Raw genomic sequence first — 72,089 nt, 5'->3', positions numbered from 1 at the left:
ATGGCTAGAGATGAGCCAGTCCAAAGCCAGGAGCCAGGAGCTTCCTCCAGGTCTTCCACATGGGTTTAGGGGCCCAAGCACTTGGGCCATGTTCTGCTGCTTTCCTAGGTGCATGAGCAGGGAGCTGGACCAGAAGTGAAGCAGCCAGGACTTGAATTGGCTTCCATATGGGATGCTGGTGCTGCAAGCCAGGGCTGTAGCCTACTGCGCCACAGCACTGGCCCTTCAGTTAGTTTTATACACATAAGATTAACTTTACCCTAAATAAAGAGTTCAACAAATAGTATGAGGAAAAAAAAAAAAAGCTGTTCCTCAACAGTTGAGACAAGGGCTATTCAAAGCCAATGCATCTCAAAGTGTCAATTTCACTTGTATAGACAACCTTTTAGGTACTCTGTAAGCTACTACAGATCAGGGAGAACATTTGTGTTTTTGGAACTGGCTTATTTCACTAAGTATAATGTTTTCCATGTGCATCCTGCATTTTTCCATAAATATTCCTATTGTTTACTTTGGATTTCCTTTGTACCTTTACTGGGAGATTTTCTGCCTTCACATTCTTTCATAATTACGACTATCTTTGTGTTTCTGTGTGCAGCACTTCCTTAAGCATCTTTTGTAAGGCTGATGAGTAGTGACAAATTCTTTCAATTTCCATTTGTTATGGAAGATCTTTATTTCACCTTCTTTTATAAATGAGAAATTTTCAGGGTGCTGTATTCTGGGTTGACAGTTTTTTTCTCTTAAGATTTGGACTATATCATGCCATTCTCTCCTAGCCTGTAGGGTGTCTGATGAGAACTCAGCTGTCAGTCTAATTGAGATCCTCTGAAATTAATCTGGCCTTTCTCTCCTGCGCATCTTAGAATCTTTTGTTTTACTGTGGAAAGTTTGACTACAATGTGTCATGATGACCTTTCCTGGTCACATCTATTAGGACTTCTATGTGCTTCCTGTACTTGGATGTCCCTTTCTTTCTCCAAATTGGGGAAGTTTTCTGTAATTACTTCACTAAAAAGGCCTTCTAATCTATTCTCTCTTTCCACGCCCTCAGGAGCTCCTGAGACCCATATGTTGGGTTGTCTGGTAGAATCCCATGAATCTCCAAATCTTATTAACTTTTCTAATTTCTTATTTTTTGGGAGGTCTTACTGTAAAGTTTCTAGAGATTTATCCTCTTCTTTTGATATTCTTTTTTCTGCCTCACATTTTTATTTGATCTATTGGATTCTTCATTCTAATATTTCATTTTGATTTCTCTTTAAAATCTCTTTCATGGGCAGAAATCCCATTGATGTCACATATGGATTTCTTTAATTTGTTGATTTGCTTCTGAATAATCATATGATTTTTTTTTGACTCCCATATCTGGCAATTCACCAATCTCTTCATTTTCACATTCTAGTATTAAGGTGTTGCTGTGTTCCTTTGGGGATATCATGTTGTCTTCTTTCTTCTTGTTTTTTGTATTACTCTATCTTTAGGCATTTGTGGAAATAGTTTTATTTTTCCTTTGATGGCTTTTATCTTTGGACCATGCCTCTGTGGCTTAGTAGAGTGTTCATTCCATAAATATCCCGAAGCATGTGCTGGTGTGGCCAGGGAGCTCTGTTCAGTGCTCCAGGGTAAGGGGATTATCCAAAGTGACCCCTAAATTTGGCATAGTAGACCATTTTTTTTTTCCAGAGTGGAGGGTTTGATCAGCTCTGTTGTTGTACTTTCACCCTCACCTCCTCTCCTCCAAGGCGACCAATGCCCGGGCACTAGCCTCAGTGGTCAATATTCACTCAGTAGCAATATTCATCCATGCTGCTACGAAATGCACACGAAGGATCTATGCAATCCTCAGTGTGAGCATGGATTCCACAGCAGTGTCCCACCCCAGGTAATCAGGAAGCCCCAAGCCATGTGGTGCCACCCACAGCAACTGCCCAGAGACCTAGCCATGCCTTGTGCCCTCACACGCAGCTGTAGTGTTTTCATGTCCCAGCATACAAGGTTCCCACCATTGCCCCACTCTGCCCTGCCAGTCCTTCCCATTGATGTAGAGGCAGAGAGACTCCCAGAGCCAGCCGCCTGTGGGTACTCCGCTCAGGCAACCTATACCCCAGAGCTTGTGACATGCTGAGAGAGCTTGGGGGCACCGCAGAGTCCCATGTAGGTGCCCAGCCCACTGTCAGTCCTCCCAGACAAACTCAGGTTTCTCCTTTTGGCTGATTGCTGGGTGCACAGACACAGGCTAGCACAGCTGTTATATATTTCCAAAATGGTGCCTACCCTCTCTCAGCTACTTGTAGGGTGCTGTTATCCGGAAGTCGGGGAGAGAGAAACATGGCCCTTTTTTCCTTCTAGGTTGGAAGGTGCACTGCCTCCCCCCCCCCCCCCCCCAAGGGCTCCGGGCCAGACTCGTGCCAGGCTTTTCCTGCAGCTTGAGCTGCTGCAGTCTGGTCACCTCACTCTCCAAAGCTGGTGCTGAGGCTCTCAGCTCTGGGGTCATGCGTTGTGTCCATGCTCATGTTTTGTATCCATACGCTCTATGTAGATACACAACATCCCTGTAACTTTCGTGGAGTTTCCGCTGCAGTTTCTTCCCTAACTTTTCCCTGAGATTACACCCTCTCCTCCTTTTGTAAACTGTCTTCCTCTAGACTAGAGCAACGAGCCCCCTCCCTATTCTGCCATCTTGGGATCTCTCCAAAATTATGTTTTACTAGGATCCAGGAGAGGAGTAAAAGGTCATGCATAGGAAGAAACAGTTTTGCTCTAAAAGAACTGCAAGCTTTTGCAAACTCATATTAGCAGAACCTTGGGAAATATATGTACAAATTGATGCAAAAGGACTTATACCAAAGATAATAGAATATATTACAGGATGAGGACAAATATATTGACAAAAGTAAGCTTACCTCATGCTGGATTTAGTGTGTTTAATTCAGCTGGAAGTGGCTTTAACAGATGACTTGATTGAAAACAAATTTGGCTCAGTGATGGTCTACATTATTCAATGATTTGAGAAGGCATAATTTTCACGTATAAAGGTAGAAGAAGGAATACAAACTATTAGATATAGGAATTTGGAGCAGGCTTCTGTGTTACCTGCATACCAACTACAAAAGTGCTAAAAGGATACTTAATTCACCAAGCTATTAAGAGATGTATTAGAGAAGGGAGCTCTGGAGCTGGCACTGTGGCACAGTTGATTAAACTTCTACTTGTGACCACAGAATCCCATATCTGAGTGGCAGCTCAAGCCCCAGCTACTCTACTTGTTTTTTTTTTTCAATTTTATTTAAATTATACAAGTTTCATGTATTTTATATTTACAGATTTACTACATTTCCACTTCTAATTTAGCTTCTTGCTAATAAACCTGAGAAGGCAGTAGAAGATAGCCAAAATGTTTACTTCCCTGCCACCCTTGTAGAACACAGGATGGGGTTCCTGGATCCTGGCTGAGCCTGACTCAGAATTGGCCATTTAGGGAGTGAATCTGTAGATGGAACGGTTCTTTGTTTATTTGTTTCTCTCTCTCTCACTCTCACTCTATCTATATGGCTGATATTTTATTAGAATCACTATGAGAACGTGTATTGAATTTTTAAATTATGAATAATAACCAAATTTTCAGGAAAATAATTTCTTGAAATATAATCATATATTGCTTTATGATGGGGATGTGCTTGAGAAATGTGCTACCAGGTGATTTCATTGATGTGTAAATTCCATGAAGTATACTTACACAAACTAACTAGCTTGCCTCTAGATTTCATGTTGACTGTTTGCCCTGTGAACTCAGTTCGATGATGAGCCCAAGATTGTTTTTTATTTGCCTATATTTTTCCTGTAATAAGGGCAGGAGTGATGACTCCCAAATTTTTTATATGTTGAAGGAGAAACTACTAACTACCCATCATTTGAATGTAGCTTAAAAATACGTTTTCAATTGTGTTGATTTTAAGAATGAAAATTGCTTGTTTTATGAGTTTGCCAGATACTTTTCTCAAATTTAATTTAAATATTTTAAAGTATTAATCCCCTTTTTTACCCTCTCCTTAAACTTAAAGTGAGTAAATGAGAGATGGTTGTGTTGTTAAATCTTTTTAGCCAACAAGTTTTAGTACTGACTTTTATCTTGCCTTAGAATATCCAGCAGAAATGGTATTAGGAGTTATAAGGATTAATAGACAGTTAGGAAAGGGCTCTGTGGAAAGAAGGAACCAGATATTTGTATGAAACCTGACATCAGCTGATGAGACACAAGACATTGACCTGAGACAATGTAAAGATTGGTAGTTAGGGAACACAATGGATCCCATACCTATAGGTAACTATATGAGAAACTAGACTCTGGTACCCTACCAGAACACACCATAAAACAATATGTCTCAAGTGCTGAGTTGGTCAAGTCAACGAAATTTCTCAACTGTCCCATCTTCCAAGCGGTCAATAAGGTAATGTTTGTTAACTGATCAGGAACCATGACTGCTAAATGAGAGGCATAGTAAAACAAAACAAAACAAAACAAAAACAAAGCCGACTCCTGAGGTATTGAAACTATGCAGAAGAACTGATCAACTGATATGCAGTCCCTATATAAGCTCCCTATGACGCTTCCTTTAAGGACTCCTGGCAAGCAGGAGTATCTGTTTCTCCAAACATGCTTTCACTTGCTTTGTTCACCCCCACCTTTGTTGTCCACATCATAATTCTTCATCACTGTGAGACAAAGAACTGACTCCAAACTCCTGTAACACTATCATTCCTTGGTCTTTTTAATGCCTTGGTTGAAACTATTAAAAACAATAATAGATAATCTGATAATAGATTAGAATCATCAAAAGTCAATAAGCCTTTTGAACATACTCCTTCCAATGTCACTTCCTCATTGGAGTTTTGGGTGCTTGTATTAGAAATTCATTATTTCAACTAAAATAATTGCATGGAGCTTATTAAGAAGGAAGAAGTTTTATTTTGGCTAATGGTTTTGGAGTTTCATACTCCAATGTTAGGTAACCCTATTATCCTGGTATCTGAAGAGAGCAATGGATGGTAGAACAAATGCAGATGGAGGATCAGAATGTGAGCCAGAAATCAGAGCAAGGAAGCACCCTCTTCATTTACCCTCTCTTTAATCTCTCCTGATAAAGTCATTATGATTTTGTCAGAGGGCTCCCTCTTGACATCCTAATTCAATCTAGCCATTTCCCACAGGCCCCACATTCGGGTACCATATAGATCATGTCGCCATTCTAATCCATCAGCTATTAGTCCATTAACCATTAGCATAACACATTGGGATTTAAATGTGACAAAGTCTGAGGAGCCAAAGCTCAACGCATAACAAGTACATTTAAGATTCTTCTGACTACAAGTATTTCTTATATACATTTACTTTTTGTTTTGTTATCAAACAGTGTGTCAGCATTTCTTTTTATTTGATCAGCAAAATGCCTACCTTTCTACAAGAACTCTGTAAATAATTCTTGATTTCATGGAAATACAGTATATTTATGCTACTTGCTGTGAATTTGAATGTGGAACTATGAATTGTGGCTAATAGAATTTAAAGTATAAATTAATTAGTTTTAGTTGGCATGGTAAAGTAGACAAGCTCTGGTATCCAAATCCAGGAGACTGTGTTTCCTTGAATAAGACAATCTACTCCTCTGAAACTGTATCCCTTTACACCAATGGATGTGTTCAGGGTAGAAGTATCCTACAGTCTTTTTAAAAGTGTATGTTCAGAACCAACTTTCTGCAATAGTACTGGAAAAATCATGATGAATAGCTAAGGTAAGCCTTCTGATTTCATGGAGATTATTTCTATGGGGAGGAGGTTAACAATAAATAAGGAAAATAAATGAGAACAGGAAACTATTATATGGTGATGAGTATTATAAAAAAGATTACAGTAAAGCTGGATGCTACTTTAGATCAGGTGATGGGGAATACTCATATGGAAATGATCAGGAGTCAGCCGTGCAAAGACAGAAGAAATATAAGTAGCAAATGGGAATGGAAGTGGTAAAATTTGGAACAATGAAGAAAACTAGTTTGATGTAGGTTAGCAGACAAGAAGGAAAACATTACAAATTGAAGACTGCGGTGTGATTACGTAAAAATCTGTGTTAGTAAGTTTAAATTTTGTCACAAGTAAGGTTGCAAGCCATTGTCAAATCTTATTCCAGTTTCATGATTCAGTATTACTTCTTCAAATATACCTCATTTTCATTCTTTGGAAATTTAGGGATTAAATATATTTACATGATAGCAAAAAAACAAAGCTACATATGTGAAATGATTTATAAAAGAAAAAAGACTTTAAATAAATTATCTCATTTGCAATTATAATTTTAGTTAATCTGCAAATGAGATAATAGATTTGAAAGTATTTATTGTCTTGTGTAATAAATTGCATTGGTATTATCTTGTGTAGAAATTATATTGTTTTACTTTATATTTAAGAAAACTCCAGCTTATGATTTTTAAATTATGTACTGTGTATTATTGAGTCAGGCAATATCAAAGGTGGAAGCTGAAAGTAGATTTTAAGACACTAAGTACTCAGTTCTTCATAGCAAATATATATTTCGTTTGTGTAGATGTGAATCATAGGTACACAAATATATTTTTATGTGAAAAGTTGATCTTTCAACTTTTCCTCATTTTTATGGATTGAAACAACTCACAAAGTTGTTTTCTTTGCTTTTGAGATATTTTTCTTTATTATTGATTTTTTTATAAAAGAGATCTGTTTTTTTCTTCATTTGGAGCTTACTTTTTAGTTATTATATATGACAGTGCTATCTGAGCTATATGTTTTATATCTTTTTCAAAGGTTAGAAAATAATCATGTTTTTCCTTTTATGGAAATTGCTTATTTCTTTTGCCTTACTTGAAAATTCTATTTTTCATATCTCATTTTTTGCAATCCCTGATAACTTCTACCATCTGAATATTCGTGTCTCTCTAAAATATGTTGAAGTCTTAACCCTCAAGGTTGTTGGGAGATGGAGGACTTGAGAGTTGATCAGATCAAGAAGATAGAGTCCTCATGAATGGAATTCACACCCTTATGAAAGATGCATGAGGGAGAGTCCTTGTGCATTCTACTGTGTAGGGAAGGTGCCATTGAGAGGAGTCAGAGTGACACTGGTAAAAAGGAGAGAGAACAAAGGGGCTGCTTGGTAACCTGAAACATTTTCCTAACCCAGCTGGGAAACAGGCCTGTGCTAAAGAGCCAGTGCGATAATAAAGGAGTCGTAAAGAATTCGTTGATTAGTTGGTAAAAAAGCAGGTTCTTGTGGCAAAGCCATGCTGGAGGCCAGGTGGCTAGAATGGTCTGTGACCCATCTTGGGATAATGGTAAAGATAACCAACTCCCCTTGACAGCTCCCAAGATCAAACTTTTTCTCTGTCTGTAGATGTCTCAACCAAATGGGAGAAATAGGAGATAAGAAGGCTGGAGGAGCTCACCACACAGACTCACTTTTCTTAAAGGACCTTATGCTAACTTTAAGAGGGTTATGAAACCCTCAAATCATTTCCTTTCAACAGCTTTCCCCAGAGATTTCCCTCTGTTTTTTTCAATAAAACTTGGGTAAAAGTTGCCATCTCGTCTTCTTCTTAGACCTAGTGCTTCTTCATTGAAAGAGCAAGTTCTCTGGGTTCGTATCAGCTGTAAAATCATATATGAGGGGCCAGAGCTGTAGCACAGTGGGTAAAGCTGCAGCCTGCAGAGCCAGCATCCCATATGGGTGCTGGTTCAAGACCTGGCTGCTTCTCTTCTGATCCAGCTCTCAGCTATGGCTTTGGAAAGCAGAAGTTGGCTCAAGTCCTTGGGCCCCTGCACCCATGTGAGAGACCTGAGTGAAGAAGCTCCTGGCTCCTGGCTCCTGACTTCAGATTGGTGCAGCTCCAACCATTACGACCATTTGAGGGTGAACCAGTGGTTGAAAGACCTTTCTCTCTCTGCCTCTGATTCTCTGTAACTCTGCCTTTTAAATAAATAAATAAATAAATCTTTAATATATATATATATATATATATTATGATTCATATATATATATGAACCAGGTACCTGGTGTTGCATCTACCAAAACCTTGACTCTTAATTTCTCAGATCTACAAGAAATATGGATTTTCTGTTTTTATTTATTTATTTATTTTATTTGACAGATAGAGTTAGACAGTGAGAGAGAGAGACAGAGAGAAAGGTCTTCCTTCTGTTGGTTCACCCCCCAAATGGCCGCTACGGCCGGTGCTGCGCCGATCCAAAGCCAGGAGCCAGGTGCTTCTCCCTGGTCTCCCATGCGAGTACAGGCACACAAGCACTTGGGCCATCCTCCACTGCCTTCCTGGGCCACAGCAGAGAGCTGGACTGGAAGAGGAGCAGCTGGAACTAGAACCCGGCGCCCATAAGGGATGCCGGTGCCGCAGGTGGAGGATTAACCTAGTGAGCCACAGCACCGGCCTGGATTTTCTGTTTTTAATCTACTCAATTTACAAAATTTTGTTATAGCAGCCCAAACAAACCAAGACAACAATTAATAGAAAATTTGAAATTTGAAATAAAGCATTTTCTTTATATGTTTTTCTCTCATAAGAGCACAAAATGAATAATTTCCACCAAATTTGTATTCATTCTTTATTCCTTGTGAAAACTTCACATAAGGTGATTGATAGAGTTCATTAAATATTTATAACTGCTTAACAGATATCAGACACCTGCTAGATACTATGAAAGCAATGGAGAATAGAACATACCTGATCCTTCAAATCGCAGATTTAACTACAATGAGAAAAACGTTTAATCAGTTTTTATTTATGAATTATATACAATTTGTAGCAGAGCCATAGCTATGCCATGATAATACCTTTGCCTCAAATATGAGGGAAAGAAAAATTTAAAATGAAGAAATTGAAAGTTTGTGCAAAATATAAACCTTGTTTCATTCTACCTCCAGTCACAGTTGCAAACTGACCTCATGTACTGGTCAATACCCTTGGCAGCCATTTTAACTGCTATGTGCCTGTAAAAAGCACAAGTAGGAACAGGAAATAAAGTTGTTTAGGGCCCTTTCTGTCTCTTGATTTAATGATACTCATAGTTATTTATTTGTGGTTGAATCAGGACCTTTCTATTTTTGCTACTTTTAAAAATAATTTGCTTTATTTAAAAATTTTGTGTTTTCTCTAGCCTGAAAAAATATGTATCAAATATAGCTCAGTAAGTTTTGCCAAATAATTGCTAAGAAAAGGATGAGAGCCAGAACATAACTTTTTTTGCAATCTTAAATTTAATGTTTGGGTAGATAAAATCATTTTGATTATAAAGAAAAAGAAAATATCATTTTACTATCTAACTCCTAGACACAACTTTCATAATGATAACACTCTAGAAGATTGGAGTGCTTTTATTCTGTAAACTTTCAGACTTCTTAAATGAGACATTGGGTAGAATACAGATTTGTCAGTGATTTTGTTAAAGAATTTGAATGTAAATGTGACAACATCATCAATCACAGTTGACTATAAGAATCATCATCAAATTTATAAAGTGGCGTTTCATTAGTAGCATGAGTACATATTTGTCACTACGTGTGCAATTGTTACTTAAATTTAAGTTATTTATACTATCCTGTATTCCACAGTTTGTTTTGTTTTAATAGGTGATGAAGACACTATTATGTAGTAGAGAAAGCAAGGTGGAAGACATGGTTAGAAGCAAAAGAGTGGTGAGTTCCAATGACTTTTCAAATATAACCATGTATGTATATTCAATACAAAACTGAATAAATATAAATATACATATTCAGAAATAATTTTATCAATGGTGGATAGATTGTTTGGCAGACACAAGTGTTGACTCCAATTTTCTCTGCTTAGCTTTGGTCTTACCATTTAAGCCTTTTGACTGATGATATATCGGGAGGCATAACAAGAATGCTTATTCTGGTCCTAGTCCTAGATGTGTTACCAGTTTCCACTGTTTCTCTTCCACAACTGCCACTGACCCAAAAGCACCACTCTGGCTTGTCTGCTTGTCTCATTCAGTTTAGAGGATTAAGGATAACTTCTAGATTTTGGTCTAAGCAATGGTGTAGGTACAGGGCCAAGCCAGAGCCAGGACCCCAGAAGTCAATCTGAGTCTCCTACCTGGGTAGTAGAGACCCAAGTACTTGAGCCATCATTTACGGTGCCCTGAGCTTACAAATCAGCAGAAAGCTAACCAGTTGTGGAGCAGGGACTGGAACCCATAAACTCTGTTATGGGATGCCAGCATCTTAACCACTGTGCAAAATGGCCACCCTGAGTGTAAACATCTAGGGAAACTCTATATCCATTTGAATGCTCATGGGAAATATTCAGGATGGAAACAGAAACTTGGCACTCCACATTTCATAAATACATTGAAGTACAGGACTGGAACACATCATCTAGAAGAGAAAACAGGAAAGAATACAAGGAACTGAGTAAAGACAGCAATTCAGAAGGCTAAGGTCATGATGTTCTTGAAGATAAACTTTAAAAGGTATTTCTGAAGGGAAGGGAGAAGTGAACAAATACGTAAAATCCAATGCAGAGCTTGGCTGGGTGAGTGAGTTGAGGACCGAACTGTTGATGAAATTCCTTGGCAAACTTGTCTGGAGATGTGTAGGTGAACTGAAGGTATCAATTATTTTAGGAATCTTACTAAAAAGGTAAGGATGAAAAGAGGAAGAAGGGCCAGCTCCGCGGCTCACTAGGCTAATCCTCCGCCTGCAGCACCGGCACACCGAGTTCTAGTTCTGGTCAGGGCGCCGGATTCTGTCCCAGTTGCTCCTCTTCCATTCCAGCTCTCTGCTGTAGCCCAGGAAGGCAGTGGAGGATGGCCCGAGTCCTTGGGTCCTGCACCTGCATGGGGGACCAGGAGGAAGCACCTGGCTCCTGGCTTCAGATAAGCGCAGCGCCACCTGTGGTGGCCATTTGGGGAGTGAACCAATGGAAAAGGAAGACCGGAAGACCTTTCTTTCTGTCTCTCTGTCTCACTGTCCACTCTGCCTGTACAAAAAAAAAAACAAAAACAAAAACAAAACAAAACAAAAAAACAACAACAACACAAAAAAACAAAAAAACAAACAAAAAAAGAGGATGAAGGAGTCAAGAGGTATTTGTTAAATTTTTAAGCAAATACATAATCAAGTCTATGTGTTGTTGAGAGGGAGTCAATAAAAATAAATAATGCAAACAGGTAATTTAAGATAAAGTCTTTTTGTTAGGAAAGAGAAGATTCAAATAAAATTTTGTTGCTTTCTTGAAGACGACAAAGAACAGGTGTTCTATTTTTTGTTTGTATTTTTAAGATTTATTTGTTTATTTGAAAGAGCTAGAGGGGGGGGTGGGGAGTTTGTATCTGCTGGTTCACTTCCCAAGTGGCCATAATGTCCAGGGCTGAGCCAGGAGGAAGCCGGGAGTCAAGACCTTCATCTGTGGGGCTGGCACTGTGACATAGCAGGTAAGGCCGCTGACTACAGTGTGGACTGCTCCACTTCCGATTCAGCTCTCTGCTATGGCCTGGGAAAGCAGTAGAAAATGGCCCAAATCCTTGGGCTCCTGCCGCACTCCATGGGAAACCGAAAGGAAGCTCCTGGCTCCTGGGTTTGGATTGGTGCAGCTCCGGCTGTTGCGGCTGTCTGGGGAGTGAACCAGTGGATGGAAGACCTCTCTCTCTCTCTATGTCTCTCCTACTCTCTGTGTGTAACTCTGACTTTCAAATAAATAAATAAATCTTAAAAAAAAAAAAGAGCTTCATCTGGTCTCTCTCTTCAGTGCCAGGGGCCCAAGTACTTGAGCCATCTTCCACTGCTTTTCCCAGACCATTACTAGGGAGCGGGATTGGAAATGGAGCAACCAGGATACAAACTGATAACCATATGGAATGTTGGCAGCTTTACTCAGTGTGCCACAATGCCAGAATGCAGTTGTTCAAAATTTTTAAAAGACTTATTTATTTATTTAAAAGGCAGAGTTACAGAGAGAAAGAGAGACTGGTTCACTCCAGGCCACAGCCAGAGGCAGGAGATCTTCCAGGTCTCCCATGTGGGTACAGGGGACCAAGAACCTGCTTTCCCAGGCACATTAGCAGGGAGCTGGATCTGAAGTAAAGCAGTGGGAACTTGAACCTGCGCCTATATTGGATGCCAGTGCTGCAGGCCCTGGCTGTGTCATAGTGCTAGCCCCCATTATATTTTTATAACAGTTAAATCATATGTAGATACAAATTTAGATAGATTCTGGGTAAGATTGATTCTGGGAGTGCCAGAATCTTTGTATGCCTTTTAAATCCTCAGTAAACAAAACCAATATGCTGTAAACTGAGAATGCAGTAAAACTGGATGAGTTGAGGGGAGGAGGAAATGGAATTTGTGAATTGCTGATCTTGAGTTGTAGAGGTGAAATAGTATGAAAGATAGAAAGGACCACTGGTCAAAAATTAAATTTATAAGTATGACCAAATAAAGAAGTTATGCAGTTTCTCCTGATGATAAACTGACAAATAAACTGACAGTTAATTTTAATCAATGTTTGAGATTTTCCAGATATTATTTGGGTTGGTTTCAGTATTTTAGTGTCTTAACAGAATGAAAGTGTTTTTAATTATCACAAAAGCTGATATGGTTCTAGAAAAATGCTCCAAGGAGTCATCTGCCTTGTATTAATTATGTATTCTGCATTTTTTGTTGACATTTTGGTATCTGTATGCCAACACATGATTTAGTAAAAGCTCAGAAAAAAAAAGAGTGAGAGAAAACAGACAGAATTGCCAACTGATGCTATAATATTTGTACCAAAAAGTAGTATATGATGCATTCATATTTTGCTGTCACAGCTGTCCAGTGCAAAGCAGTGTAATATTCCTTTGGCCCAGTGTGTACAGCAGGTCAGAAATATTGGTGAGAATCGATAGTATCAGGTGGATCAGATGAATGTAAGGAGGGGGAAATTAATTAATTCAGTGAGTGGGATATTCAAAAGAGTTTTTTAATTCTTATGGACTTATGGACTGTAAATTGTAAAACAAGCAAAATAAGGGAAAGTGAAGATGATGAGTTATGAAAAATACCAAGAGGTTCCAATGAAATCAAAGTCTCCAGCTGTCCAAAGCTTTGTTGGCAGTGAGATAGTATGCTAAATGAGATGGAAAAATGGAAGTGGGGTCAAAGAATGACCACTGAGAAACATTTCAATACTGTTTGAATATGGCATACATTTTCAATGGCAATAATTAGGAGGAATAGGTAATTCAAGTAATTTAGAAGAATGTGTCATTGGAAGTCAATAAGTCATTGCACCGAGAAGCTGAAACATTTGAACATTCATCTATGTGGATGTTGAGGACTGATGGGGCAATGTGTATAGAACTTTCCTTACATAAAAGAAAGGCAATGGTGGTCTAAATCAAAAAGAATTAATTGAGGTTTTGAAGGTGAAGGAACCTTTAAGGAGTAGTAAATCCATTCCACTTCCTTCAGATTCAACCACAGCAGCTAAAGAATTAAAAATCATGGGAACAAAACAACACAAACAACAGACTCAGCCACCACTTGAAAGGACATCAGGCAAAGAAGATACTGTGGTTGCCCTGAAAGAGTAAGAATCAAATTGGAACATCAAGAAGAACTGGGAGAGACAGTTCTGTTGACAGAGGGCATGATGATTGCATTTCAGGCGTCAAAGAACGATAGGACATTGGTCTAATTAGGGAAGGTATAGAGCCATATGGGCGACTGTGGAAGTTTTGAAACTTTAGTTGTTTCTGAAATAAACAGGGATATAAAACGATTAGATTAGTACTGATGGTTTATTAAGGGGTAATGGGTAATCAATTCTAATTATAGCTTCCTTTTTAGGATTAATCTGGTAAGCAGTTTGTAAGCAGACCACATATAGGGCAAGGGAGAAGTAATCATACAAGAGTATGAGATGCCCTGAGGACCCCTGTAAGTCTTGTTTGGCAGTATCCCCATCAAGGGGAATGATGACACGGAAAGACAGAGCTTCGCATATCTCCTTTAAGTATTAGAACAGGATGAATGAGGTCAGAAAAGGAGCAGTAATAATAAGAGCACTTCCTCCTCTGAATGGTTTTCTAGCTGAGAAACCCACAAATAATGACGATTTCTAAATTAACTTCCTGCTGTTAACATTACTATTTATGGTGTGTTGTGATAAGCACAAATCCGAAGTCAGACTGCATGCGTGTGTGTCCAGGCGTTCCCAAGCTGTGTTCTCAGACAAGTCACTAAACCATTCTAGACTTCAGTATCCATATGTGGGAATCTACCACACAGAATTATTATCAGGATTAGATGGGGTAATACATAGGAATACTTAGGAAAATGCCTGACACATAAAATTTCATTGAATAAATCATCCTATGTATGATCAAATCATTTTTTTGTTTTTTGTATACTACATTGAGTCATGGTGTACAAGTAATCATTTAGAGAGATTGACAAAAATGATACCAGGGTTTTTTTTTTTTCTCTTTGCTTGTTTGTTTTTGTATCATAAAGGAGAAAATGTCTTTGGGCTGGGACTGTGGCACAGCAGGTTAAAGCCCCAGTCTGCAGTGCCAGCATTCCATATGGGAGCTGGTTCCTGGCTGTTCCACTTCCAAGCCAGCTCTTTGCTATGGCCTGGGAAAGCCTGCGGCACTGGCATCCCATATGGGCGCCGGGTTCTAGTACCGGTTGCTCCTCTTCCAGTCCAGCTCTCTGCTATGGCCCGGAGTGCAGTGGAAGATGGACCAAATCCTTGGGCCCCTGCACCGGCATGGGAGACCTGGAAGAAGCTCTTGGCTCCTGGCTTCGGATCAGTGCAGCTCCTGCTGTTGCGGCCAATTGAGAGTGAACCAGTGGATGGAAGACCGTTCTCTCTCTGCCTCTGCCTCTCTGTAACTCTGCCTTTCAAATAAATAAATAAATATTTTTTTTTAAAAAAAGTATTTGTCTTGATGGTAGTTATTAGTGGTAGATCTAATACTCTTAGAGATCATGTTATATTTATCAGTAAATATTAAAAAGATGATATTTTAGTGGTTTGTGATTCTACCCTTACCTGGAAAGCAAAATAACTAGAACCATCATATGGTCCTCTTCAAAGTGATTTAGAAGTGATACACCAGTTAACAATTCCATCTTACACCAATAGAAATCATTTTTAAAATATTGGGATTCAGTCAATAGTTCTTTCATACTTCTAATGGCAAAATATAAATCATTGCTTAAACATCATGCAGAATAGAAAATTAATTAATTTAAAAAAATATGTGGGATCTCTGTCTTTAATGTGCTGTACACTGTTATTTAATGCTATAACTAGTACTCCAACAGTATTTTTTTTCACTTTGTGTTGCTATATGGGGGCAAACTGTTGAAATCTTTACCTAATATCTACTAAACTGATCTTCTGTATATAAAGAGAATTGAAAATGAATCTTGATGTGAATGGAAGGGGAGAGGGAGCAGGAAAGGGGAGGGTTGCGGGTGGGAGGGAAGTTATGGGAGGGGGGAAGAAATTATATACTGCGTGGCAAATTTTGATTCTAAAGCCAGATAAAGAAACTTGTAACACTTTTATTATTTTTGCTGATTTACTCTCATTTTTTCTTATTTTTATTACTATCAATTTTCATTTATTTTTAAAACAAATTGGGAACATAATATTGCAGAATCATTCTTGGTACAAATGATGACTTCCCTTAATAATTATGTGAACTTGAACCATTTACTTTCTTTCCATGGGAAGAAAAGCCTACATAATGTTTTATATGTCCAAGTGTCCAATTCATTAGAATTTTTATTGTTTTAAATAGACTTATGAGGTCTTTACCAGTTCATGGAAAGTGCATATTTTGAGAAAAGCATTCGAGGCTGCTTGAGATATCTGCATATCATCTCCCGGTGCCTGCGTTTGAGTCCCAACTCAGTTTCCAATTCCAGTTCCTGCTATTGCACACAAGGAGACAGAAGATGATGGTTCAAAGGTTCCTGCCATCCATGTGGGAGACCTGGATCAAGTTCCTGGCTCCTGGCTTTGGCCTAGCTGAGCCACAGCTGTTGAGGATGTTTGATAAATGAACCAGCAGATGGAAGATTTCTTTTTCTCTCTCTCTCCCTCTCTCTTTGCTTTTCAAATAAATGGGAAAAAATGAAAAGAAAATGAATATTATGAGAAAACTGCATGTAGATTTCATCTACTTTTGCACCAAAATATAATTTTTAATTTCACTTTATAAAAAACTTAAAAATATCCATGTGCTTGTAATATACTCTTTCTTTTTTCTTTTTAAATCACTCTTTCTTCTGAGGTTAAATGTGTGCTTTACTTCTTCCTTTCCGTATGTCTTTATTTTCTGGCTTTTTTCACCAATGTTTTTCTTGTACAGCTAGATCAGATTAATAGATCTTGAATATACTCAATTGTGTCTTTTAACTTCAATCTAATGAATTTTAGCTTTAATACAATTATTAGTTTTGTTATCCTTTTATAAATTACTTAAACTTAAATCCTCATTATATTTATTTCATTTCCTATTACTTCATAATTAAATGACTTTATTCATTTTTATTATTTATTCATAATTAAATAACTTTAAACTGCAATTTCATTTGAAAAGATTTTGATGCATTATGTAAGTTTTCATAGTATATGATTGTTCATGTTTAAAAAGTCTGGAACTACTGTGTAATCTCCTTTCCTCAAGGAAGATATCTGTTTTTATGAAAGAGAATTGATTAAAAATATCTGTAGTCATTTCACAAGTGACATATTCAACTTCAATACATAAAGTATTTTGAGCTCTAATGAGCTATTTCTGACATTTGAAATAATTTATGGTCACTGAAAAAGAAAGGGTGATGTTTGGTGCAAAGTTGAATGTATAAAACTATATCTTTGAAATTGTTTTAAAGCAGCTTCATGTATAAAATATATCTTCAAAATAGTCATTATTTGATTAGGACATAGTACATTATTATTTTGATTATCTCATGACTATTTACATGTTTTCAAAGATGTGTTGAAGTGTAAAAGAGGTACTTTGCTTTTTCTATGTCACTTTTTTTGTCAATTAATTATTTCCCATACTGTATGATTAAGAAACATAAGTTTTATGACAATTTTATCTTCTTAGAGAAGAACTGAACTTTAAAAAATATATTTCTTTTAATTTTTACTTGAAAGGCAAACGCATACAAACAAGCAGATCTATATGCTAGTTCATTGTCCAAATGCCTACAATTTCTGACACCGGAGAAATTGGAAGCCAGGAGCATTGAACTAAGCCTGGTCCTCTCACGTATGTGACAGGGACCCAGTTTGAGACATCAGCGGTTGCCTCTTAGGGTGCACATTAGTAGGAAGCTAGGATTGTAAGTGGAGTCAAGACTCTAACTCACACACTTCAATATGAAAGCCAACCTAGTAGCTGTACTTTAAATCTTTAACTCTGAATTCAGCTGGCCTGGGTTTCAGTTTGGGCTCTATTATTTTCAATTGCATGATCTTGGAGAAAACTAAACTCCTCTATTTATCTTTTGAAAATCATACAATAAGTTCCTGGTTCAGATAGTAATTTAGAGCAGTATATGGGGAAATACATATAAGAGTGTAGAAGAATGTCTGACATAATATAGCAACTGATTATAGATAATTACTATTAATAGCATACAGACTCCTTTGTGGAAAATATTAAAAAATTTATTCTGTAAAATGATCATTCATAATCTTTAATATATTTATATTTATATTTTTATGTTTAATACCACATAATTTCACCTATTATTTTGAATATTATGTGGTTAGATTCTACTTTTTGTCACATGAAAAATTTGTCTTAAAGTATGTTAAATTTAATCATTTAGCTGATATAAATTGTTTGCATCTATTTTGTCAACTTGCTTTATGCTTCACTTTTTAAAATTTTCTTGCTTTCTCTATTATTTTTATATGTTAGTCTATACATTGCTGTCACCTATGGTTTAATTTCTAGAAAGTTGTGTTTAAGGTTGAAGATGTATTTTTCCAGTTGATAAAATTGGCATAAAATGTATTTTTGAGTAATCTTTATCAACAAAAATTTTAACACTTTATTTTTTTAGATTTATTAATTTGAAAAGCAGAGAGACAGAGAATGTGTGGGACGAGACATAGAGAGAGAGAGATCTTCCTTCCACTGGTTCATTCCCCTAAATTTCTGAAAGATCAAGGCATAGGCCATATTGAAGAAGAAGCAGGCACTCTGATGTTGAATGACAGTATCCCAAGAGATGGCTTAACCTGCTTCACAACAATGTCCGATCTACCCATAGCCTAATTTTTGTTCCGTGCAATCAGCTTAATGATTTTCTTTGTGCTCTGCCATTTTAAATGAAGATGATTTTTCATTATTTTTATGATTTGATATTTGCCATCTTCTTTTTAAATAAAATAAAATAAAAAAACCTAAAAGGTTGTTCCATCTACCTTTTTTTAGTGCTTACCTGTAATCATTTAAATTGTAATTGTCCTTTGAATCTTTGTTTTATCTCTTCTTTTTCTATGCTATACATCTTAAATTTAGGAATGAAAGACTAGATAGCTTTTTTTTAAAGGTATATATTTTATTTATTTGAAAGAGAATTACAGAGAGAGGTAGAGACAGAGAGAGGGTCTCCCATCTGCTTTTTCACTCCCCAGATGGCCGCAACGTCAAGAGCTGTGCCAATCCAAAGGCAGGAGCCACGAGTTTCTTCTGAGTCTCCCGTGTGGGTGCAAGGGCCCAAGCCTTGGGCCATCTTCCACTGCTTTCCCAGGCCATAGCAGAGAGCTGGATCAGAAGAGGAGCAGCTGGGACTAGAACTGGCACCTGCAAGGGATACTGGCACTTCAGGCCAGGACTTTAACTTTGCTGTGCCACAGCACCAGCCCTAAGACTCAATAGCTTTTTAACAGTATGCATCTGAGCATATTTTTTTTTTCTGTTGAACTCAAACATGAAAGACCACTTTGCAAGTCCTGACATTTTGAGGTCATATCTTTTTCACTCAATATTCCAAAAATTGCCTTGTGAATTCTGGCATTTAGTTTGTGCTACTAAATATCACAAGAACAACTCATTTTTCTTCATTCATTAGTATATATTCATTTGTTTATTTTTCTGCTTTTGCATTTCTGATTTTTCAAATGATTTTCTTAACATTACAATTCAAGAGTGTATCATGATAGATGCCTTTTATTGATATCCTTGAGAAAACCATGTAATCATTATCAACTTTCTTCAAACTTGAAATCTTACAGTATTTAGTTATGGGCTTCTGGTTAAGTAATTATTAGCATCTTTTTACTTTATTATTTAACTTTGGTATTTATTATTCTCCTTTCCCAACATTTCAAATTCCTTACCCTTCATATTCTGCAGTCTAAGAAAGTTTCTTACTTTTGTTTTTCAATTTACAGTTTCAATTTTCTGTGGCATCAAATTCTCTTTCTCATCTGCAATGTGAGCTTTTTTTTTCTTTTAATAGTCATCATTAGGTTAAGTCATTACACTTTAATCTCTTCTGGATCATTCCTTATGATTTTGATTTTCTCATTTACAAGAATAAGTTTCTTGAAAATCATATGGATGCAAGCGGCGTTCTAAATTTACTCCTTTGATTCTTTCATTATATCATTTCAGAAGAATGTGCCTCTTGTGTCTTCTACATACAAATACGTCCCCTTCTAATGTAAAAAAAATTGCATCTGTGCGCTTTCTGTTCTTATGTTACTGCTACTACACATGTGTAACTTTGTATGGGTTACAGGTTATAGAAATAGAACCAAACAATAGTGACAAATGTCAGCCTGGCAGATGATCTCTGCTCTGTAGGTTGATTTTGTGTCCCAGGTTCTCGTTTCCTGTGCTCATACCAATGCATGAGTCTTTTTTCTTGTTTTCTGTATGTACCTGCCAAAAGGAGAAAGAACAATGAATACAGTAGATAAACAGTTTTCATAGGCCAGGAGTGGGAATGGCATACGTCATTTTTGCTCATGTGCTCTTGGTGAGAAGTCAGTCACATGACAACATCTGTGAATAATCCTGAGAGAGGAGGTCATAGTGTGCCAAACAAGAGAAAATGGGTTTTGGCTAGCAGACTCCAAGAGATTCAACAAAAGCAATATATGACTTGTTCAAGCAAGGATGAAATAGACTCAGTAATATGTCACTAGGAAAAAAATACTGATTTTCAACACTGTTCCTTTAAACTTTCTTGGTAGCATCATTCTTGCATCATATATGCATAAAATCTAAAAATCTATCCCATTGTGTTTCCAATAATTTGAATATATTAGGAAATAATATTTCAGTTTTCAATTATTAAAAAATTCTTGTCCAAGCTAATACCAGAAGGTGAAGTCTTTCATCCAGTTTAAACTTCTTCCCTATTCAACTTCAGTAGAACTTTGGTTTGGAAATCTACATTGGAGGGAGGGACAGCTTGTTTTTTTCACTGTTTCCCAGGCTTGTGGTAACATTCACAGTTAAATAACTATTAGTTCTAAGGAAATAAGAAGTCACTTTCTTGGTCTTATAAATAAAGGACAAGGTGATAATATACAGCTTGAAGCCAATTTCTGATTTACAATCAATGTCAGGCTTTTGAATTTGAGCCCTCCTAGGCATGGTATGTAGAAGGTTTACATGTACCTTGCAAAGGTTCTTACTGGGGGAAGCTTGGTCCCCAGGGTGGCACTGTTGGAGATGGTGGAACCTTTAAGAGAGGGGTCTGGAGGGGACAGATTGTTTCATTGCATGTACTGCCTTGGAAGGAATTGATGTTGATCATATACAGTGATTTAGTTCTCAGGAGTGTGAGTTGTCACAAAAGAGTTAATCTCATGATTCCCAAATCTCTCCTGGATTCCTGTTTCTACACATGATCTTTCCTCAACATGCTTCTATCGGGATCCTCCACATTCTGATGCACTCAAGGCAGCCTGCATCAGGGCCGAGATACCTGCACCATGCTCTTTGAATCTCTAAAGTTGTGAGTTCAGTGAACCTATTTTCTTGTTAGTGATAGGTATTTTGTCAATAGAAAATGCACTAATAGACTCCTAAAGTACAATCTTTTAACTTATCTTGATTGTTCTATGTATTTTCTGGATAAATATCAACCATGGAGAAAAACACATTAGATTCTTAATAGAATTGTCTGAGCTTTTCAAATTTCCAGTTAGTCTATGAGATTTAGTTAAGATACTACTTCTATAAAACATAAATTCTCATAAGTACTTCCATTCCTCAAAGAACACTGGCTTCTCATCAGAAGCTCACCACTATGTCCCCTTTCTTCTCCAGGAAATGTAAATACACAGATACGTCTAACTACACAGATACAGCAACTGAAGTGCTATTCATTCCTGAGGAAGTAATGTTTCTCATTTCTGAAATCCACATATCTGGATCAGGTGATAGATATTAGAAGTCTTATGAAGCATAGCATTAATATAATCAGAATGAAATGTTATGACTGGTTCTTGACTATTTTATGAAATGAATTCAGATTCATCTGCCTTATCTTTAATAGCAATCTCATTTTCCATTAAAATTTTTGACATCCTTAGTTCTCATTATGATTTATTTTTTCTTAAATGATTTTCTACATATATTTAAAGGGAATACCTTAGTCTTTTTTGTTTAAATGTTATTCTTATATGTCAGCAGAGTAGAGTTAGAATATAATTTATAAGAAAATATAAAATTTCTTACTGAATAAGTACATTATAATTTATCTAAATTTTAATGTATTAAACCACTTTTCTAAATTGCATATGTTTAAAACAGTCTTATTCAATGTATGTTTCACAAACCAGCATCTATTGGAAAAATTTTGTTGCTAGCCTCTGAATAATTACTACAGAAATCGGATTAAGTATTTACAAACACTTATCAAAACTTACATGGCAGTAATATCTCAGTATGTGATCATTTTTCTAGAAATTTGTTTTTTAGATAATTATTTTTCTATGAAAAAAATTTTTACCACAGATGCTTTAAGGAAAAATGTCTGAGAGAATTTCAGTACTACCCCCATCCTGCTTCACTACCCATTTCCTGAGTCTGTGGCTATGCCTGGGGCTCCCAGGTCATCCATCACTAGCCAGAATTTTATCTCAAAGCTAGTCTGTCTATCATTTGGTCTAATCCCAACTGCCAGCATGTTGCATCATCCTCAGTTCTCTCACTGAGCTATTGGAAGCATACTATGTTCTCAGCATTTTTTCTAATTATTGCCAGCACCATAGGCATCTACCTCTCTATTATTATTTTGTAAACTGCTTTGTTTTGTTATTTTTTTTATTTTTTAAAGATTTATTTATCCATTTGAAAGAGTTACACAGGGAGAGAAGGAGAGAAAGAGAGAGAGAGAGGTCTTCCATCCGCTGGTTCACTCCCCAGTTGGCTGCAGCAGCCAGAATTGCACAGATCCAAAGCCAGGAGTCAGGAGCTTCTTCCGGGTCTCCCATGTGGGTGCAGGGGCCCAAGGGCTTGGGTCATCTTCTACTGCTTTCCCAGGCCATAGCAGAGAGCTGGATCAGAAGTAGAGCAGCTGGGACATGAACCAGCAACCAGCGCCCACATGGGATACCAACACAGCAGGCAGCAGCCTCACCTGCTATGCTACAGCACCCGTGCCTGTTTTGTTATTTTTACATTCATATTCATTAATATTCTCTATTATTCCCACCAATGAACAGACTTGCTCTAGTTTTATCCATCTGAAATGTCTGTTTCCCATTTATTTATCATCTGTTTAAACTTTAATTTCCATTCACCATTTATTCTGATATATTCTTCTCCAAATGCTGTGTCATTACACCCTTCCCCTTCATAAGAATAACTAAATAAATACATTTTGACAAAAGAGTCCATCAGCACTTCTGTACCTCCTCACTTACCCCTCTTCCAATTCACTTCATCCCTGTTACTGAAAGGCATGCTTTGTACAAGGAAACCTGTAATTTCCATCTGGGCAAATGTTGCTTTTTTTGCTCTGAAGTTAATTGATGCCTCTGCAGCATTTAGTGTGCCATACCACTTCCTGTTCTTAAATCATGTTATTTCTTTATGTTCTGTTTTCTTGACTGTACTCTATTTTCTCCTTCATTATTGTCTGTTCCATCTCAGTGTTTGGTGCCTGATCTTCTTTTATGCCATTTGACTCAGAATCAATGGTCACTCATCAAACTCACTTATTCCCTCTAAATATACCATCTTCCTTAATAACCTCAGCTCTTCCATAACTACAAACTGAATCAATAAGCTGAGACTTCCAAATGTCTATGTCCAGCCCTAATTTTCCACCCAAAATTCAGGCTAAAAAATGCAACAGCTTACTTGACACCTCTACTTAGATATCTAACAGGTATGCCCAGTTTAAGACATCCAACACAACTCGGCATTTTCTTGCTTGAACACATTGTTTCTCAGTGTTTCTCTCTCTGTAAATGACATTCAGTCACTTAAACTTAACGCTGGTGTATCATTGTTGATTTTCAACTATTCCTTCACTTTTCCCTTTGCAATCATTTTCATATTTATCTCCTAAATATATCACAGAACCTTCTACTTATCTCCATTGTACCATTGGCCAGACCATGAATACCTGTAGATTTTTGATCTTTGTATAATAAGTTATGTATTCACCATTTTCTGAATATTTCAAGCACCCATTGTTAAAGAATATATAATCTCCTAGTAACTTTTCTTTGCAGTTATAACATTCAGAATCCTTACATTTGTTTAGTATCCGAGTATTTGTTCCTCCACCAAATGTCAACTGATTAGTTCTTGCCCTTGTTCAAGATAACCTAGTCACATTGGTTATTTTACAGATAGTTCATGAATGTTGTATTTGTTGTTTCTTCTACAAATAACACTCCCTCACAGTATTTCAATAGCTGGCTTCTTAGTATCCATGTCTATGTCTTGTCTGAAAGCGTGCCCTTGACAGGATGCCTTCAATCCAATGTAAAGGTTTTATCCCTTACTCAGTATCACAAAATTCTCTTCTACTTTTACTATAGCCTGTATCATTAGCTAACATTACTTAGTTGACATATGACTATATTTTTTAATCATCTGTCCACCCTCTTCTGAAACAAAATATACATTTATTGAGTACAAAAACAGTTTGTCTTGTACTTTCACTTGGAATGGGGCTTTGTAAATAATTGGTAAATATTTTTTAAATGAATGAGCATTAGCAGCAACTGAATTAACTGCTATTGACCAGATGACATTCTAAGCAAAAGTCACTTTTGTCGTATTTTACCACTGAAGTTCATTTTAGTATCTGCATATACATTGAAACAGTTATGCTAAGCTAAAATGGTCTCTAATCTTTTTACTCAGACAAAAGATGGTAGGTGTAGGGGAAACGGTGTTACATAAGATAAAATATCCAGCAGGTAGAGACACAAAATATATAAGATATTAAAAGTTCATTTTAAAATATAGTTAGTATAAATAGGTAAAACCTGATTAAGTACACTATAATTTCAAAGGGTTAAAAGAAAAAATTTCATCATCTGGTTTTACAAATTGTCAACTCTAAGGATATGGGGACGGATTAAGTTTCCTGACAAAGCAAAAAAAAAAAAAAAGTAACTTCATTAGCGATGCTAATTTAGATTGCTCTAAAAAAATGCCAAACTGTATTTTATTACTTTTTCAATTACAATTAATCTATTTTTTGAAGTTCTAATTAAATGCCTGAATGATAAAAAATGTTCTTGTGTTAGTATTTTTAAAGAATTAGTAGTTGTTTCATTGATTAGAACCTGAAATACGTTTCATTGATTAGAACCTGAAATACAAGTTTACAAAGTCATTCCTGGATTCAGTAATAAAGTACTAGATTTAGAGGGCTAATACCTTGAAAATTTTAGAATTCTTGCGTGCAATGTGATATTTTGATACAGATGCACAATGATTGCCTGAGGGCAATTGACAAACTCATCACCTCAAACATTTGCTACTTATTAGTATTGGCAACATTCAAAGTACTTTCTTGTAGCTATTTAAAAATATACAATAAGCTATCTCAAACTATAGCCAAAATGTAGTATTTCTGTTAAATGTATCTCTGTAATAACTAACCTTTGCTTATTCTTTCTTCTCGCCTTTGTTTCCCAAACTCCACTACCCCTTATTCTGCTCTTTCTATGAAATGAACTTTTTTTAGCTTCCACATGAATGAGAACATGTGAGAACACTGTCTTTTATACTTAATATAATTCCCTCCATCAGCCTCCATTTTGCTGCAAATGATATATCTCATATTTTTCTATGGCTGAGTCATATTCATTTTTGTATATTTGCCACATTTTCTTTATTCTTTCATTCATTAATGAACACTTCAGTTGATTCTATATCTTGGCTATTGTGAATAGTGTTGTAATATACATGGTAATGAATATATAGTTCTTTTAAAGATTTATTTATGTATTTGAAAGTCAGAGTTACACAGAGAAAGAGTAGAAGCATAGAGAGAGAGAGAGAGAGAGAGAGAGAGTCTTCCATGCGATGGTTCACTCCCCAGCTGGCCTCAATGGCTAGAGCTGTGCTGATCTGAAGCCAGGAGCCAGGAGCTTCCTCTGGGTCTCCCATGTGGGTGCAGGGGCCCAAGGACTTGGGCCATCCTCCACTGCTTTCCCAGGTCATGGCAGATAGCCGGGTCAGAAGTGGAGCAGCCAGGTCTCTAACCGGTGCATATATGGGATGCTGGTGCCACAGGACAGCATGTTAACCTGCTGCGTCACATCACCAGCCCCTGAAAGTATATTTTTGAAATCCTGATTTTTTCTGTTCCTTTGGATATATACCTAGTTGTGGGATAGTTGAATCGTTTGGTCAATCCATTTTTAGCTTGTTGAGGAATCTCCACAATGTTTTCCACAATAACTGTATTAATTTGCAGTCCCACACACTTCATCAGAGTTCCCCTTTCTTTACATCTTTGACAGCGTTTTGGTTTTTCTGATTGTTTGTCATTCTTTCCTTCATAATTACATTGTCTCTATCTTTCCTTTGACAGCAGTAGAATAATTCAGAAATCTCATTTTGGAATTTGGACATATTGCAACAGATGAAAAAGATTTCTCTGGACTCAACTAGTGTTAGGAAACTTGATGTGTTGGTTATACATTGTATTTTGATAGTGTTGGGAGTTAGATCCTGAGTAACATGGGCACCCATATGTTCTTTCATATATTTATTTAATTTTACTCTTTAACTGCTATTGATATGTGTAACTCTATAAATTCAAAGCCCAAGACAATTATGTTGATAATTCTTTTTACCTTTTCCAGAAATACCACGTTATCATTTAATGATTTGGACCAGGTATTTTCCCAAGTCTATTTATAGTAATTGCCCCATGCTCAAATTTTGAGAGCCCACTGGCTGAGCTCATCATCTGCAATATCTTGGCCTTGACATCAACTTTGTTGTCTGACATAGGTTCGATACCTTGACAACACCTTCTGTCAAACTTGCTTCTACAACAAAAACTATCATGTGTAACTCTTACTCCTCTGGTCTCTTTGCCAAGCAAATAGAAACTGCAGCTAAAATAAGCTACTATTTCCTAGAACATAGAGTACATAGGAATCCGCTTATTATTTTTTTACTGCCTAGTGAAGGAATAAATGAATATTTAGTTAATTATCCAGATATTTCTATGCCTCATTTCTTATTTTTCATTATGAAGCAAAATCAAAATATGATCATTTAAATAGAGTCAGTATTATTTTACTTTGTAAAAATAAAAAAAGATACCTTTTAAAATGCAGATCAGAGTTAATAAAGTCCAAACAATGAAATAATATAAAATAAAGATTTTTGAAGACAGAATTTTCACTGCCAAAAGTATAAAATGAAGTTAAGTCTTAAAATGAAACTCTTTTATTGAGTAAGATGGTCGTATAGTTGCAACGAAAGGAAATTTTTCCTATGTGTCTGGAATTAATAATATATTGAAAACTAAATTTAATATAAAATGATTTTGCTACTGGCAAAATGGGCATAGGTACATTAGCTACCTTGAGACAAAGATACCACCCAGAAGCAAAGTACACTACATGAAACAATGGTGAGTTAGATAACTATTGTGAGTTACTGAAGAAAGAACAAAAGTTGGAATGCATTTATATGAAGTTAGGTATCTCAGCAAGATTGCTGACATGTGCCATATACAGCAAATTTAAGAATGCTCTGAGCTAGCTACCATCTTATTGACCTTAAGGAATTTCTTTAGAATAGACTGGGTTACAGACTTGATGGTATTTTCAAGAGAAAAATGAATGCCATGAAAATATAGAGACCCAGAAAATGTCAAGAAAAATGAAAACCTTTCTTGGTAAGCTCTTTGGCCACTGCAGGAAAATAGGAATTAAAAAAATAATGAAAAACACGCACAAAGCGAAATAAAATAAGAGGACAGGATCATGGAATCTTTATAAGGAAGGAGGTGCAGAGGATAGTTTATGTATCTCCCAAATATTCAACATCATTCTATAGAAATGTGTGAATATTTATTTTGAGGATATTATAATTTTTAAGTATCTGATTATATTGCAAGACTGATGTTTTCATAGGTCACAATTAAACATTACTCGATTTTCACCTATTTTTAAAGTTTTCATGCTAAAAATGTATAACTTTAGGGATCTTTATCAACTATTTCTTGATGCTGTTGTTAAAATACTAATTACTTTAGCTGAATCAATTTGCTTCTTACCAGAATTTTTGCAGGGAAAGCTGAATTTAAGTAATTAACCTTGACAGTTCAACATTACATGTAATTTGGTACCAATGGATTTTGTGTATCAAATCTCCATTCAGAATCTAGGGTAGAAATATGGTTTAACTGATAATATCTTTTTCATGATGAAGAGGCATCAAAAAACAATTTTCATAAATATAGAACTCTAATCATCTCTAGAATGTTTACTCTATAAATATTTATTAATCTTACAGTGAATTTATAGTCTAAGTTTTACAAGGAATATCATTTTTAAAATTTTTGCCTTACATTTTAGAAGCCCTGATATGAAGGGTTAATAAAAATGTGTCTGCAGGGGCCAGCACCATGGCTCACTTGTCTAATCCTCCACCTGCAGCACTGGCATCCCATATGGGCACCTGGTTCTGGTCCCAGTTGCTCCTCTTTCAGTCCAACTCTCTGCTGTGGCCTGGGAGGGCAGTGGAGGATGGCCCAAGTGCTTGGGCCCCTGCACCTGCATGGGAGACCAGGAGGAGACTCCTGGCTCCTGGCTTCAGATCGGCATAGCTCCGGCCATACCAGCCATTTGAGGGCGTGAACCAATGGAAGGAAGACCTTTCTCTCTGTCTCTCTCTCTCTCACTGTCTAACTCTATATGTCAAAAAATAAATGATAAAAATGTGCCTACAATGACAAAGTACTTTTTAATGCATTCATTTTGTGACTTCTGTCAAATTTGCATACTAAGAAATGTGTTAGTATTAAATGTGGTTTTGTCATTCAATATTACAATTACTCTTTTTCTTTTTCAGATTTATTTATTTGAAAGATAGATTTAGAGTTAGAGAGAGAGAGAGAGGGAGAGAGGGAATCTTTTATCCACTGGTTCATTCCTGAAATGGCTGCATCTGCTGGGGCTGGGCCAGGCCAAAGCTTGGAACCAGGAGCTTAATCTGGGTTTCCCACATGGGTACATGGGCCCAAGGACTTGGACCATCTTCTGCTGCTTTCCCAGGTGCATTATTAGGGAGCTGGTTTGGAAGTAAAGTAGTTGGGAACTAAAACTGATACCCATATGGGATACCAGCACTACAGGCAGGGGTTTAACCTGCTGTGCCACACTGCTGTCTCCACAAATTTTTTAATCAATTTGGTTATCCATTCATGGACACAAAATTTCATGTGATACTTTTACTTACAAAACAATTAATTTTAGTAATTTTTATCATTTTGCTTTGAAACATAAGTTAATATGATTTTATCAATCTGGGAATTTCTCAATAGTATAATATGTCTAAATGTTTTTTAGGATTCTCTTTCTGTGTGTTTATTCTGTAACTCTTGGAATGTTTTGTGGGGCAAATGTAAACTAAGTTCAATGCTAAAAAATTTTGAGACAGTTTCCAGGAAATAATGCACAGAAACAAAGATAAAACTGAATAGATATTCTTTTTTTTTTTTTTTTGACAGGCAGAGTGGACAGTGAGAGAGAGAAAGGTCTTCCTTTGCCATTGGTTCACCCTCCAATGGCCGCCGCAGTCGGCGCACCGCGCTGATCTGATGGCAGGAGCCAGGTGCTTATCCTGGTCTTCCATGGGGTGCAGGGCCCAAGGACTTGGGCCATCCTCCACTGCACTCCCGGGCCATAGCAGAGAGCTGGCCTGGAAGAGGGGCAACTGGGACAGAACCGGAACCCTGACTGGGGCTAGAACTTGGTGTGCCGGTGCCACAAGGCGGAGGATTAGCCTGTTGAGCCACGGTGCCGGCTGAATAGATATTCTTGATGAAATTCCGTGTTTAATTCTACAAATGTGTTCCATCACAGGGTAATTGCCAGGTTCTTTAGCATGACGTTCATTGTTCTCAAACCTAAGCCTCCCTCTCTATGCACGACATTAAAATTAAAATTCCATCTATCTATCTATATACCATCTTGTTCACATGGGTGAAGTATTCTTCAAAGGTACATCTGCCTTGCCTAGAATATTCGTTTTTTGAAAAAGATTTACTTTATTTTATTTTAAAGAATTACAGAGGGAGAAGGAGAGAGAGGGATCTTCCATCAGCTGGTTCACTCCCTAGACGGCCTCTTAGGCCTGTGCTGAGCCAGGCTAAAGCCAAGAACCAGGAACTTATCTGAGTTTTCCACATGGGTGGCAGGGGCTCAAGCACTTGGTCCATCTTCTGCTGTTTTTTCCAGGCCATTAGCAGGGAGCAGAATCAGAAGTATGAGAAGCAGCCAGATCACAAACTGGTGCCCATATGAGGTATTGGCATTCCAGTTGGTGGATTTATCTGCTGCACACAATGCCGGCCTTTTTATCTCTTTTGAGAATATTCTATTCAAGTCCTTTGCCTATTTGTTTATCTGGATTGGTTCACCTTTGTTGATTAGTTGCAGATATATTCTGGATATTAATCCTTTGTTGAATAAAGATTATACTAATATTTTTCCTGGTCTGTTGAATGTCTCCTCAACCTATTGTTTCCTTTGCTTTTCAGAAATATTTGATATAAATTTAGTTATCTAGTTTTGCTTTTAATGCCTACTATTTGGGATCATCTTCAAAAATCATTGCTTACACCAATGTCTTGAAGTGTTGCCCAATGTTTTCAAAATTCATAGTCTTATATTTAAAGTCATTGATCCATCATTAGTTGATTTTTATATGTGGTGATAGGTGATTTAATTTCATTTTTCTACATATGTATATCCAGTTTTGCCAGCACCATTTATGGATTAGATTTTCCTTTCTTCAATTGTTGCCACTTTTTTCAAAATCAGTTGCCTTTATATACATGGATTAATTTTGGGGCCCTGTATTCTCTTCCATTGATCTATGTGTCAGTTTTATGCCAGTACTTCCTGTTTTAATCTATATAGTAATATGCCTTGAAATCAGATATTGTGATGCCTCCAGCTTTTTTTTTCTTTCAGTTCTTCTGGGTCTTTGTGGTTTCATATTAATTTTAGGATTACTATTTATGATCCTGTAAAGAATATTGTTGGTATTTTTGATAAGGATGGCAATGAATCTATAGATTGCTTTAGGTCGTATGGACATTTTTAACAATACTGATTCTTTCAATCCATGAGGAAGATATTGTTACATTTTTTGTGTGTCTTTGATTAGTTCTTTCATCAGTGTTTTAATTTAAGATTTATTTATCTATTTGACAGGCAATTACAGAGGGAAACACACACATACACAGAGAGAGAGAGAGAGAGTGAGAGAAAGAATCTTCTGTCAAATGGCTCACTCCTCAAATGGCTACAACCGTTGGGGCTGGGCCAAGTCAAAGCTAGGAACTTGGAGTTCCATCTAGGTCTCCCATGTAAGTGGCAGGTCCTCAAGTTCTTGGGTCATCTTCCACTGCTTTCCCAGGCACCATAGCAGGAGGTGGATCAGAAGAAGAGCAGGCCACACAGCAGACTCATAGAATCACAAATGCCCTAAACAGCACGCTGGCCTCAGAATCAGCCTTTAAGGCATTAAGATCTGGCTAAAAAGCCCATGAGAGCATTTCAGGCATGGAAAGCCAAGACGCTGTGGCAAAAAATGATGATCTCTGTGAGTGAGATCTCAGTGGAAAGAAGGGGCCATCACAAAAGGAGGTACCTTTCTCTGAAGGGAGGAGAGAACTTCTACTTTGATTATGGCTTTATCTAAATAAAGTTGGAGTTTGTGAACTCAAGAGGCTTCTATAGCCTTGGCAGCTCATGACAAGAGCTTCAGGTGATTACTGACATCATAAATAAAAGAGTGTCAATTGTTAAATCAACAACAGAAGTCACTGTGCACTTTCTCCCCATGTGGGATCTCTGTCCTTAATTTGTTGTACTATGAGAATTAACGGTAAAACTAGTCTTCAAACAGTACTTTATATGTTGTGTATCTGTGGGGGTGCAAACTGTGGAAATCTTTACTTAGTATAGAATTGATCTATACTAAAAGATAAAATATAAAGATAATTAAAAATGAATGTTAATGAAGAACGAGATGGGAGAGGGAATAGAAGGTGGGATGGTTTGGGGGTGGGAGGGTGAGCATGGGGGGAAGAACTGCTATAATCCAAAAGTTGTACCTATGAAATTTATATTTACTAAATAAATGCTTTCTATAAAATAAAAACAAAAAAAGATGGAGAGCAGTAAGTACTTGAACTGGTGCTCTCATATGGGGTGCCTGTATTGCAGGTGATGGCTTAATTTGCTGCACCACAACACTGACCCGTCATCAGTATATTATAATTTTCATTGTAAGGCTCTTTATTATTGGAATATAAAAATGTTACTATTTATGTATGTATGTATGTTTTGAGACAGAAAAATGGAGAGATAGAAAAAGAGAGATTTTCCATTCACTGGCTCACTCCCAAAATGCCCACAACAACAGGGTCTGGGCCAAACCAAAGCCAGAATTCAAGAAATTTATCCAGGACTCTAATATGGATGGCAAGGGCCCAAGAACTTGAGCCTCTTCTGTTGCCTTCCCAGGAGAAATGGTAAGAATCTGGATTGGAAGCAAAGACTCTGGGATTTGAATTAGAACTTCCATATAGGATGCCAGTGGCATCACAAGCAGTGGTTTAAACCACTATGCCACGATGTCAGTCCCACTGCTGCTATTTTGTATGCTGTGTTCATATCTTTTCACTTTATTGGATTGGTGTCTCACTTCTAGAGCTTTTTGATGGAGTGTTCACAGTCTTCTTTGGACAAAATCATGTATTTTGTAAACAGGGATGTTTTCATTTCTTCTTTCTTAATTTGAATGCTCTTTATTTTTTAATTCCCTAATTACACTTGCTAATACTTTAAAACTATATTGAATAAGAGTGGTAAAAGTGGTCATCCTTATTTTGTTCTAAAGTCTGAAGTGAAAAACTTTCAGTTTTTCCTTATTTAACATAATATTTACTGTTGATTTGTTGACAATAAGTAGCCTTTATCATTTGAAATATGTTCCTTCTATTCATAATTTGATGAGAGAATTTATCATGAAGAGATATTGCACTTTATCAATGTTTTTATGTATCTATTGTGATGATCATATGATTTTGGATTTTTATTCTATTGGTGGGATTTATGATATTTGTTGATTTGTGAGTGTTGAACCACCTGTACATCCCTGGGATAAATCGCACATGATTATGATATATGAACTTTTTTATGTAGTATTGGAATCAGTTTGATTATATTTTGTTGTTAATTTTTGCATCCATATTCATCAAGGATATTGACCTGTAGTTTTCTTTTTGTGTTGTGTCTGGTTTTGGTATCAAAGTAATGCTGGCCTCATAAAAACATTTTAGAAAAGTTCTATTCTTTTAGATATTTTACATTAGTTTGAAAAGTATTTGAGTTAATTCCTCTTTAAATATTCTATAGAATTTAGTTCCAAAGCCATCAGGTCCTGAATTTTTCTTTGATGGGAGTTTAATTACACTTTCAATCTCGTTAATTGCTACTGGTCTGTTCAGATTTTCTGTGTTATTTTTTTTTTTTTTAATACTGGGAGGTTATATGTATCCAGGAATTCATCTGTCTCTTCAAGGTTTTCCAACACATTATCATATAGTCATTGATTGCAGTTTCTTATAACCCTTTGTATTTTTCTGAAATGAGTTGTAATATCTTTTTTTCATATCTAATTTTAATTCACTATTGGAGACAAAAACCTTATATGTTGACTTGGTAGTTTGCTTTATAAAATTTGCATTTGCAATAACTGTGTTAAAAATGAGAAGTCCCCAGTGCTGGCGCTGTGGCACAACAGGTAGAGCAGCTGCCTGTGACTCTGACATCTATTCTGGGCACCAATCCCAGTTCTGGCTGCTCAACTTCTTCTTCTTTTTAAATTTGTTTACTTAAAAGTCAGCATTACAGAGAGAGAGAGAGAGAGAGAGAGAGAGAGAGAGAGAGAGAGAGAGAGAGGTCTTCCATCTGCTGGTTCACTCCCTAGATGGCTGCAACAGCTGGAGCTATTCTGATCTGAAGCCAGGAACCAGGAGCTTCTTCTGGGTCTCCCACGTGGGTGCAGGGGCCCAAGGACTTGGACCATCTTCTACTGCTTTCCCAGGCTATAGCAGAGGGATGGATCAGAAGTGGAGCAGCCGGGACACAAACAGGCACCCATTAGCTCTGTGCTAATGTGCCTGAGAAAGCAGTGGAGGGTGGTCCAAGTCCTTAGGTCCCTATTCCATGTGGGATACATGGATGAAGCTCCTGGATCCTAGCTTCAGCTTGGCTTAGTCCTGGCTATTGTAGTTATTTTGTGAGTGAGCCAGTGGTTGGAAGATCTCTATCTGTCTCTCTCCCTCTCTCTGTCTTTTAAAAAGTAAATAAATCTTTTTTTTTCCCAAGGAATGAGATTTCCATTGGAAAATTTAAAAGTAGTTAAGTATAAGGGAAAACAATCATGGAAAAAATGAAATTTGACATGACTTCTGATTTCAGTGGAAGAATGATTTCTATAATCACAATATGGGAGTAAGAAGTCATTGTATTATTTATTGATACATTTTTTAAAGATTCATTTATCTATTTGAAAGTCAGAGTTACACAGAGAGAGGAGAGGCAGAGAGAGAGGTCTTCCATCCAATAGTTTACTCCTCAACTGGCTGCAATGGCCGGAGCTGTGCGGATCCTAAGCCAGGAGCCACGAGCCTCTTCTGGGTCTCCCACGTGGGTGCAGGGGCCCAAGGAGTTGGGCCATCTTCTACTGCTATCCCAGGCCATAACAGAGAGCTGCATTGGAACTGGAGCAGCCAGTACTAGAACCGGCGCCCATATGGGAAGCCGGCTCTTCAAGCCAAAGCGTTAACCCGCTGCACCAGAACTCTGGCCCTGGAACATGTTTTAAGTCTAGTTTAAAAATTTTAATTTTATCAGTAAGTTGATGCTTTTTTGATATTTCCACTATCATCGTAGAGCTTTGCCTTAAAATTTTTTTTGGTTATTTCTTTTGTTTGTTATAGAGGTAAGATAGTGTATCCTTTTAGTGAGATCAAGGGACATATCACTCAAAAATGTTCTAGCACACCAAACATAAAGTACATCTTTTCTCCTGTCAGAGATGTATTTACATTCTAGGGTAATGAGTCTTTCTTCTTCCAGGGGGAATGAAGGGTGGGTTTTGGAGGAGCCACATAAAGGCTCAACGTCCCTCAGAGGTTAGGATTCCTTTGCTGTGGTGATCCCTACTGTCTTTGTAGGTAATATCTGGCCCACATTGTGTTGTTATATTTAAATTGGGCCAGAAGAACTAATATAAAATTTTTCCCTGAAGGATATTTTTGACAGACTGATCCAGGGAAATTTTGCCATTATGCATGTTTACTTTGTCAAGTTAACTTATTATCTCACAAGTTGGGTTAATGTACAAGGGAATTCCTTTTACATGTCAGACTTAGTAGGGATGGCACTGTGGCATAGTGGGCTAAACTTCTGCCTGCAGCACAGGCCTTCCATATGGGCACCAGTTGTGTCCTGGCTGATCATGGCTTCGGATGGGCCCAGTTGCAGCCATTGCGGCCATGTGGGGAGTGAACCAGAGGATGGAAGACTTTCTCTGTCTCTCCCTCTCTCAGTCTATAACTCTACCTCTAAAATAAATAAATAAAATCTTTTAGAAAAAATCAGAGTTAGGGTCTAATCAATTATTATTCTCTACAGATAGTCCAAGAGAGTCTTTATGATACCCAGTTGGCAGAATTTTATAATTGGTACTAACTACACTGTTACTTGTTTACCACTTTTTTCTTCTCTTGAATAGGATTTTTTTGTAATTATTTCAATGAATTTTCATTATTGTATTGTTGGTGTGGATAAGAAATATTTCTTATTGTTATATTTATATGTCTGTGGGCTCTATATATCTGCTTCATATTGATAACTGATAGATTTTGAACTTGATCTAGTTACTGGATGAGTTTTAATGTTGTCTTGTAGCACAGAGATTTCAGGGCATTATAGGCATTGGAAGAAAATTTCAAGTGCATATATTGAGGTAAGTGTTCTAGACTACGTATCATTAATTCTTCATTTAAAAATAATTTCTTCCTTGTAAACTCATAGTATGTAAAACCCAGCTTTCCTTTCAGTTAAGTGAAGTACCTGTGATCACATTTTAACATTCTAAGCTAAGGCTTTTAAGATGAAGATGTACTCCTATTACTATTCTGCACACAAACTCTCCAACCAATAGGTGCAGATAACTGTGTAATCCTAACAGATGGTGGAACTACAAGATGAAGTAGGTTTGGTATTTGAATCACAACATAAAATGAAAGCTGTCAGATATCCAGAAGCCTGTACTTTTTACAATTATATGGATAGGAAATAACAGTCTTTAATGTTGAAGCCTTGATTCATTTCTTTTTGTTGTTGTTATTGTTAAGCTTAAGTTACTTGAATGCTGCAGACAACTTATAAAAAACAGCAGACCAGTAAAATGTGTCTTTAGTTTTAAACTGCTTGCTTTGGGTTCCTTCTGTATCTAATGGGAATTAATATAACAAATCATCTTAATTATAGAAAGATTATAAGCCCTATAATGTAGTTTATTTTAATAGAAACATTGAAATGGATGAGACTTTATCTTATGTATACTAAACTGTCTTCTTACAATTAAATTCAATGTAGACGACATTTTAAGAGCATCTTAGGTAGCCTATATTTTCCCTTCTGTCAAAAATAGCATCATTTTTGGAATAGGGTTTGGATTTAATGCAGAAAATAGTTTTGTATAGCCTGAGCAAAATATAGGTTTTCCTACCTAGGAGAGTAGCTTTCTCCTAAGAAGTCTACACATTGAAGAAATAAATACATGGAATGTTGAAGGAAAATTCAGATACAGTAATCCCTCCTGCGGATACTACATATCTCTAGAGAATACGTTCCAACTCCCTGTGGATGTCTAAAACCACGCATAATAACAGATTCTATAATTTAATACTTTTCCATCTTAACTAAGCACTTATGCACTGTGGCTATGACTTTTGCAGTTTGAGGTGTGATAACAAAGATTTAACAGATTTATTTTTCTTTTTTCAAAACTTCATGGATATGAGATATATACTTGCCAGGAATCTGAGCAAACTTATTTATGATTTTCTTGTCTTTACAGTTTCTCTTTAGCATATCTTTTTTAAAAAAGATTTATTTACTTATTTGAAAGAGTTAAAGAGAGAGAAGGAGAGGAAGGGAGGGAAAGAGAGAGAGAGACAGAGAGAGAGAGGGAGAGAGAGAGAGGTCTTCCATCCGCTAGTTCACTCCCCACTTGGCCACAATGGCCAGAGCTGCGCTAATCTGAAGCCAGGAGCCGGGAGCTTCATCCGGGTCTCCCACATGGGTGCAGGGGCCCAAGCAGGACTCAAACCATCTCTCACATGGGATGCCAGCACTACAGGCAGCGGCTCCACCCACTACACCACAGAGCCGTCCCCTTCATTAGCATATCTTAATAGTCAGTGGTACTACTCATGTATTTTGAGGTCATTATTAAATGAAATATGAGATAACTGAACCGAAGTATCAGGATACTGATAGTTAATCTACCAAGACAGCCACTGGGTGACAAACAGATAGGTGGTACATGCTGCTTGGATAGTCTGGACAAAGAGTTGATTCTCATTTTGGGATGGAGTAAGCTAGTACAAGGCTCCGTCATGGTAATGGGAATGACATGCAACATAAAATTTAGGAATTATTTCTGGAATTTTCCATTTAATATTTAAATGCTTTGCACTTCAGTAGAACACAAGCAGCTGAAATCATGGAATGTGAACCTGTGGAAAAAGAGGGACTACTCATGGGAAGTTTAACTCTATAAACTCAAATGACTAATATCACAGATTAAATTGTCTTTGTATGCAATATTAACTCTAAGAAATCATCATGAAGCCATCTAATCTTTTATTTTTGTGTGTGTGTTTTAGGAAACTATATGGCCTATGAAAATCTCTTTTAAGAGTTTATATTACCTATAAACTTGTTAGCTTCACTTATTAAAATTTAGATCCTATATGGCCTTTGTTTTTCCTTCACGTTGTACAAGACACTAGGGGTGTCATGGTACTAATACATGTGTAAATATTCTTCTACAATTCACTGTATGTTAAGTGAAAAAATATAATAATAAAACCAAGAGAAGTAAGTTTATAAGACTTTAGGAAAGTTAGGCAATTGAAAGTTTAGAGAACAAGCATCCCCAGTTTTGACCATCACTAATCTCAAATAAGGTGTCAGAGCTATGGAAAGCTAACATCAACCACTCATATTTTCAGATAGAAAAGCATCCAGTCCACAGGCAGAGAGAACAGGAAATTTCTTTCATATAACAAGTGATACATCACTGTCTTCAGCAGAGAAAGAAGCAATTGTAAAACATTTCTTAAAGTCTGGAGTTGTCCTTTAATCCATTTCAGTCACTCTTACGTTAGAAAAATGAGTGACTCATGGTTAGACCTCAAACATAACAGAAGTAATTTTTCATTATTACCAATAATGTTCAAGTAGAAAACTACCTTGTGTACACATCAAATAAGCTGGATACTGTCAATGAGAAATACGAAGTGATAATCATATAAAAGCAGGGCGACGGCCGGTTTACGGCCCAACATCCTCAGGAGGTGGGTTGAGGTTTATTAGCCTCGGGGGAGGTATCACCCGTTGATGACGAGGGTGGCTCCTCCGGCGGTCGGTCTTGTGGCGAGGGTGTTGGTTCTTCTGTCGGTGGATCCGCTTTCCTCACCAATCGCTCCGGGACCCAAAGGGGTTCTCTTCCCGTCTCCTGTGGGAAAACACAAACTGCGCCTCGGTTCCAGCATAGTACTGGGTCCGGGCCGTGCCATAATCCCGTAAGGATATCTTTCCAGCGGACAAATCCTCGTGCAGGGGGTTCCTTTATCATGTGTCTTTCAGCGGGGGGCATAGACTGATCCGTCAAATTTAAAAAATTTAAGGTAAATAATGCGAGGGAGAGGCGCATGCGGGGTGTCTTGCCCGCTGCAATTCCCTCCTTCTGCTTAGAAAGGAAAGCCTTGAGCGTTCTGTGCGCTCTTTCGATAATACCCTGACCTTGGGGGTTGTAGGGGATTCCGGTCTTATGTTGGACTTGCATGCGTGAGCAAAATTGTTGGAATGAAGTGGAAGTATAGGCAGGTCCGTTGTCGGTCTTTATAATTTTGGGTTTGCCCCATGCCGCCCAAGCCGCAAGACAATGGCCGATGACATGGGAGACACGCTCGCCGGTCTCCAGAGAGGCATAAATAATTTGGGAGCACGTGTCGACAGACACGTGGACATATTTTATCTTTCCAAACTCTGGAATATGAGTGACGTCCATTTGCCACACATGTCCTGGCAGGAGTCCTCGGGGGTTAACTCCTAAAGATGGGACAGCGGTTAAGGTAGGACAAGCTGCGCAACGACGAACAATATCACGAGCGATTGCACGGGGGAGGTTAAATTTGGCGGCAAGTGTTTTGGCATTGACATGAAATTCCGAATGAAAGTAGGTGGCTTGTTGTTCAGGGGAGGCTAAGTGGAATATCCACACCGGGCGTGTGGCCAGATCTGCCATGGAATTGCCCAATGCCATAGGCCCCGGCAGGGAAGAATGGGCCCTTATGTGGGTAATGTGAAAGGCAGCGGGCCGATTCCAAATGGCTTGCTGGAGGGTGAGGAAAACATTACTCACAGGGGATGATGTACTAACACTGCCCACGGTTTCTAATATGGAAACCGCATTCACCACATAGTGGGAATCGGAAACAATGTTTACAGGCTCCGGGAAATCTAAAAGTACCTGATTAACTATGAGGAGCTCAGTTATTTGGGGAGAGTCAGTCGCAAACTGAAAGGCTTTCGGCTTGCTTCCGGTAGCAACATAAGCACCGACTCCGGTATTGGAACCGTCGGTGTACACCACTACGGCTTTGGGGAGCGGTTTGGAGGATGTAATTTTGGGGAAAATTACGGGGTGAGACTGTATGAAGGTTAACAGAGGGTCGCGAGGGGTTCTGTTGGTAATTGTAGCGGAAACTGAGCAGGCCAGGATTGACCAAGAATCAGTGCAAGCAGTGAGAACACGCACCTGCTCTGCAGAATATGGCACAACAATAGTAGATGGCTCGCGACCAAAATGCTGGATAGCCTTCTGGTTTGCCATAAGCGCAACGTCCGCCACCATGGAGGGATAATGGGCGAGGGATCTAGTGGGTGACACCGAGGGGTGGATCCAAAGAAGGGGGCCGTCTTGCCAGAGAACGCCCGTGGGCTGTTTGGGCGTGGAGAGGACCCACAGGGTGAGGTCTCCAGACGGGTCCCACCGCTTAAGTGCGGCCTCGCTGAGCGCTTCGTTAACGGCCAGCAATGCTTGTTTTGCTTCAGAAGTAAGTTCTCGTGGAGAAGTGAGACTAGGATCCCCCTTTAGGACGTCAAAAAGAGGCTGCAGGGTGGCGTTGGGGATGCGAAGGAAAGGCCTAATCCAATTGATATCCCCCAGAAGTTTTTGTAAATCGTTGAGCGTGGAAACATTCGGATATTTAATATGCAACTTTACAGGTTTGGTGTGGGTGGGTGTGACCGTGGTTCCAAGGTATGTGACCACGGAGGACACCTGCACCTTTTCAGGGGAGATAGACAATCCTGAGTCTTGCAGCGCTCGTTGCAACCCGCCGTACAGGGCCCGAAGCCTGTCCTTTGTAGGAGCAGCGCATAACAGGTCGTCCATGTAATGGAGACACTTGCAGTCAGGAAACAGGTCTCTAATTGGGTCAAGCACACGAGCAACATAGATTTGGCACATGGTAGGACTGTTTGTCATTCCTTGAGGTAGGACCACCCATTCCCAGCGTTTATCTGGTTCCTCTTGGTTAGTAGTAGGGACAGTAAAGGCAAAACGGGGAGTGTCCTCTTTACATAAAGGAATGGAAAAAAAGCAGTCCTTGAGGTCGATGACAATCACGGGCCAATTTTTTGGGAGTGCAGAAAGTAGCGGAAGGCCTCTCTGCACCGGGCCCATGGGCTGCATTTGCGCATTGACTGCTCTAAGATCGTGTAAAAGTCTCCATTTTCCTGTTCTTTTTCGAATTGCGAAAATAGGCGTGTTCCATGGGGAGGTAGATGGGATCAGATGTCCCGCCTGAGCCTGCTCGTGAACGAGCTTTTTGACTGCCTCCAATTTTTCCTGTGACAGGGGCCACTGCGGAATCCAAACTGGTGTGTCTACCAACCAGGATATTGCTAGGGGCTTTATAGATGCAGGAGGCAGCGCAGTGGCCCCTAAGAAAAACCCAAACCATTTCTATTGTGTTTATGTTCGGGCTGGACAGGAGAGGGCGTGCCCTGTAACTGAATGCCGAGGCCTCTTCCCGGGACATACCCCATCTTTTGAAGCATGGAACGCACCGCGGGGGAAGTGGTGGTTAGGGCAACGTCCATTTCCGTTAACACGTCCCGTCCCCAAAGTGAAACCGGAAGGGGCAAAACGAAAGGGGCAAAATGTCCTGAGTGACCCTCGTCGTCCTGCCAGGGTAGAAGGGCCGCGCTTTTCTTTGGAAAGCTGGCGAAGCCAAGCCCCTGTAGGGTCTGTTCAGCGACGTCAGTGGGCCATGTTTTGGGCCAGTCCTTTTCAGCTATAATTGACTTATCGGCCCCCGTATCTAAGAGACCTTTAACACTTTTACCATTAATCCACAGGGTAAGCATGGGGCGTTCGTTCAAAAGCATGTGCAGGCCAGTGAAATTGGTTCCGGAGAACCCGAAACCACTCGTGCCGCGGGCGGGGCCTCTTGCAGGGAATAGGGAGTGAAGACTGGGTAACAACAAAAGTTGAGCTATGCAATCTCCAGTATTAATTAAAACGGTTCCTTGAAATGTTTGTACCATGATTTTTATCTTACCGGTAAAATCAGAGTCTATCACACCGGGAATTACCGTCAGGCCCCGAAGGGCAACAGAAGATCGGCCTAGCAAAAGCCCAACCGAATTCGGTGGCAAGGGGCCTGAGTAATCACTTTCTACCAGCTGAACTCCCATCTCCGGTGTTAGGAGGAGTGGGGAGGCGGCACAGAGGTCCAGGCCTGCGGAGCCACTGGTGGCGCGGCCTGAGGGGGTTGAGGGTATGGCAACAGCGGAGGGGGGGGCACTGAGGTGTAGGCGTTCACCTGGGGGCCCCTCGCCGGAGCGGGGAGCCCCCTCTGGCCGTTTTTTGTCCCCTGTCTGTTACCGGTGAGGGGATTGCCATCGGCATCAAAGGCGGAACGGCAGTCTTCCGCTTTGTGAGGGCCCTTGCGGCACCTGCGGCAGAGCTCTGCACTTGTGGAGTGCGCTGGGGAATGCCCAGATGCAAACGCAGGGCAGTCACGCTTTCTGTGACCAGGTTGGTGGCACTGGAAGCAAAGGCCAGAAGAGATCGTGGGCCGCGGGCGCCCCTGGCTCTGACCTCCTCCCTGTTTTTGTGTGGAGTTATAGGTGGCCAACATGGCGGCAAGGCCTGCGTTAGTAAGCGGGCCGCCGGCGTCCCTACAATACTTCAGCCAAGAATCCACAGATTTGTTTCTATGTTGCCGGAGGATGCCTTTACACTCACTATTAGCCTGCTCATATATGATTTGTTTGATCAATGGTTTTACGTCTGCGTCCGACGGAAATATCCGTGACGCGGCCTCGAGTATCCGAGCTACAAAGTCAGCAAACGGTTCGGTCAGGCCTTGGACAATCTTGGTAAGGTGGCTAGAGGATCCACCCGAAGTGGCCGCCTGTCTCCACGCCCGTCGGGCGCACTCGGAGATTTGTCTGTACACTTGTCTTGGGTATTGTGTTTGATCGGCCTGATGGGGTCCTCGCCCTAATAGCATGTCGGCGTTCCACGCGGGGTTGCCGTCCTCAGCGTTTTCGTCCGCCTGATCGTGGCAACACTCGGCATTCATAGACTGCCATAGAAGAAATGTGCCGGGACTTAAGCAGGCGCGAGCCAACTGAGTCCAGTCACTGGGTGTTAAGACCTCTTGACCGACTGACTCAAGCAGGGAGATAGTAAATGGGGCGGTGGCACCGTAGTCAGAAACTGCCTGCTTGAGGCTTTTTAGGACCGCCATGTCCAACGGTGCGTATCTGACCTCTCGGGTGCCCAGGCCCAAGACCGGGTAAGCATGGGCTGAGCCGGGGGCGTCAGCTTTTAGTTGTTTCCAGGCTTGCCGATGAAATTGCCTCCCTGTTACGGGTGGGGCAGTAGCGACAAGCGGGGCGGCAGGCGGCCACGGCGGTGCGGGTGGAGCTTGGGTTGGCTGCCTAACATCAAAAGTGCTGCCGCCTGGGGGCGCTATGATTTCAGACTGATAATCAAGTGGGTAGCCACCAGGGGGAGCCGCGGGGGCGGCATCAGTGGCTCTCAACCTTCGACGCAACCGCGAATATAAAGGGGGGGGTGATTTATGCGGGCTGTCGCCCTCCCCCTCCGCGTCAGAGGAGGAGGCGCCGGACTCAGAGTCCGGGGCCGCCAGGGAAGTCTGACACCCAATTTCCTTAAACTCTATCAGGTCCTGAGCGCTCTCGGACTTCTGAGAACGGACTTCCTCAAAGGTATCACGAGCGGCTGCGAGCGCCGGGTCGCTCGTCCGAGTCGACCCCTCCTCCCGAAGGCATGCTCGAACCAAGTCCCACAGGGGAATTACCATGGGATTGAGATCAGGTTCTTTAGGGTCCTCGGCCGTGCGCCGGAGGTCCTGTCCAAGTTTCTCCCAACAGCTAAGAGTGATCTGGCCTGTATGAGCGAACCACGGAGCAAAGAAGTCAATGCTCCCGAGGAATTCAGCAATCGTGGATCGAGAGACTTTAATTCCCTTGTTGCGCAGTAGCGCCTTTAACGGGGCAATCAAATTTGACTGGCTCGGGGCATTGCCCATCATGAATAAAAGAGGGAAAACACTTCCTCAACAAAGAGGGAAAACACTTCCTCGAAAATAGGGTGCGTCCACCCCTTACCCGTGAGACCTACCTCGCTCACGGGGCCACGCCGGTAAGACTTACCTCGCTTACCTTCCACGCCGAGAGTCAAGCTCTTTCGTTTCCCCGTACGGGCCACCAGCTGCTCGGCGCCGCTCTCGTCCAGCAAGAAACCGACACCGGGCGTCTCGTAGAAGAGCTCTTTATTACTCAGGGCGCGGGAGATCAGACCTCGATCTCTGGCGGGCAGGAACTACTCGCACATCCGGTGGTCGGGGCATATATACGCAGTACACGTCACGAATCATATGATTACAAGGCTGTGTCAGGATAGGACAGCTCAGGGGTAGCGCGGGAAACTTTGCCGGGGAAGAAGAACCCGGAAGCAGGAAATCAGCGCCATCTTAGCGCTGCGGTTCCTCGGGTTTGGTCCCCTACAGAAAACTACCTTGTGTACACATCAAATAAGCTGGATACTGTCAATGAGAAATACGAAGTGATAATCATATAAAAGCAGGGCTAATGCTGTACCTTATCTGAATTTAGGATACTTAAAATCTGTTTAGTACAATGTGAAAAAAAAAGCATTAAAGTACAATGTGATTGAAAAGTTTAGGGAACCAATGATGTACTTATTCATGTGTTAACAACATTATTTTCTTTCATTCTCAATGGTTTGGCTAATCTACACTAGACAAACAATGGGGACTTAATTGTACAGTTGGCCATTTACCCTGGACAAATAAGACAACATATATGAGGGTCTTCAAAAATTCCTGGAAAATGCATATTATGAAATCTATGCACAAATTTCAGCAGCTTCTTACACCAAAATAGACTTACATTTTTGTTCACTTATTGAAAATAAGTTCTTCTAAGATCACACGTCAGTGGTTTGAGTTCCATCTATACATTAGTACCTGTTTCCAAAATATGGTATTTTTAAGCAGTAACATGACATGAGCACAAGTAGAAAGAAACACAAGGATTAGTAGCTGTGATGTCCAGGGAGGTGCAGCAGATGAACTTTGGAGGCCTGGCCTGAATCCTATCTCTGTTACTTGTTATATGTGACACAGGTTAGAGAAATAGCATTAAAATAAAAAAATCTCTTTATATTGAGTGGAAGGGAGATATACTATCCTCCTAGACATGTGCCTAGGTTCTTGCCTCCACTTGTGAAAGAATTCATGGAGGAGACAAAGATAATGGGCAGCAGAAAGTGGGATTTACTTAAAGGCAAAAGGAAAGTATGCATTTAGATAGAAGTAGGAGTGTGGGCAAAGCACAGGATAAGAGGAGTGTTGCAATTTATAGGATTTGGAGTATACTTTTATTGGATAGTGGTGGTGCCTGGGGTAGAATGTAACTGAATATTTATTTATTTTATTATTTTTTAAGGTGAACAAATTTTATGTATTTCATATATACAGATTTAGGAGTATAGTGGTACTTGCCGCCCTACCCTCCCTACCACCATGCTCACACACTCCTTACTCCTTCATTTCCTATTTCTTCTTTTAATTTTTACAATGACACACTTTTGGTTTATTTTATACTCATAAGATTGACCCTACACTAACTAAAGATTTCAAGAACAAATAATAAGAAAAAATATGTTATTCAAGTGTAGAGACAAGGGCTGTAAACAATCATCAAATCATAAAATATTAATTTTGCTCATATATCTTACAATTTTTGGTACTCTGTTACCACAGATCAGGATACATATATGATATCTGTCTTTTGGGACTGATTTATTTCACAAAGTAGAATGGCTTCTAGTTGCATCCATTTTGTTGCAAATGACAGAATTTCATTCTTTTTCACAGTTGATTATTCCATGGTGTATATATACCATACTTTCCTTATCTGATCATCAGTTGATGGACATCTGAGTTGATTCCACATCTTAGCTATTGTGAATTGAGGTGCATTAAACATAGAGGTACAGATAATTCACATGCTGATTTCATTTCATTTGGTCGAATGCCCTGGAGAGGGATCACTGGGTTATATGGAATATCTATTTTCAGATTTCTGCAGTATCTCCGTACTGTCTTCCACAACGTCAATATTAGTTTACATTCCCACCAACACTGGATTAGGGTAGCTTTTTTCCCCCACTTTTTTTTTTACCAGCATTTATTGTTTGTTGATTTCTATATGAGAGTAATTCTAATTGGGGTGAGGTGAAACCTCATTGTGGTTTTTATTTGCATTTCTCTGATGGATAGCAATCCTGAGCATTTTTTTTTCATGTGTTTGTTGGCCATTTTAATTTCCTCTTTTGTAAAAATGCCTGTTCAAGTTGTTTTCTTATTTCTTAACTGGCTTGTTGGTTTTGTTGTTCTTGAGTTTCTTGAGCTCCTTATAGATTCTGTATTTTATTCTTTTATGAATTGCATAGTTTGCAGATATTCTCTCCCATCTGTCAGTTGCCTCTTCACTTTATTGAGTGCTTCCTTTTCAGCACAGAAGCTTCTCAGTTTTATGTAATCAAATTTGTCTATTTTTGTTTTTGCTGTCTGTGCTTCTGAAGACTTTTCCAAGAAGTCTTTGCCTATCGAATGTCTTGCAGAGTTTCCCCAAAGTTCTCCTCCAGTAATTTGATGGTATCAAGTAGTAGATTTAGATCTCCAATCCATTTTGAGTTGGTTTTAGAATAAGGTATAAGGTAGGGGTCTTGTTTCATACATCTGCATGAGGAGATCCAAATTTTCCCAGCACTGTTTGTTGAAGAGACTGTCCTTTATTCAGTGATTGATTTTAGCTTCTTTGTCAATGATTACTTGGTTGTAGACACGTGGATTGATTTCTGGGGTTTCTATTCTGTCCCATTCATCTACATGTCTATTTTTGTGCCAGTATGTGGCTGTTTTGATTATAACTGTTCTGTGCTATGTCTTGAAATCTGGTATTGTGATACCTCTAGCTCTGTTTTCGTTGTATAAATTTGCTTTAGCTATTCGCAGTCTCTTGTGTTTCCACATCAATGTTATCATCTTGTTAGATCTGAAAAGAGTGTTGTTTGTCTTTTGATTTGGATCATATTGAATTTGTAAATTGCTTTTGGTAGTATGGACATTTTGATATCAATTTTTCCATCCATGAACATTGAAGATTTTTCACTTTTGTGTCTTCTATTATTTTATTTAATGTATTTTTAATTTTCATTGTAGATAACTTTCACCTCCTTAGTTAAATTCATTCCAAGGTATTTAAATGTTTTGTGAATGGGCTTGATCTTAGAAATTATTTCTCAGCCACGACATGGTCCATGTATACAAAGGATACTGATTTTTGTGTTTAATTTTATAATAACCGCACTGTGAGAATTAGTTTCAGACAGCCTACCCTCCAAGGCCTCCTGCTGCTCCCCCCTCCTTTTTAGAAATCATAATTGGATTTACTTCCTATTATCTTGCTACTGCTTAACTTATGATGTTGAGGTTTTAGAGTCCTGCGAGAGTATGGGGCAAATTATATTGAAACTAGAGCAACGCTCCATTGATGGATTCTTTCTAAGTAAGAGTCAGGATTGGCATTTTCCAGATCATTAATACTGCATACTTTTTCAAAAGTAAAGGAATGAAAGGGAGAGAAGAAGAGAGAGGAGAGAAAAGGAGAAGAGAAGAAAGAAAGAGGAGCGGACAGAAGGGGAAGGCAGGGGAAGGGAGATGATGGAAGAGAACAGAAAAGGAAAAGAAAGGGAAAGGAAGGAAAGAAATGGAAGGGAAGGGAAAGGATGTGAAGGGAAGAGAAGAAGGGAAGGGAAGGGAAAATGTATTGTTGAGGCTCCTTAAGTCTTTGAGCTATTCCAATTCCCCCTCCCCTTAGTTCTGCCACCTGTGGACTTTCCAAGTGGTTTCTATCACTTCTCAAAGATTTTGGTAACTTGTTTAAAATTCTTTTCTTTATCTTAAACTCTGACTTCATATGGATTGACATAAATATTAATGTTCAAAAGATGTCCAACTCTAGACATCATCAGTTTTTAAAATTCCTTGAGGATTCATTTCAAATTGTTTATTTGAGAGGTAGTCAGGGAGGGAGAGAGGGAGAGAGAGAAAGAGAGAGAGAATGAGTTTGTGTTTTGTGTTCCCATTCACTGATTCACTCTTCAATTATCAGCAATGGCTAAGGCTGGGCCTCAGCAGAATCCAAGAGTCATTAACTCAATCTAAGTCACCAGTTATTTACATGTCATTAAATAAATTACTGCTGGGCATTCCCTCCCTCTGGAGCCATTGTCTTTATATTTTCTTTTTTAGATTTCCAGATTTTACTCATAACGCCTATCTTCTAGAATCTGCAATGAGATATTAGATATTCTGAGGACTCAGTCGCAGGATTTCAAGTTGTATTCTCCTAGGCAATTGCTTCCATACAAATATCTTTTAGATTATGCAAACAATAATATGTGGCGGTATTATCAGAATTGCTTTTTAGCTTCGAATACATATATCTAGTTAGCTAACTGACACCCAATTTGTACATGTAAATAGTCCTCTTACACAATAAGGACAAAAACTTTACCTATGATCTTTATTTCCATACCTAGTCCTTTACCACTGTCTGTCTTTATGACCATAATCATTTTTCATTCAGCTATATAAACCCAAAGCCTGAGGATCATCTGGAACATCTGCTTCTTCTGAACCCCAAATCAAATCACTAGAAAAATCTGTAGATTTGAGCACTAAGCCCCACAAGCTTGACCCAGTTCATAGTCATACTCATTCCAACTTAACCATCATTTCTTCCCATGCCTAACAACATTGATTCTATTTTGCTCCCTCATGTTCACCATGCCTTCCATCAAAATATGTGTTTACCTAGGCTGTTCCCTCTGATGGATTATGATTTTCTCTTTCTTTTCTCATTATACTTGATTCTTTTTTTCCTATGAATCATCACATTAAAGGTGGTACTTTCCCACAAACTAGTAATTAAATGATAGATTAGTAATCAAATGACTTATTATAAACATTTATAGCTCCATGTTTCTATTCATTTTGGCATATTAATGTATGCACAAAAAATACTGGTCATATGGTAAGGCTATATGGTATCTGCCTTTTAAATCATTATTATATTCCTAATGATTTTAGGAGTGCCTGACCCAAACAATAAGTATTCCATAAATTTAGTCAGATGACTGTAAAGCTAACAGAAAGTGTTGTTCAGAGATGATTTGCAATAAACTATGTCTTTATTCAGACTAAAATAGACCCACCTTGTCTCAGTTTGTGTTCAATAACTGTCAGCCTGAAATGTATGAAAAGCAATTTTGAGCTTTGTGTTTATATCTATGGGAAAACAAGTCTACTTATTGAAATGAACTGTGACCATCAAGTGAAATGGTGACTTGAAATTTCTGTCCCTTGTCAAAATGCTACACAATCCACTGAATATCCAAATTTCATACTGATGAAATATACCCTTAACAAACTCATATTGATGGCAAGCTGGACACTATGATTATGATGATTCTTGACTCTATACATAATATATTGTTTTCAAAAACACTAATTTATTTTCATATTCTTGAAAAGCAACTGAAAGAGAGAGAGAGACAGAGTTTTTTCATCTGCTGATTCACTCTCCAAACGTTTGCGACTTTCAAGGTTGGGCCAGGTAGAAAAGTGTCAGCGGCCACTCAACAAACTAAGCGAAGACACAGTACTCGGTCCGTTCATCTGCGTTTAATGCCTTGAAGCCTTCAAACCAAGGTAGGGAGCTTGGCGACAAGGGACCGGAGGCCGCCTTCTTGAGAGGCTCTTCAACCACCGGCCCGGAGCATAGCAAGAAACGAGTATATATACCCACAGCCCCACAAGCTCAAAGATGGTTACACAGAGTCAGTATAGCGCAACAAACAAAAGGTTACATAAAATTCAAACAACCGATAACATCAATAACATCCTGTTATGCAGTTAGAGGTCTAGAACACCTGCATATCTCAGGCAAGTCTTGGCGTAAACAGGTCGCCTTAATCCGAGGTTAGGGCTAGGTATGGAAAATTCCATATGATAGTGCTATATGTGGGGGTAGCTCCCCACAGAAAAGAGCTGGAAATTCCATCCAGGTCTCACAAGTGGGGGCAGGGGTGCAGCATCCAAGCCTCTCAGGATGCACCAACAGGAAGTTCAGTCAGAAGTGGAGCAGCTAGACTCAATTCAATACTCCAATATGGAAGCAGGCATCTGAAGAGGTGGCTTTACTTGCTTGATAAGAATACCATGCCTGTTCTCTTTTTTCTAATTTTTGTTTTTACAAATTTGCAGACTAGTTATGATTAATTTTTTTCTCCTCTTTATTTCCATTTGTTTATATGGAACATTTTTTCCCATTAATAACTTTTTAACAAAATGCATTAGAGGTAGTTTTAAACAAAATTATTTATTATCCTTACTGTAATTTATCTGCAAAGTATTTTTATCTATTCTTCAAGACAATCTACTGTTAAAACTGATCACAAATTTCAATAAAAACATCTGGTGATCATTTTTTATTTTTTAATATTTATGTGAGACACAGAGCTAAAGAGATAGACATAAAGAGAGGGGGCCTCTCTGCTGCTTCACCTCCATTTGCCCAATGCTGGAGCTCAGTCATGCCAGAACCAGAGTCTTGGAATCCAGTCTAGATCTCTCATGTAGGTGAGAGGAACTCAATCGTTTGCACCACCACTTGCTGCCTCTGGGGATCCTTACTTGGAGGAAGCCAGGATTGGCAGCTGAAGCTGAGAATCAAACGTGGGCACTCCAATATGGTAAATGGGCATCTTAACCACTCTGTAACTGTGCTTCTTCAATGTTAACATCCTGTGTCATATCTCTGCTACTTATACTTGCCCGTTATGGACACTTCAATGTTACTAAGGTTTTCCACTGTAGAGAAAAATCATTTAGGAGGATCTGCAGGGAAGGAAGTATCTTTTCCTATATTATTTTGCACCTGTTCCAGCAGTCAGATTTAATATAGTCATGGGAACAAAGAGATGTTTCATTTCTTTTTAATTTATTTATTTGACACATAGAATTAGACAGTGAGAGAGAGAGAGACAGAGAGAAAGATCTTCCTTCCGTTGGCTCACTCCCCAAATGGCCGCTATGGCCAGAACTGTGCCAATCTGAAGCCAGGAGCCAGGTGCTTCCTCCTGGTCTCCCACGCATGTGCAGGGCCCAAGCACTTGGGCCATCCTCCACTGCCTTCCCAGGCCACAGCAGAGAACTGGACTGGAAGAGGAGCAGCAGGGACTAGCCGGGACTAGAACACCACGCCCATATGGGATGCCAATGCCGCAGGCAGAGGATTAACCAAGTGAGCCACGGCAACGGCCTCATTCTGTTTTTGAAGTAAAATTATCTCAAGGAGGAGGTACATTAATTCTTATTTCTGTTTTTTTGTGAATAAATTCCTCCTTCAGAAATAAACTCTACTGAATATAAATGAGAAGTTCACTGAGGTTAAAAATAATTAGGGGAATATAGATGGTATAAAGTGGCTTTTATGTTACTTAACCTTGTTCTTAATTTGAAAATCAGCTTTAAATGGAAGAATGATTTTTAATCATTGTTTTCAAAACGTGTTGTTTAACTTATAAGTCAATATTAAAGAAATAAACATCCATTTTTATTATTTTTATTGCTATACTGTGTCAAACAGCAAAAAGATATCTTTACCTAAATTAGTTTTATTGGCTTTTTTCAGTATTATGAAAGGATTATAACTATAAAACAGTTTTTGGGACACTCTCTGATGTTAACTCAACTACCCTGGAATACAAATAAACTGTTTTTATGCATATGGAAATGATGTTTACCAGATTCAAATGCCCAGAGGATAACAAACTTAACTTGCTTAATCATTTTGTTCCTTGATTTTTATACTTTTTGACAAATTATTATAGATGGTTAATATAAAACATATTTTAAATTTTTAATTAATTTTAAAATAATGTAGATTAATGATTAAAATTAAAATGATTGTTCTATATTAACCAATATAATATAATAAATAAATACATGTAAATCCAAATACTGAAAATAAACTCCCATGATTGGTGTTCTCACAGCCACATAATTATGTCTGTCAATCCTTATTTCTTCAGTATTAAGTGCAAGCTCATTGATAATGACCCCCAATGGTGTGTAATTAACTTCCTCTGATCTAGGTTTCAGAATTTCTCCATAGTGTATGCTAATGTGAGATTCCCTATTACAAAAGATATAGCAAAGGAAACAACAAAGAAACAGACTCTTCAGAGAACAAAATCCCAGCAGTTTCAAGTTTTAAAATAATCTACCTGCTGACAGATCCAATAAACCTGCTGATTATAGTCTACTCTTCCCTAGTCCTGCTGTGTCTTACCTACTGGATTGAAGAGGCTGCTGTTCTAAGTGATTGCTAACAGTACATGGCAGGAGGATATAAGTTGTGGCCCATTATTGTTAACAGGAAAATGTTAAGAACAGTTACCACTAACACAAAAAATAAGATGAAATATTGGAATCTATTGTCAAATTATTTTTAATGTATCATCCCTTAGAAGAAGCCAAATGTGTATAACAGTTTAGCCTATCCTATTTTGTATTACCTATATTTTCTTATATGAATATTTTAATTCAATTTTGTTTTGCAAAGCTACCTTTGAAAAAAATGTTTAGGAAGCATATCAGTGAAACTGATTTCTTTCAGACTGCATTATTGTTAAGTGGGGTTGATTGTTATTAGGTGTTTGAGGCTAAAAATCTTACATGATATAATCATTACAAAAAAAAAACGGTTGAAGATACAGAAACAGACTGTTAAATACCTTATATGGGTTGAAATATTGTGACATTTTGATACTCTTTCTCTTCAGATAGACAGACCACAAGAATTTGCCCATTTCTGTGATTTTTTTTTAGTAATGTACTAAAAGCTGGTATTGTGGGTCTGCATTTGCCTTTTTTGCTTCAAGATCGTTTTTCTATATTTCCTGTAAATGTGTGCAAAGTCTATGCCCTAACATTGCCTTTTTAAAAGGGCATCATCTATAGTTCCATGAAACTCAACTTTAAAAAATTATATACAACAATGACACAATGAAATCTTGACGAAAGTTCTGGGGATGTCCCCTAATTCATAGGTTATGATTCAAAGTCTTGACAGAAACGATTTAATTCAGTTGTCCTCTCTACAATGGAACATGGGTGGGAATTCTCATTTGCTTGTGGAAATGGTTATGCATTTTGCTAATTTTTGCAGGGTCTCAGATTCATAGGATTTATGAGATCATGTATGGTCGGCTTCCCGATCATCAGCAACTGGCCAGGAAGACAACCACGGGTTCAACAAAGGAGACTGAGAAGACTCAGTTACAGACCTTTATATGGCATCTAGAGGGAGAGGCTGCTCAGCCAAACTCCTGAGGGTGCAAGGCACTACGGACCGGGGAAAGAGGCTGAGCAATCTCTGCTTTACAGCGTCTGAGGGTCCACTTATATACAGTTTTTGAAGGGCAACCCTGCCCCTGCGCCACCCTCCCAGGGTCTTGTGGTCATAGCAATGCTGCCCTCCTAGGCCTGGCAGTCCTAGTAGAAGGGTTACAGAGTTGTAACAATGGTCTGCGGTTAGGCCATTTCCTCTTGCAGGGCAGCTTAGAGTGCAGCTTCTTCTCCTTCATAATTCCCTGACAATGTCCATAATATCTCTGCTTTCCCTGAGAAATAGCCAGTAAAGGAATGGGAGGGCCTGGCAACATATGCTCCTAAGAGTACAAATTTAATGTAAGACATGGCTTACAGTAACATCTTAAAATTTCATTACCTGGGTATAATTACAGCTCTGTTCTGGATAGCAATTCACATTTTCAACTCAGATTTTAATTTTGTAACTCAGGTTTGAGTTGGAGCGATAAAAGAAATACTATAGGTCTATTATTAAAAACCTGTGCACACTCAGAGTTAACCTATGTGGTTTTTAAAATTAGCAACATTATGAAAATTACTATTAATTTCAACAGTAAAATTTCCAACATAAGAAAAGATTTACTTCAAGACTTTTCCTTTTTGTTCATTACGACAAGGTACAACACAGTAATGTGCCTAGGAGCTTATGAACAAGATCCTTAGAGAAATCTTGGTAACCGATCCTTGTTCTAGCTCTGCAAACTCATTCAGGGAATGTGTTTTCCCTGATGTATTGTGTAGCAGGATATGAAGCTGAATGTGTTGAAAGAGAAAGACCCTTAGTCTTGAGTATCTTATGAGGTATTCCAGCTTCAGGTAAGGTGATCTACAGCATGTCTCCGTCAAGGCTCAAACCTGAAGTGTTTCAGCCTTACATATAAGCTTGAGCCTAATATAAAATGTAATCATATGGGATATCTGATAGATTCCTTCTTTAGTCACTCTTATAAAAGAGTAAGTAATTTCTAGTGAACCTGTTGAGCCCATGATGTCAATACCTCCACTGGATATAAGTAGTAAGCACTTGTTTATTCTTACTTCTTCAGAAAATAACCTGATTGACTTATATGTGTCTATTTCTGGTCTTTACAACTATCTATATATATTACTAACATATATTAAGACAAAGGTACAACTATTTAGAAACCATTAATTGTTCATTAATCAAGGATTATTGAATATTCATCAGCGAAATGAAAACCACAAAGTTCATTCCTGCTTTCAAAGAGCACTAGAAATGGTTAGCTTGATACATAGTATAATGTCATTTAATGCTATTGGATATCAGTAGCAGGTGAAAATTTGTAATTTATATTGTAACAAAAGGCCAACCTCTAGTCAGTAGGTTACTTAATTTTTTATATTTATTTTTATTTATTTCTTTTTCTTTTTCTTTTGACAGGCAGAGTTAGACAGTGAGAGAGAGAGACAGAGAGACAGAGAGACAGAGAGACAGAGAGAGACAGAGAGAAAGGTCTTCCTTTTTCCGTTGGTTCACCCCCCAAGTGGCTGCCACGGCCGGTGCATTGCGGCCGGAGCGTTGCACTGATCCAAAGCCAGGAGCTGGGTGCTTCTCCTGGTCTCCCATGCAGGTGCAGGGCCCAAGGACCTGGGCCATCCTCCACTGCACTCCCGGGCCACAGGAGAGAGCTGGACTGGAAGAGGAGCAACCGGGATAGGACCGGCACCCCAACCGGGACTAGAACCTGGTGTGCTGGTGCTGCAGGCAGAGGATTAGCCTAGTGAGCCGCGGCGCTGGCCAGTTACTTAAATTAACTAATCAGATTATTTCCTTTGTCTGTGCATAAAAACTACTAAGCATCATTCCTAGCAAGCAATAATATCAGTAGAAAGTAAAGAGCAAAGTAACTGGAAAATCTTTGACAATGTTTAAAATATTGACAACAGATTATGATGTTATATGGCAATGTTGTCACACATTTATCTTGGCCACTTTAGGAATCTAACTTTTTCATTTCAATAGATAGAAATTATCAATTTTTATGGTAAATGAACTATGAATATTCATTATTTTGGGTGACAGATGTGAGTTTTAGGAAGAACTAAAAGTGTTCTCAGCAGACCTGGTAGTCAGTAAGAGTCATAAATATCTGGATGGTAATAATAAGCTATTGTTATTAACATAATAATAGACAATTTCAGGGTGTCTTCATGTGCTAGACACTATTCTAAACAATACATGCATATTAAGTCATTCATGAGATGATCATCTCATAACAAAATAATTAGGCATTTCATAGTATTCTTACTTTACAATTGAGATAACTGAGGCACAGAAGTTAAGTAAATTATACAAATTATACAAAAGATTTAATGCATTTTGGAGGTAGACTTCAAACCCAAATTTTAGAGGGCCAGAATCTGCTTTTTGCAACAAAAATGGATGCAACTGGAGACCATTTTGCTTAGTGAAATAAGCTAGACCCTGAATCACAAATATCATAAATTTTCTCTGACTGGTTGTAGCTAATATATAGAATACACACACACACACAAACTTAACATATATCAAACTAAACTGACATCTTGAGATTTGATTGTTGTCTATAACACTTATCTACACCTGTGGGACAGTGTTCTTTTAGTTGTAGAGCTCTGTGTTTACAGTAGCATTGAGCTTTGATTATAAAGTAATTTGAAAGTATCTTATCATAAACAAGAATTAAAAGGAGGTGGGAGGGAGGAAAGTATCATATTTTTGAATCATATATATGAATTACATGAAAATTTTATTTATTAATATACCCTATTAAATAAAAAGTAACAATAAAAACAAAATAATTCACTGATGATTGAATAAATTTTACTCAGCATCTGTAGATTTTTTATTTTAGTTTTTAGCATTTCACTTTCAACTTTCAACAATCACTACATGAAACTCTGCCTAATTAAGAGAAATGTTGAAGATTGAGTTACAGCTATTATGTTCAAGAACCAGGTTTATCTTACAAGCTGCTGATTGTGCTTGTTTTTCATTGATGCTCTGGACTAATTAGCCTGGAAACCAAAATGACTTCTGCTATTTACTTGAGGAACTTCTATAACTTTTATTATTGTTATTGTTTGTATTTCTTACATTTACTGCTTTTGTCTAGTGAATCCTCTTACCTCATTATCTCACTTCTATTGTCTGCCTTTTAATCATGCACAGCATTGCACATGATTTGAGATTGTATATATTTTGAAATCAGACAAAAAAAGTTATCTTCATATGACCATTTATCAGGACTTTGCAGATCAGTGATTCTTGAGTGCCTAAAAGGCTTAGAGATGTGTCTTAATCCTTGCACCAACTTTCATGATCACACATTATAGTGATGTTCCCATAGAATGTGTCTTTTTCTTCATCACTTACTGTCATCATCTTTAACTCTCATTCTCTTTCTCGCACTCGTAATTGGAGAATAATAATTATGTACTAGGAAAGTCTTTCTGGGAAACTCATTTTCATTGTTACAACACATGATGTTGTTCCTGTAGGGATTTCATCATATGAAGTCCAAGAAATATACTTATTTTCTGGTTTTATTGTAAAGAATGTGAACAAATTTCAGTGTTTCATAGATTATTTGGGATTACATTTAACATGTATCCAAGTCAGCCTCAGGTCATTTGTTATGGAGTCAGTCATGGTAGTAGATTTGATTTTAATCATTCAGTAAGTTTTGTTTGTCTTCCTACCCCTTCTCCAGGAATATTAGTGTTATCTACAGCTATGTCTGTCCCTAAGGGATTAGTCCCATAAAAGCCTGGATCCTTGTGCTTTATTAGACTTACTCTAAATTACTTTAAGGAGTGCAAATGAATCTGCTTCTAGCTTGTTAGCACCCTTGGGAATAGGTTTAGCCTTCTGCACACTGAGAATTCGGACCCTCAGCTTAATCATTAACTCCTGACAGCGAGCTCCTCTTTGTGTAATGCCCATGGTGTCCCTATGCTGTATATTTACCCCTCCAGTACTCTAATTACAACCCCCAAGGACTTATATGCATTTTGGTAAAGTTTTCTTAAGTTGTAGGAGTTTGGAGTGGCTGCGTTTAGTCAGCATGATCTTTCCTATGTCACACAGAAAATGTGGGTTTAGGATCTTCTGTTCCTCCTCACATTAGTTGGTGTGAAAACCTTCAATTCCTTTCAATTCCTGTGAAGATCAGCTGTCAGAATCTGTTGGGAAGTAGAGAACTGATGAGAAATGAAAGATATGTGTGTATGTGTGTGTTTTAAGCAAGTAAAAGGCTATTAGCTAGGGTGATTTTTATGGGTGAGTTATCCTGTCAAGGAGTTGGTAGAGAAAATAGTTCAGAAATATGTATTAGGACTTCTGAATTCATATCCAGAAACAGAAAACTCATTACAAATACCTGAGAGAATCCAAAACAACATGGTCCTTTCATTTATTTTGAAATGATTTCTTTCCTAAGCTGTGAGTTTTGTCCTAGTGCTATATATATATATATATATATATATATATATATATATACACACACACACACACACACACACACATATATATAAACAAACTTAGGGCTTTTTGATTTTGGCAATCCCCTTACTAACTCTATTCACAGAAATTATGTACTATATGCCATATTTTAATAGCTCCTTGTAATACAAACAAATTCTGGGCTGGGCATTTGAGGCATCAGTTAAGATGCTCCATGGGATGTGCACATTCTGTACTGGAGAACCTCAGTTTGGGTTCAAGTTCTGCTTCTGATTCCAGTTGCCTGCTAATGCTGGAATTAAAACTGGAAAACATCAAATGATGGCTTAAGTACTTGGGTCCTACCCTGCCACTCACAGGAGAGAACTTATTTGAGTGAAAGAGCAGATGGAAGACCTCTCTCTCTCTCCCTCTCTCTGCCTTTGCCTCTCTGTAACTCTGCCTTTCAAATGGATAAGTAAATAAATCTTTAAAAAACAAACAGAAAAAAGTAAACCTCTTTCCTTCATAGTTAGCCTCTGTTGAGTATTTACTTATAGCCATGAAAATCTGAATAAAAGGTGAATAATGCACCTATAAAAATGACCTTTCAAAAAATAAGAACATGCATCTAGAAATTAGGAGAAAATCATAATTTTTATATGCATATAATTTTCAGTAATTAGTGTAAGAAGATGACTTGAAAACAAATGACAGACCTAATTTAGAAGATGTAATATTTCACTGTTAGAAATTTTAAAATGAGGGCAGATATTAGAGAATTTTGAAAAATCAGAACAAAGAAAATAGAGGAAATGCAGTTATTTAAAAAAAAATAACACCAGAGAATCCCTTGGAACTAAGTACATGTATTTACAGATTAAAATATAATTTTAATCCACTATATATTCACAGGCTTGATACACCATGAAACATAATATTCAACAAGTAAAAAGTAGGAAGACCACAGATCCACAGAAGTATAGACAGGGGCTATTCGCCTCTGAGAAAAATCCCTCTATGATTAAAGACTTCCAGCAGGTTCTCCTCCCAGATGCCATAATTAAATCAAGTCTCTACCTTTTTTCCATCTGTCTGTTACTCAATAACATAAGTCTTTGAAGTTTAGCAGTCTGCATGAGTTTGAAGAGCCAAACACTGTTCATAACATTAGGAAATCGATATATAACATTTATGATTGAAACAAGCTATAACAAGAAAATTATGCACTTAATATAGTTGCAGAAAGAAGAAGCATCTAAAAACCAATGAAAAAAATTTGAAAGTGCTTCCAGATTGTATTATCAACTATAAAAACTAATGAACATATTTGAAAGTTCTTTCACATTGTATTATCAACTATATAATGCTATGTAACTTGATTTGCACATATATTCTTATATAGTACACTCATATACATATATATTCTATATGTGTATAAATATATACACATGTGACATATGGCATCCCTCTTTCATCGACCTCTCTACCTCTTCAACCTCATATTTTATGGTCATCTGATAATGAAGGCTAATTACACAGATTGGAATAATAATTTCAATATTTTGCTAGAAGCAATTACATTTTCATAAATTCCAGTGAGAATCTCAAAATTGCTTTTCATAAAGGTAAACATGAAACACTCTGAGGTCAGACAACCTAAGTTCAACTTCTGTTTCTCTTATTTACTAGATCTATTTTCTCAGGCAAATTAATTTCCTTGGACTTTGCTTTCTCCATTTGTAAACTGGATAAAAATATCACCCATTTTATAAAACATCACGGAGATAAAAATTAATGAATATAAGCAATTACTATGGTTCATGGCACAAGGCAAGTGCTTCACAGATAATAATTGCTACTGCATTTCCATAAAACTTATTTTCAAAACTATAACAATACATTGTTGGTGGGAATATAAACTAGTACAAACATTGAAGACAGTAATTAAATTCCTCAGAAATCTGAAAATAGATCTACTATATAAATCCAGCCATCCCACTCCTGGGAATTTACCCAAAGGACATGAAATCAGCATATAAAAGAGTTATCTGTACCCCCATATGTATAGCAGTTCAATTCAAAATAGCTAAGATACAAAATCAATCCTGATGATGACTGGATAAAGAAAATGTGATATGTATACATAATGGAATACTACTCTGCCATAAAAAGTGAAATCCTCTCTTTTGCAACAAAATGGATACAATTGGAGAACATTATACCTAGTGAAATAAACCAGTCCCCAAAAGACAAATATCTTATGTTTTGTCTGATTTGCAGTAACTAAATAGATTACAAAAATATAACATATATGAGTGAAATTGACATTTTGAGATTTATTGTTGATTGCCCTTCGCTATACTCCTGCTTTTACTTGTTTAATTCCTTATTTAGTGGAGGAGTAAGCTTGTGGCTATAAGGTAAGCTGGCAGTATGTAAGTGCAAAAATTAAAAGAAAAATAAGAAATGAAGGAAGAGAAAGGGTAGGAATGAGTGAGTACAGGAGGGTAAGGTGGAAAGTATCGTTGTGTTCTTAAAATTGTATATATGAAATCCACGAAATACATTCCCTTTATATAAATAAATTTAAAAATTAAAAATATAATAATATAATTGTAACTTAACCTTGCCTGTTAGCTACTGTTTTAAGGTAGACTGCTATTGGCTTTATTTAGACAGAAATATTTATGTAATTTTATTTAAATCATTCAAACTTTTGTGTAACTATGGAACAGCATTCTTTCAATAGGTCATATAAATATTAGGTGATGGAGGGCTTTTTATTTGTTTAATTGTATATTTTGAAGGCATTTTGTATTTGTAATTTGTTCTGCAAGGGGACTATAGAGAATGTATGTCCTAATTTGTTTCCATTATTTATTTTTTTTCTATTTTGGCTTTATTTTTTTAGACCATGACTCAAATTGTGGATTTTTTTCAGCTAATACAGAGCAATACCATATTAAATTAGCATTTTCGGGTAGACCTTCTTCCATTAATATTTTCTTCCTTCTGTCCTTTCCTTCCTTCTGTCTGTCCATCGGTCCATCCGTCCGTCCTTCCTTTCCTCCATCATCTATCCATCCATGTATATCATTTAGGAATGCAGAGCCACTATACATAATACAGTCCTGTGCTCGGATATTGCCTCTCTGTGTCAACCGGGACTAGAACCTAGGATGCCAGCACTGCAGGCGGAGGATTGGCCTAGTGAGACGCAGCGCTGGCGAAAAAACAAATTCTTACAGTGCTCATTTTGTAAATCATCATGCAATTGAGTTGGTATTTCAACCTTATTCCTTACACTACTTTTAGGGGCTGAATGTCTGTGTCCTCCTAAATTCCGATGTAGAAATCCTAACTTGCAATGTGGTGGTAATAGAAGGTAGGGATTTGGAAAATTAATTAAGTCTTGAAGGTGGAGCCCTTACAAATAGGAAAAATGGGATTAGAGCTTGGTAAGTGTTGTCCCAGAGAACTCTCTAGTCACTGCCTTCCATCATATGATGATACAAAGAGTAGGCAGCATTCTTCACTGAAAAATGAGCTGCCGCAAGCATTCACCCATACTGGAACCCTAATCGTGACCTTCCAGCCTCCAGAACTATGAGAAATAAATTTTTACTGTAGATAAGCCATTTATTCTATGACACTATGTCATAGAACTCTAAAATGACTCAGATAAGTACCTTACTATTTTTCCTTTCCTCTCATGGTCTATTATCTGGTTGGGAATTCTCAAAATTTCTTAGCAGAAGAGATTATATTCCCACTGTCATTCTTAGCCTCCATACAAGAGCCACCAAAACCTTAGACCTCATTAATGATACCAGGGTTCCTCTAACAACTTCCTCATGTGTTTCTTAAAAAAGGCATCTTCTAGAGTCTCCTAGGATTGAGATGAATAGCTTAGGAATGAGATTTCACATGATCAATCCGCTTAAGCATTCCAACATTATCAAAACTTTCAACACTTTTGTCTACAGCATAACATACTTTTTTGGCCTTTTGACTTCATGTCATGCCCCCATTACTGAATGCATCTTCCCCAAATTTCTGTATGCAATTAATTTCTTTTTTTTTAAACTTTTATTTAATGAATATAAATTTCCAGTGTACAGCTTATGGATTATAATGGCTTCTCCACCCCCCATAACTTCCCTCCCACCCGCAACCCTCCCCTCTCCCGCTCCCTCTCCCCTTCCATTTGCATCAAGATTCATTTTCAATTCTCTTTATATACAGAAGATCAATTTAGTATAAAGATTTCAACAGTTTGCACCCACATAGAAACACAAAGTGAAACATACTGTTTGAGTACTAATTATGGCATTAAATCACAATGTACAGCACATTAAGGACAGAGATCCCACATGAGGAGCAAGTGCACAGTGGCTCCTGTTGTTGACCCAACAAATTGACACTCTAGTTTATGGCACCAGTAACCACCCTAGGCTGTCCTCATGAGTTGCCAAGGCTATGGAAGCCTTCCAAGTTTGCCGACTCTGATCATATTTAGACAAGGTCATAAAAGACAGAGTGAGGATAGTAACCAATGATCCTAAGAGTGGCATTTACCAGGTTTGAACAATTATACAGCATTAAGTGGGGAAGAGGACCATCAGTACACACAGGTTGGGAGTAGAGCCATTGGTGGTAGAGTAGAGGTTATGATTACACAGGAATGAGGCCCAAGTATGTTAGACAGGGTCTAGAACAAAGGACAGAGTCATTATTAGAGGAGCTAAGAAAGGTGCTGTCTAAGCTACAAGTAATTTTTCTGATTGAGAGGCAAATAGAACCTGATAGAATGGGCTTGATAATAATCTGGTGGGCTTTAGGCCTTGTAAGTTAAGAGGCCCAGACCTATCTATCTCTTCACATGGGGTATATCCTAAGGGAGGTGTGAACCTCCTAGGGGAAGGCACTCTGTTGACTTTCATTACTTGGCTGGCCTGGGAGGAGAGCTGGCCAGGTAAAGGCAGGGGGCATCTCTAACAAGAAATTTACAGTTCTGCCTGCAATGTTGCTGACCCTACTTGACCATCCCCTCAGCTGCAGTGGTCACTTTGGAAGCTGGGCTGAGTGAAGGGCTTTTCAGCTTAGAGCCAATAAGATCTGTGGCTCTGACCTGGGCATCCTTCGACTCCAGGGCAGGTCCATTTCCAGTGATCCAACTCTTGGCAGAGCTGCCAGGGCTCTTCACAAGCTGACTTCTGCTGAAGCCCAGGCTTACCACATTGAAAGCCACTGCAGTGGACTGGCCTGTTGTTCACTCTTCATGAGTCATATGTTGAAACTTGGCTTCTGAGACCTGCTGGTATCTGAGTCTAACATAGGCATAGTAGCAGACAGCTTGCTAAGGATAGAACTTGCAGGACATTAGGAATACATTAGAAGGCCACTTCCTTGTATTTAGGGACATCAAATCTTTTTTAAAAAATTAGTTATTTATTTGAAAGAGTTATAGAAAGAGAGAGAGAGATATCTTCCATCCGCTGCTTCAATCCCCAGATGGCTGCAATGGCCAGAGCTGAGCAAGGCAGAAGTCAGGAGCCAGGAGCTTCTTCCAGGTCTCCTATGTGGGGGCAGGGACCCAAGGACTTGGGCCATCTTCCACTGCTTTCCCAGGCATGAACAGGGAGCTGGATCAGAAGTGGAGCAGCCAGGACTCACCCCACCCCCCATGTGGCTGTAGCTTTTATGCCATACCCCCGGCCCCTCAGGTATTTTACATTTCTAGGCTAAAGGATACTCAGCTTCTCAATCGAGTTGAGTCACATTTTAAAAGAGGATCAGCAGAAATTAGAAATCCAATTTTCCCAATTTTATGAGGCTGTATCAAACAGTCCCCTATCAGTCTTCAGAATCCCTTAACTTACTGATCAATACTGTAATTTTATCAAAAGTGGTGCTTGAAAGATGAGCATTAAATTTTCCATTCAAATTCAACCGCCATCTGCAACATTAAGTTTTTAGTTTGCTTTTCAAAAGTTTTACAGATAGAAAAGAACATTCCTTTGAGGGAAGTCAGAGAAATTTTCTTTGACTTCAGATTTAGAATTTAATGCCTCATATATCATTTTATTTCCTCAAGTTTTTCAGTGTTTATTAAAAACAGCTAACCAGCTATGCTATACTTATTTTTACTAGCTGTAATATCTGGTCATGTAAAGCCTTGTCTTTTATAGGTGTATGATTATAAATGCATGTAGATGGTCTGTTAAATAACTGCTTTACAACTACTTGTCATGAATTAGCAATATCTCATTTCACCAGTGCAAGCAGAGTCATTACTGCTTTCAAATTTAATCAAATAAGATAATCTATTCTAGATAAATAAGCACTACTTCAGAAAATTGCTAAAATATTCTTAGCACTAAAACTGTTAAGTGATTTAATTTCTGAATATGATTCTCAATGAAGCTATGTATGTTGCAGTTATGAATGCTATTTATTTTAATAATTCTAGTTATTGGAAGAGACAAACAGAAACAGAGAGTGACAAATATAAAGAAGCAGCCCCCATCCACTGATTCACTACCCAAGTCTGGGTACTGGTAACTCACTCCAGGTGTCCTATATGGTGGCAGAGACCCAATTTCTTGAGTCTTTACTACTGCCTGACAAGATCTGTATTCGTTGGAAGCTGGAATCAGAAAATGGAGTCAAGAATCAAACCCAGAAACTCCAGTGTGTGATGGGAACATTATGACTGCCGTATTAGTTGCCAGGTTAAATGCCTATTGTATTATTAAACAGAGATATTTGAGGGATATATGAGAGTAATTTTGCATATACTTCTGAAATTATAAGAAAAATAAGACTTGTGTGATCATACATGTGACACAGAAATCTCTTTGATAAATATCAAGGTTATGAAAGGATTATTGGAGTTTTTAGCAGTATCATTTAATGGTTAATCCACTGAAATTACAAATACTTAGGGTACTTTGCCACGCACCATGAAAAGAACCCAGAATTTTTACCATCTAATCTTTGACTTGGCCTTTGGATTTAATCATAGCCAGTATACAGAGTTCTCTTCTTTACTAATTTCAATATCTTAAGTTTGATGCTCTTATTAACCTGTACATCTCATAATCACATCTACATACTGATGACTTCTGTTTCAGACAAGTATTTTCAACTAGTCATGCAACATGTTTCTATTCATCAGTCTAAACTATCTCATTAATTAACTTTTCAGTACAAACCTGAAAGAACCATTCATATAATACCTGGAGAAGAAGATATTTTAAATTGCAAACTGATATTTATTATTTTTATTATTAGAAGGTCCTTACTTTTCCATTACCAAAGATCATCTACTCCCTATAAGATATTCTGCATTTAACTAATGGAACTTCCATCTAAGTTAAGGAAGTCAAAAATTTTTAGTAGAGATGATAATATAGGAAACTACTTGTATGCAAGGGTCTATCAATGAAGAAACCTTGGATGCATTAGCAGTGCTATCTCTTTGGAAGTATAAACATTTCTTCTCTTTTTTGAGCAGAAAGTCTTACAGGGACCAATTATTTTATCTTTCACTTTCATCTGACTCTGCTGAATTTAAACAATATCTTGATACACAAAGTAGACTTCTTTAAAAATACTGTTATTTCCTCAATCTGAAATTCCAGCAAAGTAATCTATTTAAATAGGAGAGTACTTCAAAATGTTCTGGAAAGTAGAATTAAAATATAAGTTTATTTTGGTATAATTAATTTGGATTCCTTGCATATTGAAAGGTTTTCAAAACATTCATTGGAAAATGCATATTATGAAAAAGCTAACTATGTATTTCAAAATTTTTTGGACCAGAATATACTTATTTAATTATCTTCCCTGGAAATTTTGTTAATATTTTTAATATGCTGAAGAGTTAAATCCTTCACAGTATATGTCTGAAAATATTTTTCTATCCCATAACTTGACTTTCAGTCTGATCACAGGATCCTTTTTAGTTTAAAAATTTTTAAATTCTAAAGCATCCAGTTTATCTTTCCTTTTTTGACTCATGATTTAGCTGTCAAAAGTCTTCGCTTATTACTAGGCCTTTACTATTTTCTTCTTTTTTCTAGAGGTATTTGCCTATTTATCCACATTTTTTTTTTTGAAAGATGAGAGAGGAAGGGGAGGGGAGGGGAGGGGAGGGGAGGGGAGAGGTTGCTTCCATTTAATAATTTACTGTCCGAATGCCCGCAACAGCTAGGGTTGGGCTAGGCCAAAGTTAGGAACCAGGAACTACATCTGGGTAACCCCAGAGGGTTGTAGGAACTCAAACATTTGATCCATTGCCTTCTGCCTCCTAGTAACACTAGAAGGAAGTTGGATGGGAAGTACTGAGTAGCACTTGAACTGGCACTCCTATATGGGATGCCAGCATTTCAACTCCAGTGTAAATTCTTTTATTTTCTAATTTCAAAAGTTAAGCCTACATTTTAAGTCCATTTTTTAAAAATTTCAAGTTTTTTCTTCTTCTTATGGTTGCAAGTTTCTATGGGTGGGTGTTTTGGTGCAACATTTGAACAGCCACTTGGAATGCCCACATCCCCTATCAGAATTCCAGGGATATGTTTATTTCTCTGCCTCTGCTTCTGATCTAGCTTCCTCCCAATGCATCTGAAAGCCGGCAAGAGATGGCTCAAGTACTTGTATCCTTGCCACCCACATGGGAGATCTGGATGCAATTCCTGGCTCCTGGCTTTGGCTTGTTCCTGCCTTGTCATTTGGGCTACTGTAGGCATTTGGATATTAAATCATCAGATGAAGGATCTCCATTCCTTTGTTTCTCTCTCTCTCTGCCTTTCAAATAAATAAAATGAATGAACATTTTAAATAAATTCTTAAGTGGATTGTTTGTTTTGTTGTTGTGGACTTTCTTGATCTCTTTGTAGATTCTAGTTATTAATCCTTTATCTGTTGCATAGTTTGCAAATATTTTTTCCCATTCTGTTGGCTGCCTCTTCACTTTCCTGACTGTTTCTTTTGCAGTACAGAAACTTCTCAATTCGATGCAATCCCAATTGTTAATTTTGGCTTTGACTGCCTGTGCCTCTGTGGTCTTTTCCAAGAAGTCTTTGCCTGTGCCTATATCTTACAGAGTTTCTCTAATGGGACCTCAATAGACATTTTTCGAAAGAGGAAATCCAAATGGCCAACAGACACACGAAAAAATGTTCAGGATCACTAGCAATCAGGGAAATGCAAATCAAAACCACAATGAGGTTTCACCTCACCCTGGTTAGAATGGCTCACATACAGAAATCTACCAACAACAGATGCTGGCAAGGATGTGGGGAAAAAGGGACACTAACCCACTATTGGTGGGAATGCAAACTGGTAAAGCCACTATGGAAGTCAGTTTGGAGTTGGCGAACTCAAAAGGCTTCCATAGCCTTGGCAACTCATGACAAGAGCCTAGGGTGATTACTGACACCATAAACAAGATTGCTAAATCAACAACAAGAGTCACTGTGCACTTTCTCCCCATGTAGGATCTCTGTCCTTAATGTGTTGTACAATGTGAATTAACACTATAACTAGTACTCAAACAGTACTTTAAATTTTGTCTTTCTGTGTGAGTGCAAACTGTTGAAATCTTTACTTAATATATACTAAATTGATCTTTGGTATATAAAGATAACTGAAAATGAATCTTGATGTGAATGGGATGGGAGAGGGAGCAGGAGATGGGAGGGTTACGGGTGCGAGGGAAGTTATGGAGGGGGAAAAGCCACTATAACCCATAAGCTATACTTAGGAAATTTATATTTATTAAATAAAGTTAAAAAATAAATAAATTCTAAAATTTGTTGTTAAAATCCTCTATAATTGTAAGTAATTTGCTGTTGAAAGTAAATTCAAAAACCTATCATGAGTTAATGTTAATTTAGCTTATATTTAAAAGAAAAATGTAGATATTTTAAAAACCATTCTACTAATCTCAGTGTTAACTCATCCACATCTTTGAAAATATATGTAGCAATTTGAAATATTCATTATGCATAATTTCTCTTTTTCATTTTGAAGCACACATTCACAAAGAATTATGTTGCTTGGATAATTTTATTTTTAGTGGATTATGTTCAAATTTACAAACATGGCTTTGTATTATAGGTTAACTTTTGTTCTTTTTTTTACACTCACCTTACAGATTGGCAACTTATTATTCAAAATTTGCATTTATGCCATTAATTTTTTTAAGAAAATAGTGAGTGTAGAAGACAAATGTGAGTTATATAGAATCCCTGCAAATACTTTTTTTCTCTTTTTATTACTTTTTCCATCCCATTACAAGACACTCCTATTATGAGTTCATTTATTCATACCCATATGCTGTTATCCTACAAATATTCGTCTAGTCTCTGCCTCTCTGAGTCTATTTCCTGACCCCCTTCTCATTTCTCCAAATTATTTTCATTGAATAATCTACATAGGGTCAAACTTGATCTTTATGTCAATATCACTTATGCAGAAAAGTAATTGCTATTTTGGAGGTGTAGGATTAAATAATTTATCAAAATGTTTATTTTCATTTTCTTGAAGAGCAAGAGAGAGAGATATTCCATCCGCCGGTTCAATTCCTAAATGCCTGTAATAGACAAGATTTGACCAGGACAAATCCATCTGGTTGTTCCACGTCTGGGAGTGGAACCCAGTACTTTGGTCATCATCTGCTGCCTCCTAAGTGAATTAACATGAAACTGGATTAGAAACAGAGGCAGAAATTGATCCCAGGTGCTTTTTAAAGATGGTTGTATTTCTGTTTTTAGCAATAGCAGATTATCCAATTCATCAGAGGCACTATTAGATAATGAAGCAAAAAGAATACTACTGATATTTTATTTCAGATTGCTCTAGGTGCAATGTAATTATTGTATTGGACTGCCACATTTTTATAAAAGATAATAATTATATTTCTGAATGACATGTTTTTAGATATGTTGATACTGAAGTCTTTATTACAACTGTAGTTACTAAATATCCCTTCACTCAGTCTTCTGCCTTAAGAATACAAATTAATAAAGCCAATTTAACCAATTTTTCCTTTTTCATGACCCATGCTTTTGATTTCAGTTTTTTTCCAGATTTATTTGAATGGCAGAGTTACAGAGAAAGAAGGAGAGAGAGTAAAGAAAGAGAGGAGAAAACGAGAAAGGAGGGAGGGTGGGAAGGAGTGAGAGAGAGAGAGAAAAAGAGAATCTTTATAGTTTCACTCTCCAGAGGCTATAATGGCCTGTTCTAGGCCAGGCCATAGCCAGGAGCCTGGAACTCTATCCAGAACTCGTACATGTGTGTCAGGGCCAAGTACTTGTGCCATCTTCCACTGCTTTCCCTGGTGCATTAGTAGAGAGTTGAACTGGAAATGGAGCTGCAGAGATGCCAATCAGCACTCGTTTGGGATGGCATTGTAGGCCGTGGTTTAAATTGTCGTACCACAATGCTGGCCGATGATGTCAATTCTAAGAATACTTGTAAGTAGACTGTAAATACGAATGAAGTTTATATCTCTTAAAGTATATACAGGGACAAACTTTGAAAAATGCATTCTCATCTCAGCTAAAAACTTCTTAATGATTTTCTGACGTGTTATCACTTTCTGAATAAATGAAGCAACCTATAGAGTTGAAATGCTCCTGCCAGATGCCTACAGTTTCTTATTGAGCCATTGTAACAAGGCATTTTGTACCTATTTAGATTAATTATGATTAAATTTAAAAGCTGAGTTGCTCGAACTGCTTCATCATTTAATTAAGATGGAGACAAATTAATTGTTTTATGTGCTTCTTTTTTGAAAGCCTCTGAGTTTCTGATTATTGGCTAAGTTCAGGAGCACTTAAGATTTAGAATTTTAAGCTTCAAACAGAAAATTTAACTGCTTCATGATTTCATAGAATGACTTTTTTTTTTATAGTCTTTTTATATTTAAACAAATCCCAACAATGTTACCTCTTCTGTCAGACACAAAAATTCACATCTTCCCTTGCTCTAACAAAAGATTTACACAAACACACATTCATTCTTCAGCAGGTACTTTGTTTGATCTGCTCTCTTGCTGATCTTTTCTTGGTTCAATCTTGGTAAAATATAAATTACAAAATTTAAAAGTTTGAAAATAATCCATAGTAAGGAAGTAGAATTATAATGGTAAACAAAATGAGACAGAATGATCATAAATACCCCAGAGTTCATGAGGTAGGTGTAAAGAGAATAATTACAGTCCCAAGGGTATGGCAATGAGAGAAGCTTAATGAGCAAGGCTAAATGTAGTAAGATGGGGAAAAACTCCGTTGAAGGGGGTGACACTGGGCATGGCAGTTAAATCAGTGCTTGGGATGACTGCATCCCATACCAGAATTCCTGGCTAGCATCCCAGCTTTTCCTTTCCAATCCAACCCCCTGCTGATGAATTCCCTTGCAAGCAGCAGGTGATAACTCAAGAACTTGGGTCCCTACCACCTATGCACAATGGGAGATTTGGGATCCTGGCTTTGGCTTTGAGCAGCGCTCACTGTGTGGGGCATTTGGGGAATGAACCAGCAAATGGGATATGTAATTCTCTCTCAAATAAAGTGAAAATAAATAAGTAAAAATTCCATAGGAAAAAATGAAAGCAGCATGGCCACTCACTTTGTAACTGAATTATAACTCATTGAGAACTGAATGCACATTTTCATGTCATTTTCCACTAGTAAATGGTGTCAATGAATATCCTAATTTATATTCTAGGAACATAAGATTGGCCCTAGATCATTCTAGAAAAGGAGATAGCATGAAGTGATTATAGGGAAGAGAGGTGAGTCTCTTTTCTTTATAACCTATTCCTTTTAGTCTAGGCCTTTCTCTTCCTCACTTCAGCTTCTCTAAGTTTACATGCCTTTGCATTATAGAGTACAATTGTCTCCCAGTGCCCCCCAATTTTTATCGTCGTGCAAATGACAGTCTTACTACTTTTTACTTTCCTCTACTCTGAGGAACCCCCAAAAGGTATGGCTGGTCTATCATCCTCATAATCCTTAGTTTGCATTCTCTGTGTCTTTCTAGGATTCTACTATAGTTCACAAGTTCAATCTGTTTAAAATTAGGCCTACTCAGTCAGAGTTATCATACTGCTCCATTTGTAATTTTTTCATCATTATGATTTTCATGTCTACCTCTGTTCTTCTTCTTTCTTTCTTTTTTTTTTCTTTTTTTTTTTTTTGGACAGGCAGAGTGGACAGTGAGAGAGAGAGACATAGAGAAAAGTCTTCCTTTTCCGTTGGTTCACCCTCCAATGGCCTCTGCGGCTGGCGTGCTGTGGCCTGTGCACCATGCTGATCCCAAGCCAGGAGCCAGGTACTTCCTCCTGGTCTCCCATGCGGGTGCAGGGCGCACGGACTTGGGCCATCCTCCACTGCACTCCCAGGCCATAGCAGAGTGCTGGACTGGAAGAGGGGCAACCAGGACAGAATCTGGTGCTCCGACCGGGACTAGAACCTGGTGTGCCGGCGCCGCAGGCAGAGGATTAGCCTATTGAGCCGCGGCGCCGGCCCTCTGTTCTTCTATGATGAAACCATACTTCCTACTTCCATTGCTGGCTGCATGGACAACCTTAACAGGCTTCAAATATTGAGTCCTTTGGGCATCTCTGACTCTGGCCTCTTCTATATAAACTGCCATGGTGACTTTTGTCAATGCTTTTTTCAAAATAAGTTACTCCCTTGCCACAGTTATCTAAAGGGTCCCATTACCAGTATAATGAAACCCATACCTTATAACATGCCATGCAAAGTCCTGTGCAATCTGGCCAAATATTCCAATTATCTCTTTTAGCAATTTCTTACTGTAATACAATCACATAGATCTTTTCTTTTCTGATTCCTACATTTAGAATCATGTGATGATAGTTTTCAAGGCCTTTGCATTTATTTTCACCTCTATTTGGAAAACCCTTTCCTAAAATACCTGAATGACTATCTATTGCCTGTTTGCTCTCAGTTCATATATGACCCCCTCAGAGATGTATCTCCTGATTATATACAGGATCTCAACCAACTTTCCAGCTTCCCAACTCCCACAAGCAATTTATGTATTTACATATTTATTGTCCCTTTCTAATTCTACCACCACGATAATATATAATTTTGAATGAAATACTATTGTGATTTTTTTCTAATCTAGGATAAAAATAACCTACAAAATTAGAAAACTATAAAAAATTCTCCCAATATCAAAATGTATTCTCTTCTACCCAGACCTATGTCCACATCTGAATCTATGTCTACATATATCTATGTAATCTTTTTTCTAAGTTTCAGTAAGACAATACAGTTACTGTACCCAGACACACTCAAAATGTTTTGATCACACATATTGTTTTTTCTAAGGAGTTGTGATTTAAACATCTATGTGTGATTTATAATCCTTTTATATCA

This window comes from Lepus europaeus, chromosome 10, assembly GCF_033115175.1.
Source record: "Lepus europaeus isolate LE1 chromosome 10, mLepTim1.pri, whole genome shotgun sequence".
In the NCBI taxonomy this organism is placed as follows: domain Eukaryota; kingdom Metazoa; phylum Chordata; class Mammalia; order Lagomorpha; family Leporidae; genus Lepus; species Lepus europaeus.
The sequence above is the reverse complement of the archived record's forward strand: the minus strand, read 5'-3'. Positions refer to the sequence as shown.